Consider the following 58,274-nt stretch of genomic DNA (forward strand, 5'->3'; position numbering starts at 1 on the left):
TAGAATTTGGCCTCACTCCTGGGATTTTGCATTCACATCGTATCTCAATTACTTTTTTGCTTAATGTTCAAGTTGTATGTTTTTATTGAAAACATCCTTATTTGGGAAATGCACTGGTTTGCATAGATATCAATTTAGAATTGTTTTGTTGCTTTTTATATTTTTTAATCAAGTGTATATTTGTAATATAAGAGGGTTTTATTGTGATATTTCCATAATGCCCATAGTATACATTGAACCAATTTCCCTTCACCATTTTTCCCTTCCTCCCTCCATTACTTTATTAATGTCAGATCTCCAGATTCTGAGTGCTCCAGCTTGACTTACATACTTTTTAAAAAAAATGCTTGAATTGACTCTTGGCAGTGTATGGCCCAGTCGTTCATATGCAAACATATACAATGTAAACTAAATAACATCCATATTAACATTTACTTGTGTCAGAGCTTCTCTGTGGCCCATGTTCTTTTGATTTATTGGTTTATTTTTTGCCAGTCCTGGAGCTTGAACTCAGGGCCTGGGCACTAAGCTTCTTTTGCTCAAGGCTAGCAAGCACTCTATCACTTGAGCCACAGCACCACTTCATTAATTGAACACAAATTTTTTGACAAGGTGTTGTGCAAAAAGGGTACAGTTACATAGTAGGGCAGTGTGTACATTTCTTGTGATATCTTACGTCCTGTTTTTCTATCCCTTCTCTAGGTCAGGTAGACATATATACAATATACAATGTTGATGAACATATACAGTATTCACAGACTTGGTCTCTACTGTCTCTCCGTCTCCCTTTGTTAACAGTCATATATCAGGGAGATCATGTCCCTTTGTTTTCTGTGTTCTAGGGTTGTCTCGCTCAACATTATTTGTTCGAGTTCTGACCATTTCCCTGCGAATAACAATATTTCACCATTCCTAATCGCTATGTAGTATTCCATTGTGTATAAGTACCATATTTTTTGGATCCATTCGTCTGTGGAGGGGCATCTGGGTTGTTTCCATATTTTGGCTATTGTGAATTGTGCCGCCATAAACATGGAAGTACAAATGTCTTTTTGATATCTTGGGGTTTGCTGTTTAGGATAGATGCCTAGGAGTGGTATGGCTGGCTCATAGGGTAGGTCTATATTGAGCTTTTTGAGAAACCTCCATACTGTTCTCCAAAGTGGTTGTACTAATTTGCACTCCCACCAACAATGGAGAAGGGTTCCTCTTTCCCCGCACCCCCTCCAGCATTTGTTGTTGTCAGGCTTTTCTTTTTGAGTAGTTTATTGGTGATAAGAGTCTCATGGGGGCTGAGAATGTGGCTTAGTGGCAGAGTGCTTGCCTAGCATGCATGAAGCCCTAGGTTTGATTCCTCCATGCCACATAAACAGAAAAAGCCGAAAGTGGCGCTGTGGCTCAAGAGGTAGAGTCCTAGCCTTGAGCAAAAAGAAGCCAGGGACAGTTCTCAGGCCCTGAGTTCAAGCTCCAGGACTGGACCCCCCTCCCCCCCCCAAAAAAAAAAAAAAAAGAAAGAAAACAAAAAATAACAAAAAATACCTGTGTCTTTTTTTCCCCTCAGCACTGGGGCCTTGAATTCTGGGCATGGGTGCTGGCCTTAAGCTCCTTTTGCTCAGGGCTAGCACTGTACTGTTAGAGCTACACACCATTTCTGGCTTTTTCCATGACTAATTGGAGATAATGGTTTCATGGAGTTTCCTTCCAGGATTGTGCCACCCACAGAGCTCAGCCTCCTGAGTAGCTAGGCTTATAGGCCTGAGCCACCAGCTCCAGGTTACAATGTGTCTTTTTTTTTTTTTGTTTTTTTGGCCAGTCCTGGGCCTTGGACTCAGGGCCTGAGCACTGTCCCTGGCTTCCTTTTGCTCAAGGCTAGCACTCTGCCACTTGAGCCACAGCACCACTTCTGGCCGGTTTTCTGTATATGTGGTGCTGAGGAATCGAACCCAGGGCCTCATGTATACAAGTCAGGGCACTCTTGCCACTAGGCCATATCCCCAGCCCCTACAATGTATCTTTTTGAGTAACTTCATGGTGATACAACTTAGCAGCCCCTGGCCTCCTCCATGCCATGCACTGTTGCCTCTTACCCAGAAGTTTCATTGTTGAACTTAGGACAAAGAACTTCAGATCGCCAATACCTGGTCATGCAACTGAGAAGTACAAAGAAGGGGACTGACAACCTGGGAGAGAAGGAACCGACCAGTGGAAGGCAGGTGGCTGGCAGTCAGTTCTCCCTTCCTTCCTCATTTCCCTTGGCAGATGGGGAACCATCTTTATTGTTGTGCTGTCTCACCACCTTTCATTTGAGCAGAGAAGCTTTCACTGCCATGATGATGACCATCATCACCATCTCTCTCTTCTGGCAGTACTGGGATTTGAATCCAAGGCTTCATACTTACTAGGCAGGCCCTCCACTGCTTGAGCCATGCTCCAGTCTGCTATTCAGTTCCTAAAGCCTCAGCTTTCTTCTATGAAGCTCTGACTCCATCTCTTTACTCTGGCATCCAGAAAGCTGTCTGTCTGTCTGTCTCTCTCTCTCTCTCTCTTCTCTCTTCCCCCCCTTTTTCCCTTCCAGTCCAGGGGCTTGAACTCAGGCCTGGGCACTGTCTCTGAGCATCTTTTGCTCAAGGTTAGCAATCTACCCTTGATCCATAGTGCCACTTCTGGCTTTTTCTGTTTATGTGCTACTGAGGAACCAAACCCAGGGCTTCATGCATGCAAACTATGTAAACACTCTACCACTAAGCCACATTCCCAGCTCCTACTTTCTCTTCTTACCCACATCTCAAAACCTTCACAAGGCTTAGGAGCCCTGATCTATACAGGAGTTCATTTTACTCTTTTCTCAGGGAATTTTTTTTTTTTGCCAGTCCTGGGGCTTGAACTCAGGGCCTGAGCACTGTCCCTGGCTTCCTTTTGCTCAAGGCTAGTACTCTACCACTTGAGCCACAGAGCCACTTCCGGCTTTTTCTATATATGTGGTGCTGAGGAATCAAACCCAGGGCTTCATGTATATGAGGCAAGCACTTTACAACTAGGTCATATTACCAGCCCCTCTCTCAGGGAAATTTTAAAATTCATCTGCATAACTGGGAGAGAGTAAGGGATGGGGTGACATTGTCCAAAGTGAATTGTACTCTTCACCTGACCTAGGTAACTGTAAGCCTTCTGTGTGTCACCTTTATAATCACAATAAAATACTGACAAAAATATTTTTCCCTTTCACATATAAAAGTGTTTTCATTTGATGGGTTACCAAATAAGGAATAGAGAGTAGTTCAGAAGGAAAGGAAGTTTAGTAATCAAGTTCGCTTGATCTATAGATGAAGAAATTTAGATTCAGGAGAGATGATATGCTTTATGTGGTATTCCAGTTTATGCAGTATTCCAGTTATTGTTGCAGAATCAGTTATATGAAATCAGAGAGGCTTAAAAGAATATTTTCATTGTACCTGAAGATTTCCTGTGTTAGGAAGTGGGGCAGGGCTCAGCTGCATGATGCATTTCCACGAGGCCTTGAGGAGGCCCTTCTTGGTATTTAGCAAGTACTTGGCTTGAAAGTTCACTTGTGTTTCACACCGCCTGGAGGGCTGAAAGACTGGGCTCCATGGATATTAATCAGGCCCATACATGTGACTTCAGCCTCAGGGTGATCTTAGCGAAATGGACTTCTTAAGTGATGGTTCAGGACTCAATCAAAAAGACCAACTGCCAATTTCTTTTATTTTCTTCTTCTGGGGACAGGCTCTTTGTGGTGTAGCCCAGGCTGGCCTCATACTCATAATTCTCCTGCCTCACCATCCTAAATGCTGGGATGATAGATGTCAGTTACAACACTGGCTAAACATCATTTCAAGGTTAATTTCCTAGTTTCTTATAAGGATATGATATAAAACTTGTTGTCTTACTGAAATTTGACTATGTTATCTCTTGATCTCTTGATTACTTGAAAGTTCAATTATTTAAAGTAAACAACTCAGGTTTCTACCTGGAATGTGGAACTTTTGCTTGAGTGACTCCATTTTGAGTCTGCTATAGCTTCTTTGATATGTCCAATGAGTGACTATTGAGGGAATGAAGCACTTTTGTTCCAACCCTGTTCTTCCAAATGCATGTAACAAAATACTCGTCACATATTACTGAATTCATTTTTTTCCTGTTTGATTACTCCTTGAGGGTCACAATAATTTAATAAATGCCTTTTGTCTCAGAGTAGTTCAGTTGGACGCTAGTCTCTGTGGAATCTAGACAAGGTGTGTGTGTGTGTGTGTGTGTATGTATGTGTGTGTGCCAGTCTTAGGGTTTGAATTCAGAGCCTAGGCACTGTTCCTTAGCGTTTTTTTTTTTCCCCACCTAAAGCTGGTGTTCTACCACTTGAGCCACAGCTCCACTTCAAGCTTTTTGCTGGTTAGTGTGAAATAAAAATCTCCTGGACTTTACTGCCTGGGCTGGCTTCAAACAGTGATCCTCATATCTAAGCTTACTGAGTAGCTAGGAATATAGGTGTGGGCCATTGGTATCTGGCCTTTACTCTGTTCTTGTAGACCAACAATATATTTTTGCCAGGTGCTGTGGCTCACGCCTATGAGGGGTTCCTGTGCTACAGGCAAGTCACTATCCATCCAGACACATCTTCTAGATTACCCCAGAGGGCTGTTGATGGTGGGATGACTCAAGGGAGACTCTTTCACCAGGTGCCTGAGGGGAAACCGTTTCTGGTGCTACCACTCCCGGCCTCTGGGTCAGAAAGGTGCTGGAGGCTGGAGAAATTACCTAAGCAGAGGATCCTGAGCCCTAAAGATAAGATAATTGATACGGGGAGGATGAAGTAAGAAAAACTTAAAAGATTTAGGAGACAGAATAATATGAAAAGTATGACCAGAGTGCTTAAAATATTGAACGATAACTGAATAAAAATATTCATATTGGATAAAACGAGTATACTTATTTGCCAAATTTGGAGCGCCTAGGTTGAGGGAACTCCCGTCTGAACTGTGAACAAAGGAAGCTAAGGCCACAGAGGTACTTTTTTCAGAGAGGAAAACAAAAACCAACACCCATAACCCAGGGCATTGATTATCCCTGTGAAACAATAAGTGGGCAAAAACAAGAGATGATACGTATTTTCATAGAATTATAAAGGAACTACGTGTGGCTACCCAAAGGAGTCGGGTTCCACCTAAAATAAGGAGAGGAGCAAAGAGGTGGGCACTCGGGTCGTTTGTAACTTGGGACCCCTGCGGGCAGTAGATCCGAGGCTGCTTTAGAAAGTTTCCTATTTCTAAAATGAACCGCAGTTGCACGAAAAGCATCCTGAGTTCACTACGAAGGAGTAAAGCTTGCACAGCAGGCAAGCAAAGGTGGGGGAGTGGAACCCCAAACAACCTAAATTCCTCTCACTGTCAGAGGAAAAAGGAAAAGTCTGAACATCTTCCGTGGGAGTAGGTCCTGATAAGAGGTGCGGGGCCTTGGCCTCCCTCCCCCTCGCTGGGGCCCCGGAAGGTAAAAGCAACGTGCTTCCGTGCAGGTGTCCCTAGCGCCGGCCCCGCCCGACGGGCCGAGCCCGGCAGTCCTGCTCCGGGGAGATCGCAACTCAGGCCGGGCTCTGGGAGAGAAAAGAGCACCGGCAGCGGCCGGGCGCTGCGCTCACCATTGTGTAGGCGCAGACAGCGGAAGAACCCGACTAGCTGCGAGGCGTTAAAGAGTCCCTCTTTGTTCATCCCCGGCCGCGGACGCAGGCCGCCGTGTTCTTCCGCGCGGGCCGCATAGTCCCCGCCCCTCCGCGGCCCTGGAGCGTTGCCATTCGGCCCCGGAGTGGCTCCGCGCTCCCAGAATGCACTGGCAGTCCGCGGGAAACCAAAATGGCGAAGGGCTGTAGCGAAGTGGTCTGTGTTTAAGGCCGGTGTGAGAACGTTCGCTCGTCTCCCTCCCCACCGACCTCGGATTGTGCCTGCGTATGTGCGGGGCTCCCGGTGGGGCGGTGCCGGGTCAGGACTCGGACTCGCCAGAGAAGCGCCCTCGGGGCCGAGAGTGGTTGTGTTTTCCTGTATGAAGCGGTTGGCACCACTGAAGTGACCGAATGAGGTGAGGGACCGCGGCCCCGGGCCGAGTCTTCCGCAGGAGGCCGTGGAGGAGGAGAAAGGACGCCAGTGTACCGGGGAAAGATGGAGGACTGAGGTGGGGTGGGTGCTCTCGTGTGTGGGCGCCGTGGCGGTTGTACATTCGTTGAAAGAAGGGGTGGGTAGGAGTCGTCCGTCTGTAGACGGTTGGACAAAACGGGGACTACAGGGAGGTGCCGGGCTGCTCGGGGAGCTGGTCAATCGTTGAGACGGGGAAGCTCTTGTGTGGAGGGCAGGAAGGAACCTGGGGGCGGGAGTCGGCTGCTGGGGTAGGCTGAACCCGGTGACGAGGGGATGGGGAAGCGAAGGGAGGAGCCGCCAGGAAATGGGGGCTGAGGGAGATGCGGGGAAGCCTAGTGGAGGGGCTGCCGGAGACCATAGGGGGTCGCTAAGGGAAGTAGCTTTGGAAAACCGAAGGGTGCTGGGAGTGGAGGAAGGGAGTCTAGTGGACCGGCTGCAGAGGCCCCAAGGATAAGGGGGACACTGAAGAGCTTAGAAGGCTTAAAGGGAACTGCGTGTGTGTGTGTGGGGGGGGGACAGGTACCATATATTTGGAGCGCTTCCCCCTCACAAATCTGAGGAGTGCTCCCTAAGTCTGATTTGCGCCCCCAAATCTGAGACATTTCTTCTGTTCAACTTAATTCTAATTCATATCCTCTTCCAAATTTATCATTTGTATTGTATTCATTTTTATAACCTCATTGTGAGATTGGTTTTAGGGATTTTCACAATTTAGCCAAGATTTCTTAACATAATATTTAGTTAATGCCAGAACTCTTGCAATCTGGTGTCCTTGGTTACTAGATTTTTCTTTGGAAGCCATTAGCGGGAGCAGATGGATTTATGGGGGGGGGGGGGTTGGAAGGGGGAGTGTGATTTGAGCACTAGTGAGGATTCGTGAACAATGGGAAAAGAACTGCGGAATGTTTAACTTCGATTAAAGGTAGAAACTATGTAATACTAACTCAAATATGAAAACCTAGGTAGACTTGTGCATAATATATAGAAAAGCACCATATGAGGTCAGTACAGAGCTAGGAATATGTAAATAGTGTCTGATTTAATTTGACTTCAGTTGCTCCAGTAGTACTTTCTCCTTCAGATTGCTTCTGTGTGACTCTCCTGTATACTGCCTTGTCTACAAACTGGTGTCTATTTTTTCATTTTCTTTTGAAGAAAAAAATTTTTTAAAGCAGCGAGTTGCAAAAATAGTTACATTTAAAAGCATTTATTGTAGACAAAATAAAATATACTTAAATTTTTAAGTGACCTTTTAAGAGGTTGGACAGTGCTTTGAATGGAACCATTTTGTTTAAGGCTTTGAGGTGCCCAGTAGCTGGAGCAAGGAAAGAGCTGATTTTAAATTTCTTGGCGTAGAGCATTATATTGAGAATGTAATTTGCACTCCCAAGTATTTGCAGTGAAGCCTGAGAAAAATAGTGTTTTTTTTTTTTTTTGGAAAAAATGTCCCAAGTATTTGAATTAAGAATGCACCTAGGGCTGGGAAGGTGGCTTACTGGTAGAGTGCTTACCAAGCATATATGAAGCCCTGGGTTTGATTCCTCAGTATTACATAAACAGAAAAAGCTGAAGTGGCACTGTGGCTCAAGTGGTAGCATGTCTGCCTTGAGCAAAAGAAGTTCAGGACAGTGTCTAGGCCCTGAGTTCAAGCACCAGAACTGGAAGGAAAAAAAAAAGAATGCACTTATTTCCTGATACTGAATATTTATAATATTAATGGGCAATAATTATGAAATTATGGTTATTAGGATGAAATTCACCATTCTTGAACTTGAGATAAACAACCTGGTTAAACAATTTTTTTCTAGATGGCACAGATTTAATAGTTCTTTAAGTTATACATTTTGTTTCAATTCTCTGTTCAAAATTTTATTACATGTATTCGGTTTAAGATCATTGACTCTGATATGAATTGTAAACTTTTCATTAGGCTTTTGTATTCAGGTCTTGGTTCTTGAATGCCTGAGGGGTTTTCCCTGAGCTGCTTTTGCTGAAGGCTAGCACTCTACCACTTGAGCCACATCTGTACTTCCTGCTTTTTTGGTGATTAATTGGAGAAGAGTCATTCAGACTTTTCTGCCTGGGCTGGCTTTGAACCATGATCCTCAGATTTCAGCCTCCTGAGTAGCTAGGAGGATTACAGGTGTGAGCCACCAGTACTTGGCTTTCATTAGGTTTTTTCCTCTCCCTCCCTCCCTTCCTCCCTCCCTCCCTCCCTCCCTCCCTCCCTTCCTCCCTCCCTCCCTCCCTCCCTCCCTCCCTCCCTTCCTTTCTCATCCTGGGACTAAATTGAAAACTCAAGGCCTGGGATTTGACCCTGAGTCTCTTTGTGCTCAAGGCTACCATTCTACTAGACACTTGAGCTATAGATCAACTTTGGCTTTAGACACTTGAGCCACAGTGCCACTTGCGGCTTTTCCTGAGTAGTAAGAGGCTCATGGACTTTCTGCCCAGGCTGAGTTCAGACAATTCTCAGGTCTCAGCCTCAGTAGATAGGATACAGGTGTGAGACACCAGTGTCCACAGTGTCCAGCTTATTTTGCCTTTTTTTTTTTTTTTTGCCATTTTGGAGTGTGAATTCAGGGCCTGAGCACTGTCCCTGGTTTCTTTTTGCTATGAGGCTAGCACTCTGCCACTTGAGCCACAGCACCACTTCTGGCCGTTTTCTGTATATATGGTGCTGGGGAATTGAACCCAGGGCTTCATGCATGCTAGGCAAGCACCCTTGCCAGTAGGCCATATTCCCAGCCCTTATTTTGCTTTTTTTTTTTTGGCCAGTCCTGGGGCGTGGACTCAGGGCCTGAGCACTGTCCCTGGCTTCTTCTTGCTCAAGGCTAGCACTCTGCCACTTGAGCCACAGCACCACTTCTGGCCATTTTCTGTATATGTGGTGCTGGGGAATCGAACCCAGGGCCTCATGTATACGTGGCAAGCACTCTTTCCACTAGGCCATATCCCCAGCCCCCTTATTTTGCTTTTACAAAAACGTTTAAAAAATATTTTGGTCGATCATGGAGCTTGAAATCTGGGCCTGGGAACTGTCCTAGAGCTCTTCGTCTCAAGGCTAGCACTCTACCACCACTTGAGCCGCAGTGCCACTAACAGTTTTCTGGTGGTTAATTGGAGATGACAGTTTCAGGGAATTCTTACCTGGGCTGGCCTTGAACAGCTATCCTCAGATCTCAGCCTCCTGAGGAGCTAGGATTACAGGCGTGAGATGCCCTGCTTCTTATTTTGTTTTTCAAAAGATAATTTGACCTCTGGGTCTTGTGCTCTTTCTCTAATGGTATTTTGCTGATTAACTGGAGATAGTCTCAGATTTTTCTCTTGAATACCTAGGATTATTATTTTTTTTTTTGGCCAGTCCTGGGCCTTGGACTCAGGGCCGGAGCACTGTCCCTGGCTTCCTTTTTGCTCAAGTCTAGCACTCTGCCACTTGAGCCACAGCGCCACTTCTGGCCATTTTCTGTATATGTGGTGCTGGGGAATCGAACCCAGGGCCTCATGTATACGAGGCAAGCTCTCTTGCCACTAGGCCATATCCCCAGCCCCTACCTAGGATTATTGACATGAGCCTTAAGTGAGTGCTACAGCACCAAGCTTTTATTTTTTTTTTTTTTGGCTAGTCCTGGGCCTTGGACTCAGGGCTTGAGCACCATCCCTGGCTTCTTCCCGCTCAAGGCTAGCACTCTGCCACCTGAGCCACAGCGCCCCTTCTGGCCGCTTTCCATATATGTGGTGCTGGGGAATCGAACCGAGAGTTTCATGTGTAGGAGGCAAGCACTCTTGCCACTAGGCCATATTCCCAGCCCCTTTCTTTTCTTTTCTTTTCTTTTTTTTTTTTTTTGGCAGTCCTGGGGCTTGAACTCAGGGCCTGGGCACTGTCCCTTAGCTTCTTTTGTTCATGGCTAGCACTCTACCACTTGAGCCACAGTGCTACTTGCAGCCTTTTCTGTTTATGTGACACTGAGGAATTGAACTAGCCAGGCACTGGTCTCTTATACTTGTAATAGTACTAGCTACTTAGGAGGCGGAGATCTCAGGATTGCAGATTGAAAGAAGCCTGGGCAAGAAAGTCTTTGAGACAATCATGGTTTGAAGCAAGCCTGGGCAGGAAAGTCTTTGAGACTCTTACCTCCAATTAGCCACCAGAAAAATGAGAAGTGGCACTGTGGCTCAAAGTAGTAGAGTGCTAAGCCTTGAGCAAAAAGAACTCAGGGTTAGCTCCCAGGTCCTGTGTTCCAGTCTGGCACCCTCCCCCGCCCTGCAAAAAAAAAAAAAAGGTTAGAAACCTCAGTGGTACTTTATAACATTCTGCTTCCTAGTAACACAACACACCCAAAAAACGTATGTTAAGAATGTTAGTTTACTTTGGTATTAAAAAGTACTTTTTTTTTGGCCAGTCCTGGGGCTTGAACTCAGGTCCTGTGCACTGTCCCTGAGCTTCTTTTGCTCAAGGCAAGCCCACATGAGCCACAACATCACTTCCAGCTTTTTTCTGTTTATGTGGTGCTGAGGAATCGAACCCAGGGCTTCATGCATGCTAGGTAAGCACTCTACCATTAAGCCACATTCCCAGCCCCAACTACTAATTTTGAATTTGGCTTATTCTTGCTTTTCTAAAAGCCGGAGGCTAGCTACTTGGCTTTTTGTGATCTCTATTATTTTAATGTTGGCTTTAAATATTTTATATTTAATATCAAAATATGTAATATTTTAATGGTTTTTTTTTTTTTTGGCCAGTTCTGGGCAGTTCAGGGCCTGAGCACTGTCCCTGGCTTCTTTTTGCTCAAGGCTAGCATTCTTCCACTTGAGCCACAGCGCAAGATCTTTAGATCTCTTTCAATTTTAAAGGAAAAAGTACTGGATATAGTAGTTTTGATTGGCATTTACTTTGTTTCCGGGCTTGAAACATTAGTGCATGCTCTCCTGGCCTCTAGGGTTTCTAATGTTGAAGGATTTGCTTCTTTAAGTAACTTGGTTCCATCTTAAAGATTTCAGCATTCTTTGTACTTTTGGCAATTTAACTCTAATGTGAAATGGAGAGTTTTTGCTCTGGTTCCAAGTGCTCGTTGATTTCTTTTTTTTCTTTTTGGCCAGTCCTGGGCTTTGGACTCAGGGCCTGAGCACTGTCCCTGGCTTCTTCCCGCTCAAGGCTAGCACTCTGCCACTTGAGCCACAGCACCGCTTCTGGCCGTTTTCTGTATATGTGGTGCTGGGGAATCGAACCTAGGGCCTCGTGTATCCGAGGCAGGCACTCTTGCCACTAGGCTATATCCCCAGCCCCGCTTGTTGATTTCTTTGCTTAAATTTGGGGACTTTTCTGTTACAATTTCATTGAATAAATTTTCTGTGTTTTTTTTTGGGGGGGAGGGGTATATTTCTGCTTCTACACTAAAGGTATATAGGTTGCTTGTTCTCATTGTCTCTGCTGTACTAGGGCTTGAACTCAGGGTTTCAGGCTCTTATTTGGCTTCTTGTTCAAGGCTGGACCTCTATCACTTGAGTCACACTTCTGCTTCCACCTTTTTGCTGGTTAATTGGAGATAAGTCTTAGACTTGGCTGCCTGGATTGGGTCTGGGTAGCTATCCTTAGATCTCAGCCCCCTGAGTAGCTACAATATTAGGTGAACTATAAGCATCCAGTTCATTTGGTCTCTTAATTGTGTCCCAGAAGTCTTGGATGTTTGTTTGTTTGTTTGTTTGTTTGTTTTTTGGCCAGTCCTGGGCCTTGGACTCAGGGCCTGAGCACTGTCCCTGGCTTCTTCCCGCTCAAGGCTAGCACTCTGCCACTTGAGCCACAGCGCCGCTTCTGGCCGTTTTCTGTATATGTGGTGCTGGGGAATCGAACCTAGGGCCTCATGTATCCGAGGCAGGCACTCTTGCCACTAGGCTATATCCCCAGCCCCAGTCTTGGATGTTTGATTTCCTGGTTGTTTGTTGTTTTTTCCTTCTTTTTTGCTATTTGAATTTTTATAATGCCCCAACTTTATCTTCAACTCTTGATTGTCTTTCTTCTACTTGGTCTAGTCTATCGATGACACTTTGCATTAATTTTTTTTTCCCTAGTCTTGGGGCTTGGACTCAGAGCCTGGGTACTGTCTTTGAGCCTCTCTGTGCTCAAAGGCTAGCACTCTACCACTTGAGCCACAGTGTCACTTCCATCCAGCCTTTTCTGTTTTTATGGTACTGAGGAATCGAACCAAGGGCATGATTCATGCATGATAGGCAACCACTCCACCACTAAGCCACATTACCAGCCCTTCATAGAGTTTTAAATGTGATTTAATGAGCTTTTCCTTTCCAATATCCCCCTCTCCTCTAAGCTTTCTTTTTTGCTGAATTTCTCACCTGAGTTGGTGTCCTTATCCTCTAGTTTTTTTTTTTTGGGGTGGGGGGGGTGTGGGGGAGGTTGGTTGTAGCGCTTGAACTTCGGGCCTAGGAGATGTCCTAGAGCTTTTTCACTCTAGGCTAGCACTCTACCACTTTGAGCCACAGCACCACTTCATTTTTCTGGGGGTTAATTGTATATAAGAGTTTTATGGACATTCCTGCCCAACCTCCATCCTCAGATCTCAGCTTCCTATGTAGCTAGGATTATAGTACAAGAGCCACTGGAGCCCAAGCTCTTTTCTAGGTTTAAATTTGACCTCTCTCCTTCATCTGTTTATTTGAATCCTCCTTGAAGATATTGGTAAGTTAAAAAATATCTTTTAACTCTTAGGTATTTCTATCATATCAGTGTTTAGACCTAGTTATTGAGGCATGAACTTGGACGAGTCATATTGTTTTTCTTTTCATATTTATTATTTCTGTTGTGATTTGCATGCTTTTTGGGATGACTGTCTCCTGTTTTTTTTTTTTGCATTTCACTGTTACATTTCCTTACCTCAACTGTATTCTAGTCAGTTTCACTTCCTTCATCATACTCCCCACCCCCCACCCCAAATCCCCCTAAGGTTTCCTTTTTTAATTTTCTTTCTTTCTTTTTTTTAATTAGTCATGGGGCTTGAACTCAGGGTCTGGGCACTGTCCCTGAGCTCTTTAGCTCAAGGTTAGTACTTTACCACTTTGAGCCACAGAGCCATTTCCAGTTTTCTGGTGGTTAATTGGAGATGAGTCCCACGGACTTTCCTGCCTGGGCTGGCTTTGAACCGTGATCCTGAGATCTCAGCCTCCTGAATATAAGTTAGGATTACAGGCATGAGCCAGCAGTGCCCTGTCCTTATTTCATTTTCATAATTACAAATAATTATTTCAAAATATTCAACCTACTTGTCATTTCCAGCAAAACTCTCCCACAAAATCTGTACCCACCAACAGAATATCTATGCTGCCTCATGGATGACTTGGAATGTACTACAAAGTAACTCAACTTCTTTTTTTTTGGCCAGTCCTGGAGCTTGAACTCAGGGCCTGAGCACTGTCCCTGGCTTCTTTTTGCTCAAGGCAAGGACTCTCCCACTTGTGCCACAACGCTACTCTGGCTTTTTTTTAATATATGTGGTGCTGAGGAATCAAACCCAGGGTTTCATTTTATGTATGCAAGGCAAGCACTTTACCACGTCCCTTAGTATGTATGTCTTTTAGGTCTAGCTCCCATGTATTAATGAATACATATATCTTGGTTTTTTTATTTGCTTTGCTAAGTTGTCCTCTAGTTGCATTTGTTTCCTTGCAAATGACATTCCAATTTGTGTATTTTATTTATTTTTATTGTTTGTGGGGCTTTAACTCGGCCTAGGCACTGTCTCTGAGCTCTTTTGTTCATGGCTAGTGCTCTACCACTTTGAGCCATAGCTCTACTTCTGGTTTTCTGGTGGTTAATTCAAGATTAGTCTCACAGACTTTCCTGCCCAGTCTAGCTTTGAGCTGTAATCCTCAGATCTCACTCAGCCTCTTGAATAGCTAGGATTACAGGCCTGAGCCATCAATGCTTTGTTTTCCTTATGACCATTAATATTCCATCATATATTATATGTAGCATAGACACACAAACAAATGTACACACATCATTGTTGGGTTGTTGTTGGGTACCTTAGTTGATTCCATTGTTTGGCTAGTGTGCTGTTTTTTTTTTTGGGGGGGAGGTGTGTTTAGCAACACATCTCTTCAGGATTTAAACCTTAGTACCATTGAGAAAGGAGAAAAGAAACTACCCTAATGGCAGTGGCATAAAAGAAACCAGATAGAGTAATACAACTAAAAGCAGTTGAAACCTACTACTACACTACCAGTAAGGAGGAAAGAAAATGACAAGAATAATGTAGAATAACTGTACAGTTATAAATTAAAGTAAGGTTCGGCATGGTAATATATACCTATAATTCCAGTTATTCAGGAGGTAGAGACTGTGAATATTATGTTTGTGGCCAGCCTGAGCAAAAAGTTTATGAGATCCTCACCCAACTCAACCAGCAATCTAGGTGTGATGATGTGTTTCTGTCAGTGGGAGGCCTTAGGTAGTAGGAAGTGGGCTCCAAGCACAAAACAAGACACTATCTGAAAATTACCCTAAAGCAAGAAGGACGTGGGGGTATGGCACAAGTGATAGCAAATTACCAAATGTGAGACCCTGACTGCTAACTTTAGAAGTATTAGAGGAAGCAGAGGTGAGAGGGTGCCCAAATGAACCAAAAACTCTTGTAAATAAAATCAGGTGGAATTATGAAGAGGAATTAAAAACATAAATATAAAATATTATTAAAATATGGTAAATTAGTACTAACAATACTGAAACATGGTGGAAAAAAGTTGAAAAATGATAAAAGTATTGGAGAAGTTCCTTTCTGGATCCTTTACTATTGGAATCTGTAACGGATGTGTGTGTGTCGACAGTGAGTCCTGGCTAGAGTCTGTTATTTTTAGTTTTTAGTGTTCAGGCTGGTGCTGTTAAGAAGGATGCAGTGTCAGCTTCAGGGCTCTGTTCACTTTAGAAGTGCTCTTTGCGTGCTAGGAATTGCTGTTTGCTCCAGTGAGCTTTGTGGCCTGTGTGCTGCTCAGATTCCAGCTTATTCCAGAGGGCCCCTGTTTGTACACCAGGGCAGCAAATATCCAAGCCATGGAGAGTGGGAGATGCAAACTGCACTGAGACCTGCACTGGAGGTGGTGAGCCATGGGGACCTGGTGCTTTGCCTGCTTGTGTCAGGCCTGTCACATTGTTTCTTGCCGTAAATCACCCTGAGGAAGGTAGGAAGCAGGAATAATCAAGATCTTCATGATTTGGTCTCAGAGCTCACTATCCTAGCCTGCAGCAAACCACATGCTTCAATGAAGCACAGCTCTCCAGAAGCTGAGCACTGTGCTGCTGATCACTAGGCTTGGACCTCTTAATTTTTATAGGAACTGTCAAGCTATGAAGCTCACTCTTGTTACAGAGGACATGATCACCAACCATGACAACTTCCATAGTCCAAACCCTGCGGTTTAAACTTTAAAGCAGGTCAGTGTCTAATCCATGTCCTTTCCACAAATGCCTCTAGTGACCAAGCACTGTGGCAGGTTGTCCCTAGGCTCCCTGCCTTGGGAGTATTCTTCTTTTCAGGTTACCATAGTAGCTCGGTCTCAAATGATAGGCCCTCTCAAAGAACTGTGAGATAGCAACTTCTTCTCCAGGGTCAAACAGCCATACTGTAGTCTTTGTCAGACCTGCTGGATTTAAAGATTTCAAAAACTGTAGGCTTATTTTGCTTGTAGAATTGCCAGTCTCGGGGCTGGGGATATGGCCTAGTGGCAAGAGTGCTTGCCTCGTATACAAGAAGCCCTGGGTTCGATTCCCCAGCACCACATATACAGAAAATGGGCAGAAGTGGGGCTGTGGCTCAAGTGGCAGAGTGCTAGCCTTGAGCAAAAGGAAGCCAGGGACAGTGCTCAGGCCCTGAGTCCAAGGCCCAGGACTGGCAAAAACAAAACAAAAAAAAAACAAACAAGAATTGCCAGTCTCTTGTGAACAGGGCTGCCTAACTTACCTTGTTTGTAGTAATACCTTTGTGTCTCCACCTACTTTTAGTCCTGTCAAGGTCATTTTAGGTCAAGTTGGAGAAAATGAATATAGATTGTTCTTTCTTTTCCTTTTTTTGGCCAGTCCTGGGGCTTGAACTTGGCTCAGTGATTGTCCCTGAGCTTCTTTTTGCTCAAGGCTAGCACTCTGCCAGTTGAGCCACAGCACCACTTCTGGCCGTTTTCTATATATGTGGTGCTGAGGAATCGAACCCCAGGCTTCATGTATAGGAGGCAAGCACTCTTGCAACTAGGCCATATTCCCAGCCCTGGATATCTTTTTTTTTTTTTTTTTTTTGGCCAGTCCTGGGGCTTGGACTCAGGGCCTGAGCACCCGTCCCTGGCTTCTTTTTGCTCAAGGCTAGCACTCTGCCACTTGAGCCACAGCGCCACTTCTGGCCATTTTCTGTATATGTGGTGCTGGGGAATCGAACCCAGGGCCTCATGTATATGAGGCAGGCACTCTTGCCACTAGGCCATATCCCCAGCCCAGCCCTGGATATCTTTTTTTTTTTTTGGCCAGTCCTGGGCCTTGGACTCAGGGCCTGAGCACTGTCCCTGGCTTCTTCCCGCTCAAGGCTAGCACTCTGCCACTTGAGCCACAGCGCCGCTTCTGGCCGTTTTCTGTATATGTGGTGCTGGGGAATCGAACCTAGGGCCTCGTGTATCCGAGGCAGGCACTCTTGCCACTAGGCTATATCCCCAGCCCTGGATATCTTTAAAATATTAAAACCACTCATTAAACACTAGTAGCTCCTTAACAACAAGTACTATTTTATAAATTTGACTATTTAAGGTATGTCAATTTTGTAATTCTGTAAAAGTTGTCCTTTTTTTTTTTTTTTTGGCGAGTCCTGGGGCTTGAAGTCTGGTCTGGGCACTGTCCCTGAGCTTTTGCTCAAGGTTAGGATAGCACTTTACCAACCACTTATGCTATTTCTGACCTTTTCTGTGTATGTGGTACTAAGGAATGGAACCCAGGGCTTCATGCATGCTAAGCAAATGCTCTACCACTAAGCCACATTCCCAGCCCAGTGGTTGTCCATTTTTTGTCTGGCTGGTTTCACTTAGCATAGTTTCTTCAAGGCTTTGTATTGTAGCTTGCTACAGGGTTTCTTTCTTTCTTTTTCCTGATTTTTTTTTTTTTTTTTTTTTTTTTTTTTTTTTTGCTAGTCCTGGGGCTTGAACTCAGGGCGTGAGCACTGTCCCTGGCTTCTTTTTGCTCAAGGCTAGCACTCTACCACTTGAGCCATAGCGCCACTTTTGGCTTTTTCTAAATATGTAGTGCTGTGGAATTGAACCCAGGGCTTCATGTATACAAGGCACACAGTCTACCACTAGGCCATATTCCCAGCCTTGTTACAGGGTTTCTAATAATTTATTTTTAGGTTTCTTTAACTTTTTTGTATTAAAACTTTTTCTTTTTCTAACTAAGCTTTCATGTTATATTGGGATTATTGTGTATATAGTTTGTCGTATGTTTTTACTTTATTAATCTATATAAGTTATGGGTAAGAGGATATATTGTTAATTTCTACAGGTTTGCAACATATTCCAGTTAAGCTCACTCCCTGCCTTCTTCTTCCCTTCCCAAAATAGTCTTAGTAGTTTTAACATTGTTTTATTTTCTCAGTTGCAAACAATCCACTTCAAGCATATTGGTGCTCTTTCAGTTTCTGTTGTCATTGTATGTTTACTTAGTAAAACAACTTATATCAGAACAGTGAAACAGAATACTTTGTTATATTTCAAGGTAATTGGGTTGGAGTTGTGAGTAACATTTAGGCTCTTATTACTTCCCAAAACTGAAAAGAGAATTTATGTAGGTAGCATTATGCTATTTTGTGTAGAATAAACTTGTATGTAAGTTACACTTATTTTGTTATTTCAAGTGTTTTATTCATATACAATTACTTGTCTTTGGGTTTGTTGAAGTAGAAACACACCATTCTGATATCTTTGCTTAAAACTCAATATTCTTTTTGATTGAAATACTTCATTTGACTGAAATTTTGTGAAACTTGTCTTAAATTTTTTCCAATTTTTTTCTAAAGATTAAATTTAGTAGTGATTCCCTGTATAGCAGTATATTTACTATTGTAAATCTACCCATCTACTGCCTTCCAAAGTATTAACTATCTTAGCTGTGTTATAATCAAGAGATTAAGGTTTAAATAACTTTTTTGTTTCGTGCCAGTACTGGAGCTGGAACTCTGGGCCTGGCTTCTGTCCCTGAGGTCTTTTGCTCAAAACTAGTGCTCTACCACGTGAGTCACAACTACACTTCAGGCATTTTTGTGGATAATTGGCAATAAGAGTTCTCTTGAACTTTTCCTGCCCACGCTGGCCTTGAACCCTGATCATCAGATCTCAGTCTCTTGAGTAGCTAGGATTCTAGGAATGAGCTATCAGTACCTGGCCTAATTCTTTTTCTTTATGGAAATACAGTCATGAGATTCAAGACATCCTTTCCTCAAAATTGTGGTCTGCCCGCCTCAGTTCACAGCTGTTGACAGCTGGTGAAATATGTTATAGTGGACTTTTGCTGAATTGTAGTAATGAAGGAGTATTGAGAATTGTTATTATTTGTTTTAAACTTATTTGGAGAGTATCTATGTCTTGAGCTACTTGTTACATTTCCTTCAAGTTAATGTGTTTAATGGACTAAAATATTTGATTAACGTGTCCAATATGTCATTGGTATACGTTCTCTAAATCTTATATTTGGTCTTGTATTCTCCAGAGACTCTACAGGAGCAGGTAATTCACTGGTCCACAAGCGGTCTCCTTTTCGTCGAAACCAAAAGACCCCAGCATCCTTGACCAAGCTGTCTTTACAGGATGGACATAAAGCCAAAAAGCCAGCATGTAAATTTGAAGAGGGTCAGGATGTCCTAGCTAGATGGTCAGATGGCTTATTTTATCTTGGAACTATCAAAAAGGCAAGTTATATTTTGTTGTTATTGTAGTAAATGATTTTCAATTTAACCTTGTGTTTATATGTTTAAGAAATTATCAAATTCCTCTGTATTGCAGATAAACATATTGAAACAGAGCTGCTTCATCATATTTGAAGACAGTTCTAAATCCTGGGTTCTCTGGAAGGACATTCAAACAGGCAGGTGCTACTATTTCTCTTGAACATGTTTTATGCTAAATTTTGAGTTTGCAATTTATCATCTTTTGTTGTTGGCTGTTGAATACATTGCACTGAGGGGCCTGCCCAGTGAATGCTCCACCTCATATGTTATACTAGTGAACTGTAGTTGATCTTTTTTCACTCTACACTAATACTATCCTTAGAATTATGGGTTGATATTAGCTCTGTGGAATAGTATTTGCCTAGAAAGTATGAACATCTGGGTTCGATACTTGGTACCATACAAAAAGAAAAAAAAAACACCTATCCTTAGAATTATTAAGGATCACTTGTTGGTTATTTTACTTTTTGTAGTGTCAGGAAAGTAGCACACTTGTAGTTGATATAGAAGAGAACAAGTAAATTGGAGAACTGCATTATGGTAGATCAATGGTAATAGTTGGTGTTTTTCCTCCATAAGAAACTTGCAAATTCTTTCTCTATCTCTCTTAACTTATTAAATTTAGAGTAATTTTAACTTGTAATATACTCAAAGTTTACATAAATTTGGGAAAGATGAAGTAATCATGTTAGTAAAAAAAGTGGCACAAAATTTATATCATTTAGTCCATCACACAAGTTTGAAAGTTTTTTTTTTTTTTCCCTAGTCCTGGGGCTTGAACTGGGCACTGTCCTTAAGCTTCTTTTATTCAAAGTTAGCACTCTACCACTTGAGCCACAGCTCCACTTCCAGCCTTTACTGAGGAATTGAACCCTGGGCTTCATGAAAGGTTAACAGCCTAGTATTTTTTGTTGTATTGTTTTTTTCTGTGAAATGACATACTTGCATTACTGGTGGCAATATAACTTCCTATTAACTGTTATATTAAATGTTTACAACATACTGTTTATTCAATAAGCATACTTACAGCTTTTTTTTTTGCGCGGGGGTCGGGGGGGTTCTGGTCATGTGGCTTGAACTCAGGGCCTGTGCACTATCCCTCTTCAGCTCAGGGATATTGCTGTACTACTTTGAGCCCCAGCACCAGTTCGGTTCTGGAGTTTTATTGGAGATTAGTCTCATGGATTTTCTTGCCTGGGCTGGCTTTGAGCCACGATCCTCAGATCTCAGCCTCTTGAGTAGCTAGGATTACAGGTGTGAGCCACCAGCACCTGACTAGCATTTTTTTTTTATTTATAAGAAAAATTCGGGGGCTGGGGATATGGCCTAGTGGCTAGAGTGCTTGCCTCCTATACATGAAGCCCTGGGCTCGATTCCCCAGCACCACATACATAGAAAATGGCCAGAAGTGGCGCTGTGGCTCAAGTGGCAGAGTGCTAGCCTTGAGGAAAAAGAAGCCAGGGAAGGTGCTCAGGCCCTGAGTCCAAGGCCCAGGAATGGCAAAAAAAAAAAGAAAAAAAAAAAAAAAAAGAAAAAGAAAAAAGAAAAATTCAAGAAGATTAAAATAAATGAAAAAAGTGTTTACTATAACTTTATTTAATTTTTTATTTTATCTTATTCTTTTTTGGGGGGTGTTGGTGGCTCATGCCTTTAATCTTACTACTCAGGAAATCTGATTAGTGAGATTTGAGAATAAATGTTCAAAGCCTGATCAAGCAGTCAAATCTTTCTCCAAATTTGGAGACTCTTTATCTCCAACTGACCAGCAAAATGCTGGAAGGTGAGCCATGGCTCAAGTGATAAGAGTGCCAAACAAGTGTGAAAAAGTTGAGTTGAGAGCACAAGGCCTGAAGTTCAAGCCCCCAAGTATTGCTTAGGAAAAAAAAGCAAATAACTTAAAAAAAAAATGTTCCTGAGGACTTTTTTTGGGGGGCAGTTGACTCATGGCCTAGACTCTGTCCCTGAGCCTCTTTGTGCTAAATGCTAGTACTTGCCACTTGAGCCACTATGCCACTTCCAGCTTTTAAGTGGTTAATTGGAGACAAGAATCTCAGGAGACCTTTCTGCCCTGGCTGGCTTTGAACCACAGTCCTCAGAGCTCAGCCTCCTAAGTAGCTAGGATTATAGGCGTGAGCCACCAGTGCCTGGCCAAATGGTCATTTTTTTGGTAACGTGTGTGTGTGTGCGCGCGCGCGCGTGCCTATGACCCTGTATATGTTTATATGTGTGTTTATAATTTAGACCTAATTTCCATATATGGGAGAAAGCATGTTTCCTTTGTCTCTGAGCCTGATTCATTTCAATTAACATAATTTTTCTAGATCTTTCCATTTCCTTGCAAATGACATACTTTTTGATGCATGAGAAAAATTTCATTGTGTATATTTATACTTACTATGTTTTGGGAACTAATTTAAAGTATTCCCTTTCACTAAAGCAGATTAAGTTATAAATTTAGACAGTCAAGCATCTTAAGTTAGAGACAATAAGAACAGATAAAGAGAAAACACATTTTGTGTACTGTATTTTGTCTTGTGAAACATTTTAATCTAGTTGACAAACATCCTTCTACCCACTGACCCTAAAAGTTGTATGAATTCATCGTTTTGTTTTTCCTTTTGCTTTTGTTGTTCTGTGGGTCATGGGGCTTGAACTCAGGGCCTGGGTACTGTCCCTGAGCTCTTTTTGCTCAAGACTAGCATTCTACCACTTTGAGTCAAAGCTCCACTTCTGGTTTTTGAGTAGTTAATTCGAGATAAGACTTTCCTCTCCCTGACTGGCTTTGAACTGTGATCCTTAGATCTCAGCCTCCTGAGTAGCTAGGATTATAGGTGTTAGTCACTGGTGCCCAATTTTTTTGGGAAAATTTTTATTAAAAGTAGTTGTTCAAAAATGTTTCAGTTCTTCATTACTGTTTAAAATATTCCAGGAGCCACTGGAAGTGGGGAAATGGTCTGTACAATATGTCAAGAAGAGTATTCAGAAGCTCCCAATGAAATGGTTATATGTGATAAGTGTGGCCAAGGTAATCATTAATTTTTTTAAAATATTGTAGCAAAGTTTTATTGTATACTGAATGCCCCTTTTGAAGATTTATGACTTCAAAAAATATACTTCAGATTATTAATTTGTAGCCATTATCCTGTTTTGTTTTGTTTTTTTTTGTTGTTGTTGTTGTTTTTGTTTTTTTTTGCCCGTCCTGGGCCTTGGACTCAGGGCCTGAGCACTGTCCCTGACTCTGCCCCTTGAGCCACAGCGCCACTTCTGGCCGTTTTCTATATATGTGGTGCTGGGGAATCGAACCCAGGGCCTCATGTATACAAGGCAAGCACTCTTGCTAGTAGGCCATATTCCCAGCCCTCATTATCCTGTTTATTAGTTGGGATATAGGAAACGGTAAACTCACTTGTGTTCTGGAAATCCTATTATTTATTAATACAATAGAATTTGCTTAATGCTCTTTTTTGATATTAAGGGTATCATCAGTTGTGTCATACACCTCATATTGATTCGAGTGTGATTGATTCAGATGAAAAATGGCTGTGTCGGCAGTGTGTTTTTGCAACAACAACAAAGGTATCTTGGTGGATAAATGGGATTTATAAGACATTTCCGTTGTAATGATTGGAAATAGAAAGTTTATGTGAATCGGATTAAGCATTCAGTCAGTGCTAGTTAGAATTATTTGATTAATGATCCTGAAGTAACTTGTTTTTTTTTTTTTTTCTTTCTAAACTTGGTATGGGAATTGGAAGTTATTTGAAAGACAACAAAATAAGTAGATTATCAATTAGTTTGTGATCTGATAGAAAAGTAGAATTTTTTCAGAAAAGTATCAAGACTTTTAAATTATGAAATTATAAATCATAGTGTTGTGTATAAATGTTTCACTTTCCCTCTTCAAACTAATTTTTTTCCTCTAATATATAGAGGGGTGGTGCGCTTAAGAAAGGACCAAATGCCAAAGCATTGCAAGTCATGAAGCAGACATTACCCTATAGTGTGGCAGACCTTGAATGGGATGCAGGCCATAAAACCAATGTCCAGCAGTGTTACTGTTATTGTGGAGGACCTGGAGAGTAAGTAGTTTTAATGCCCTTCAAATAACTTATTTGCTTATTATTTTTCATTATCTTTTTTTTTTTTTTGAGACAGGATCTTGAACTGGAGATCTGTTACTTCAGTCTCCTGAGTAGTGAGATTATAGGTATATACCACCTGTGCCAGCTTGTCTTAATATTCTTGCTGATTGTGGCATAAGAGCGATAAAGAATTCCAAATGTATTAGTAAAGAATACTAAAGTGAGAATATTACCATCATTTCATTAACACACAAAGAAACCTCTCATCTTGTTATTGCTTATGTCTATGTATTTAAAAGTCTTAAGGCTAGTTATTTGGGTCAATTAAAGTAAATAAATGGTTAAGGGCCCGTAATGTGGCTTAATCGTAGAGTGCTTGCCTAGCATGCATGAATGAAGCCCTTGATTCCTCAGTAGCACATAAGCAGAAAAAGCTTAAGTGGCACTGTGGCTCAAGTGGTAGAGCGCAAGCCTTGAGCAAAAGAAGCTCAGGGACAGTGCCCAGGCCCCGAGTTCATGCCTAGGACCGGCAGAAAAACAACCACAACTAATGGTTAATATCCATATACCTTATAAAATAAGCATAGAAAGCACTGACAATAGAGAGAGACTCACTGATATTTACTTTGTTTCATTGGATGAATGTAATTGTTCATTTTCGCATATTAAATGGAATTATAACTTTATACAACTACTTAATAATAAAAAAAACTGGTAAAGAGGGGCTGGGGATATGGCCTAGTGGCAAGAGTGCTTGCCTCGTATACATGAGGCCCTGGGTTCAATTCCCAAGCACCACATATACAGAAAATGGCCAGAAGTGGCGCTGTGGCAAAAAGAAGCCAGGGACAGTGCTCAGGCCCTGAGTCCAAGCCCCAGGACTGGCCAAAAACAAACAAACAAAAAAAACTGATAAAGAGAAAAGAATGTTAAAACAGATGAACCTAGAACAAAGCATGCTAAGTGAAGTAAGCCAAGTTCAGAGAATCGACTCATGTTCTCATGTGGATGCTAGATCTGATATACACTGGAACTTGGTAAATTATACAGGATTCTAGGCATTCACATACAGTGAAACCAAAGGTGGATATTCTTAGGGGAGAAACACAAAGGTGCAATGCCTATGTGCATTTGATAATATAAAATAGTATTTATTGAAATTAAACTTAAGGAAATGGAAATGAGATTTTTTCTTTGTTCTTTTTGTCTCGTTTGTTCATTTATCTGTCTTTAGAAGGGTAAGGGTATGGATATAGACAATATTACTGAAAATGAACTATACAACTTGTGGATGGAGATGGGTGGGGAAAATCTGTGAGAGAAGGGAAGGAGTGACCTTGTCCAAAAAGAAATGTACTGGATGTAACTGTAACCCCTCTGTACATCACTTTTATAAAAAGGACAAATAGATAAGTAAAAAACAAAAAACACAAGCAATTGGGGCTGGCAATGTGCTTGCCTAGCATGCATGAAGCCCTGGGTTTTGATTTCTCAATAGCACATATATAGAAAAAGGCCAGAAGTAGCACTGTGGCTCAAGTGGCAGAGTGCTAACCTTGAGCAAACAGAAGCCAGTGACAGTGCTCAAGCCCTGAGTCCACGCCCCAGGACTGGCAACAAAAACAAAACAAATAAACAAAAAATAGTAATTCTAACCTTTGCTTTTTTTTTTTTTTGTAGCTGGTATTTAAAAATGCTACAGTGCTGTAAATGTAAGCAGTGGTTTCATGAAGCTTGTGTGCAATGCCTTCAAAAGCCAATGCTATTTGGAGATAGGTAAGAAGAACATTGGGACTAAATTGATTTTTTTTTTGTGATAAATTTATAATTTGGTCGTTTTGTGGTTTTATGTTTCTAAAAATAGGTGTTGTTTTTCAGCTTGTTTTTTTTAGTGGTGGTAGAGCTTGAACACTGGGTCTAGGCACTGTCCTTGATCTCTTTACCTCAAGGCTAGGGCTCTGCCACTTTAGCCTCAGTTCTACTTCTGGTTTTCTGGTTATTAATTGGAGATAAGAGTCTCATGGACTTTCCTGCCATGTCTGGCTTTGAACCGTGATCCTCTGAGCTTTCTTGATCAAGGGTAGCACCCTTATCACTTGAGCCATAGCTACACTTCAGCTATACTTCTTTAGCTCTCTCTCTGTCTCTCTGTCTCTGTCTGGCTGTGTCTCTGTCTCTGTCTCTCTTTCTCTGGTTAATTGGAGATAAGAGTTTGATGGACTTTCTTGCCTGGGCTTGCTTTGAACCAAAATCTTCAGCTCTCGGCCTCCTTAATAACTGGAATTACAGGCAGGAGCTACCAATCATTTGTGAGTCATTGGTGCTATTGTTATATTGTTATTGGTGCTTTCTTTCCTTTTTTTTTTTGCCAGTTCTGAACTCAGGACTGAGCTCAGGGCCTGAGCACTGTCCCTGGCTTCTTTTTGCTCAAGGATAGCACTCTACCACTTGAGCCATGGCACCACTTCTGGCCTTTTCTGTTTATGTGCTACTGACCAGTGGAACCCAGAGCTTCATATATGCTAGGCAAGCACTCTACCACTAAGCCACATTCCCAGTCCTGGTGCTTTCCTTTCAAGAAAATCAATGAAACTGTATGATGGACAGTTGCATAAAAAATTCAAGATCTTGTTATGTACACAATTTGTACCTTAGATACAGAGAAGTTCTAAATGGGGACCTAATGTTCTTTCTAATACTACGATAGCCATGTGAGCTTTAGAAAGAAAAAAAGAATAGAAAATTTGATATTTAAAAATATAATTTCCAATCTTGTTTAATAAAAACATTACCTTTCTTTTCTTTCTTTCTTTTCATTTATTTATTTATTTTTGGTCAGCCATGGAGCTTGAACTCCAGGGCCTGAGCCCTGTCCCTGAGCTTTTTTGCCCAAAGCTAGTGCTCTGCCATTTAAGCCACAGTGCCACTTCCAGTTTTCTGGTGGTGAATTGGAGGTAAGAGTCTTTTGGAATTTCCTGCCCAGGCAGGCTTCAAACTGTCATTCTCAGATCTCAGCCTCCTCTGGTGCCCATAGCGTATTACTGTATTTTTCACTTTAGGAGTGTGTAACCTTATCTTCTTTGGACTTTTATCTTACCAAATTATTTTGAGTGTCAAATAAAATAACATATGTAGAAGCAGTCATCTTAATTCTTGGCAGATATGAGCCATTACTAAGCCATGAGTATATAGCAATCAGTGAGCTTCAGAGGTTTTTAATGGTTAAATAAATTCTCATTTCTCCAGATACAAGTTGTTTCATTATTTGTTATTTCAAAATAAATGCATAAATCACAGATAATGTCATAATTGAAATTACACCAGTGGTAGTATCTTCATTTGCTGATGGTACAATATAATTGTTAAATAGCTTACATTTTCTCTTGGTTACTCAGTATAAAACTTTTTCCTTTTTTCCTTAGGTTTTATACATTTATTTGTTCTGTCTGCAGTTCTGGACCCGAATACCTCAAACGTCTACCACTACAGTGGTAAGCAGGACAGCATTTCTGCTTTTAAAAAAAATTCTTCAGCCTACATTTACTGGGCATACATTAAAAATACTATTTTTTATACTTGCTTTATTTCTCTTATTTATTCTTGTCTTATTCCATTTTCACTAATGATTATCTTCTTTTATTGGTAACTTAGTAGCACTATCCATAATTGAATGGAGTAAATATAGCTTTCAGACATATTTTAGATCCTTAGTTCTTAGTCATGTTTTTAGTTCTTTTGTACCTTCAGAGTAGGTACAGTACAAGAGACGTGGGGCTAGACAGTGTGATTTTCAGTTTTCGTGTGGGGTGTATGATGAATTTGGGAGGTTTATCAATAAATATTTCAGTGTTTACAAGTTTTATTGTGTTACATGTATTTTAGGAACATATAAGATTTAAGTCCTAATTCAGATCTTAAAAACCTAGTAAAGTATGCTGTTTTATGACTTATATAATAGTGAATACAATAAATCTTGATTTATAGAAATATTGTATTGTTAGACCTTTTTTGAGTGCATTTTACAAAGTAATTATGTCTTCTAGTTTGTAATCTTATTCAGGATAAATAACTGTTTAGCTAATGTTTTTCAGTTTTTCCATATATAATAATTTGGCATATTGTGAATATGACTTAGGACTTTGATCTTTATCACCTAAGTACTTCATTTAATTGTTCTAGATTTTAAAAGAAACTGTCTTATTTCTGAACAGTAACCCCAAACATTGTTTTCGTATATTTTGGTTATGTTTGGATTCCAGGGTAGATATAGCACACCTATGCCTTTACAACCTAAGTGTTATTCACAAGAAGAAATACTTTGATTCTGAACTTGAGCTTATGACATACATTAATGAAAACTGGGATAGATTGCACCCTGGCGAGGTAGGTGGTCATAGAGCTAATTTTATTAGCTACTTGATGTCTATTTTGTTTTGGTATTATAAAAAGCAAATAAGACATATCTATCAGACAAGATTGTCTGAATTTTATTTTTAGTTCTGATAAGCATTGGTAAGGTTATCAGATTCAACCTCATTCTTTGTTTGCTGCATTGACTCTGGAAAATTATAAATGGAGAAAGTAAATGGACTTATCTCCAAGTTTTAAAGTGAGAATTTTCATAGTTAAAGAGGGCAGGAAAAATCCTATCTGTTCAATAGCTTACTGATGGTTCCATTTCTTTTTATGTGTTCTGTAAACTTACAGGTGTAACTGGCATTCTTCTTCCCTCTAGTAGGTTTTTCCCTTAAATAATTGACTTCAGGAAATAAGTCCCATAATACTACAGTAATGAGTTGTAAAGATAGCTGAGTTGGAGATTATATTCTCTCACTGTAAAAAAATCTATGCTAGTTTTATAAAGCCTTGAAAAACAATATAAAAAACAATGTATGCTGGGCTGGGAATATGGCCTAGTGGCAAGAGTGCTTGCCTCATATACATGAAGCCCTGGGTTCAATTCCCCAGCACCACATATACAGAAAACGGCCACAGGTGGCGCTGTGGCTCAAGTGGCAGAGTGCTAGCCTTGAGCAAAAAGAAGCCAGGGACAGTGCTCAGGCCTTGAGTCCAAGCCCCTGGACTGGCAAAACAAAAACAAAACAAAACAAAAAAACAATGTATGCTCATTGAAAAATACTCTTTTCTTTTCTTTCTTTCTTTCTTTTTTTTTTTTTTTTGCCAGTCCTGGGCCTTGAACTCAGGGCCTGAGCACTGTCCCTGGCTTGTTCTTGCTCAAGGCTAGCACTCTGCCACTTGAGCCACAGCGCCACTTCTGGCCGTTTTCTATATATGTGGTGCTGGGGAATTGAACCCAGGGCTTGTGTATACAAGGCAAGCACTCTTGCCACTAGGCCATATTCCCAGCCCTGAAAAATGCTCTTGAAGTAGAATAATATAGAAAGGAAAGAAATTAGAATAAGTTCAAAAATTATTTTTAGTATTTAAAATTACTAAGATATGAAATATGAACTACTCTTCATAGAAAACTAAAAAAAAAAGTTTAACATATGTGTTATCAGTCCTGTACTACTTTTGAGGTTAAATATACAAATTTGACCTTTAGGGAGAAGTTGAGCATTTGTTGAAGCTTTTTGGAACAAGTTTATAAAGTTCATATTAAATAGAATATTAAGGAATTTTTTGTTGTTTTATGGGGGCACTAGCAACATAGCAACATGCACATTTGTTTTGTTAGTACCTCAGCTACTTAAAAAAAAGGTAATTCCAGGCTGGGGATATGGCCTAGTGGCAAGAGAGCTTGCCTCGTATACATGAAGCCCTGGGTTCCATTCCCCAGCACCACATATACAGAAAATGGCCAGAAGTGGCGCTGTGGCTCAAGTGGCAGAGTGCTAGCCTTGAGCAAAAAGAAGCCAGGGACAGTGCTCAGGCCCTGAGTCCAAGGCCCAGGACTGGCCAAAAAAGAAAAAAAAGGTATTTCCAAATTCAGTTGATGTAGATGTTTTGAGTACTAGGTATTGTACTCTGATACTATTTCTTGTTTTCTGATGAGATGGGTTTTGAAAGTCAAGTTTGAAAGTGATGGAGTAAAGGTTTGATAAGTTCAGTAAACCAGTTATAAGAAAGTAGGTGTAAGGCATTAGTAGATACCTTAGTGCTTTTCATCTTAACATTTAATGCCCTAATGCATTTGCTTTAAAATTCTTACCATTATCCTTTCAACACTTTACATAAATATACATTTGTATACTTGATAGTATATTTTATGATGATATGTAGGTTATAGGCAATATGTATAAAAACTTGAAAGTTGTGTCTTTTTCTACTGCTACCAATTTTCCTAAAATGTATACATTTAAATTTAGATTTTGAGTCTGAAAAAAAAAGATATAAAAATTACAGTTAGATTGTTGTGTTTATGGATTTCAGATATATACCCAACTGAACTTCTTATACATTCTGGAAAAAAAAATTGTAGTATACTAATACTTATTTTCGCTATCTGTAGCCTGTAAAGTTTTATCTTAGAAATAAGAAAGGTAGCCCAGTGACAAGCTCAGTCTCCCAGCACAGCAGAGAAAGAGCAAAAGAAAATACAAAAGCAAATGTGTTTAGTTACTTGTAATCATTTCACATCGTTCCTTCTCTTTATTAAGTAAAAAAACACACATTTATTAGAATAATGGACTAGATAACAACTTGAAGCTTAGGCTTTCAATTCTGTTACTAGTCTCATATACACACATATACATTTGTATTATGTATGCGTGCGTGTGCAGATACAGGATCTTAAATTCAAGACATTGAGCTCTCACTTGGCTTTTTTGCTCAAGGCTGGTACTGTTATTACTTGAGCCACGGGTCAATTATTGGCTTTTCTGCTAGTTAATTGAAGGTCAGACTATCATAGGCTTTCCTACCCAGGCTAATATCGAACCCTGAAACTCAGAGCTCAGCCTTCAGAGTAGCTAAGGGATTATAGGCTTGAGACACCAGTGCCTGGCTATGATTCCTTTTACTAGCAGTTGCAAAATATTAAACTTGGCTTGACTCAGTGGGTCACCTAGCTACCCTAGTGGTAGATAAGAGTAAAGGAGGTTAGCAGCCAAGGAGATCAGGCTAGCCTAGGCAAAATGTTATATAGTGAGATCCTCCTTCCTACCTCAGTTAATAAAACCTGTCATGTTCTTGTCATGCCATCTAACCAGGAGGCATAAATCATAAATAAGAGCACAGACTAGGCAGTCCTGAGCAAAAAGGGTGGGAGCATGGCTTAAGTGGTAGAGGCATTCCAAAACTTGTTTTGGAGATAATCATTTAATATGGAAAGGCAAGTTTTAACTTAATGTATCATATATCCTTGTTCTTAGTTGACTAAAAAAAACTATCAGGAAGTTATCATAGTCTTGTTACATTTCCTTATGTGGGTGTTCTTTTTTTTTTGTTTTATTTTGCCAGTCCTGGGCTTGGACTCAGGGCCTGAGCACTGTCCTGGGCTTCTTTTTGCTCAAGGCTAGCACTGTACCACTTGAGCCACAGCGCCACTTCTGGGCATTTTCTATATATGTGGTGATGGGGAATCGAACCCTGGGCTTCATGTATACAAGGCAGGCACTCTTGCCACTAGGCCATATTCCCAGCCACTCCTTATGTGGTTTTTTTTTTTTGGCGGGGGGGGGGGGGCAGTCCTGGGTCTTGGACTCAGGGCCTGAGCACTGTCCTGGCTTCTTTTTGTTGAAGGCTAGCACTCTGCACAACTTCCAGCTTTTTCTTTCTTTTTTTTTTTTGGCCAGTCCTGGGCCTTGGACTCAGAGCCTGAGCACTGTCCCTGGCTTCCTTTTTGCTCAAGGCTAGCATTCTGCCACTTGAGCCACAGCGCCACTTCTGGCCGTTTTCTGTATATGTGGTGCTGGGGAATCGAACCCAGGGCCTCCTGTATACGAGGCAAGCTCTCTTGCCACTAGGCCATATCCCCAGCCCCACTTCCAGCTTTTTCTATTTATGTGGTGCTGGGGAATTGAACCCAGGGCTTCACGTATATGAGGTTAGCACCCTTGCCACTAGGCCATATTCCCAGCCCCTCGTTAGGTGTTTTTAAAAATACATTTTTGTGACTTAATGATTATATAAACTGTATAGTTTTTTTTTTTAAAGAAGGTACTACATTTGAAATGTTTTCTTTGAGCTAGGCACTAAGTGGCTCATGTCTGTAATCTTAGCTTCTCAGGAATCTGAGATCTGAGCATTGAAGTCAGGAACGTGCATAGGACTCTTATCTCCAGGTGACCATCCAAAAGCCACAAATTGGAGGTGTGGCTTAAGTGGTAGGGGGCTAGCCTTGAATAAAAAAAAAGCTCTGGGATAGCAAGTTCCCAGGCCCTGAGATCATGCTCCCCCAAGTACTGACAAGCAATAAAAACACTTGAGATATTTATCTTAAGGTGTCTCAGTTGTACCAGGTTGCTTCTGAAGAGTTTAAAATGAGATATTAATACTTCTTAGAATTTGCCTGTTGTGACTTGTCTTTGATTCCTGATATGATTTTTAATCCTAATTATATAGTAACCTACCTTCTATTGTGGTCTTAAAAATTCTTTAAGTCTTAAGAGCTGACAGAGTGGTTTATGCAGTAGACCATCTGTTTAGCAAGTGTGAAGCCCTGAGTTCAAACCCAATTACTACCTTCTCTCCCCAAAAACTTCTCAAATCCTAAATTTGATAGAATATATGCAGTTGTGGGGCTTGAACTCAGTGCCTGAGCTCTGTCCCTGATCCTCTTTGTGCTTAAGGCTAGCATTCTACCACATGAGCCACAGCATTACATCTAGTTTTCTGGTGGTGAATTGGAGATAAGAATGTCATGGGACTTGGGCTGGGAATATGGCCTAGTGGTAGATTGCTTGTCTCACATACATGAAGTTCTGGGTTCGATTCCTCAGCACCACATATATAGAAAAGGCCAGAAGTGGCACTGTTGCTAGAGTGGTAGAGTGCTAGGCTTGAGCAAAAAGAAGCCAGGGATAGTGCTCGAGCCTTGAGTTCAAGCCCCAGAACTGGGGTGGAGTGGGGGTTGAGAAGAAGAATGTTATGGACTTTCCTGCCTGGCCAGGCTTGGAACTACAATCCTCAGATCTCAGCCCCCTGAGTAGACAGGATTACTGGCCTGAGCCACTAGGGCCAGGCTGTCGTGCTAGTTTTGAAGGAGGAAGAAACACAAAGGTGAAACTAGTTGAAGGTTGAAATATGACTACACAAAAGTGAATTAAAATAACCCATACATAAGTGAAAATAAATCTGGTTAGCAACAATACATGAAACCTTAAATCTTACATAAAATATTAGTTACCGAAACTTTTAGTATTATACTTACTGTCTGTATGTCATGAAACAGTATTGATAGTTGTGTGGTATTTTATTGAAAGGAAATTATACTTGAAATAATGATGTTCAGGTTTTCATAGAAATAAATTCATAAATTAAATACATAAATATACTTTATAAAAAATAAATGTAGGGCCTGGGATTGTGGCTTAGTGGTGGTTTAGCATGCATGAAGCCCTGGGTTTGATTCCTCAGCACTCCAGAAACAGAAAAGACTGGAATTGGCGCTGTGGCTCAATTGGTAGAGTGCTATCCTTGAGCAAAAGAAGCCTCAGGGAAAGAGCCTATATCCTGAGTTCAAGCCCCAGGACTAGCAAAAATAAATAAGAAATAAATGTGCTGTGAGAATAGTGTCTGGAGGGGGAGAAGAGCAGAAGGGAGCTGAGCTTGGTACCATGGACCTGTAACCAAATTACTTGGGAGACTGAGGCAGTATTATGCAGTATTTATAGCCAGCCTGGGCTAAGTAGTGAGATCCTGTATGAAAATATAAACCAAAACCCAACTCCCCCATAACCCTTAGTATGCCTAAAAACAATACAGAACAACAGAAAATTAAACCAAAAACAACAAAGATTATACTGATTTATTTATTTTTTGCCAGTCCTAGGGCTTGAACTCAGGGCCTGGGTCTTTTTGCTCAAGGTTAACACTCTGCCACTTGAGCCACAGTGCCAGTTCTAGCCTTTTCTGTTTATGTGGTGTGGAGGAATCAAACCCAGGACTTCATGCATGCTAGGCAAGCACCCCACCACTAAGCCATATTCCCAGGCCCTAGGCTTCATTCTTTTTTTTTTTTTTTTGGCCAGTCCTGGGGCTTGGACGCAGGGCCTAAGCACTGTCCCTGGCTTCTTTTTTTGGTCAAGGCTAGCACTCTGCCACTTGATACACAGCACCACTTCTGGCCATTTTCTGTATATGTGGTACTGGGGAATTGAACCCAGGGCTTCATGTATACGAGGTGAGCACTCTTGCCACTAGGCCATATTCCCAGCCCGGCTTCATTCTTTTATGTAAGAGATTGTAGCTGGGCATCTGTGGCTCACACCTGTAATCGTAGGTACTCAGGAGTTTGAGGTCTGAGGATTACAATTCGAATCTAGCCCAGGCAGACAGTCCACAAGACTTACCTACAAATGGACCACTAGAAAATCAGAATGGAAGTATGGCCCAAAGTAGTAGAGCACTCAGACTGTGTCCATGCCCTGAGTTCAAGTCTCACGACCAACCTTCTTCGTAGAAGGTTGAATTAGATGTAGGCCTTATTTCTGAACTCTGTAAGATCTTGATTATTTCATTCTTGCTTAAATAGAAAGTCTGGTGCTGGAGAGTAGCTCACGGTAGCACTTTTGCTTTGAAAGTGTAAGGCACTTAAAAAAAGACGATTTTTTATCATTGCACACCTGGGAAATTTCAGTATGAGGAAGTAGTATGGGCCTGAGCACTGATTTGTGATGTATATATGTATGGCACAGAGATTATTCAAAGGATGTACCCACTGTCATTTGAAGCTCATTTTCTGGCTTCTCCCTAAGTAGCAAAGGAAATTTGAGCAGTGAATTTAATCATATTTATCAACATGTAAAATGAAAGTTGAAGTAGATGACTTAACTATTTACTAGCTCTAGTGCCCTTTGGTGCAGATTTATTTGCTCTTTCACTTAAAGCTGTTTCAAAATTTGCCAGTTTTTACTTTGGGGAAAAGAACAGAATGCTATAGTGGTCTTTTTTTTTTTTTTTTTTTTTTTTTTTTTTTGTGCCAGTCCTGGGCCTTGGACTCAGGGCCTGAGCACTGTCCCTGGTTTGCTTTTTGCTCAAGGCTAGCACTCTGCCACTTGAGCCACAGCGCCACTTCTGGCCATTTTCTATATATGTGGTGCTGGGGATTCGAACCCAGGGCTTCATGTATATACGGTAGGCGCTCTAGCCACTAGGCCATATTCCCAGCCCAGAATGCTATAGTTTTAAGTCACCTGTGAAGCTGAGCACAATAGCTCACACCTGTAATCCTAGCTACTCAGGAGGCTGCGATCTGAGTATAATGATTCAAAGTTAACTAGGGCAGGAAATGTTAATGTATGAGACACTTATCTCCAATTAACCCCCCAAAAGCTGGAGGTGGAGCTGTGGCTCAAGTGGTAGAGCACTAACCCTGAGTAAAAGTCCCAGTACTGGCATCAAACAAAAGTCATCTGTGGTATTTTCAAAGTGTGTTATTATTTTTTTTAACTTTAATTTAGGGTGTTCCTTTGTCTTTTTTTTTATTTAACTGAGCCCAAACTTTTGAAGAAGAGGCTGAAAACTTAGCAGGGGTGGTGGGGGAGACCTGTTGGAACAAAATATTTTCTAGTACTGAATATGTAGATTTAAAAGTGGTTTGTGATGATGGAAAATTATGAGTGATTTAGGAAGAAGTGAGCTCTACAAAGTTAAGAAATAAAAGTAAAACTACACTCTAAAGTTAGGAAATAAATGCCTCCAGTCTCACAGCATTTTTACAAGTAGAGATTATTATAAAATTAGAAGTTTCAGGGAATAAAGTTCATTACTTTTTATATTTCTTCCTCTCAATATATATTAGTACCTTTATGATAAATACTAATATAATTCTAGCATATTATTTCTTCAGGTCATAGAACTAAAAAGTCAATAATCACTAATGTTAAAATTTCATTTTTATAGCATTTATTTTTTTAAGTTCCTCCATAAACATACTTAATTCAGATAATGAACTAGTAACATAGTACAAAATTTATTCTTTGTGTTTTTTGTAGGTAAGGAACTAAACCTTACAAGGTTAAATGGCTGTAGTTGGTCACATAATGTGCAAAGTCCTGGAATTAGAACTTAGTTTTCTGACAACCAGTCATTTCCAGTCCTCTGCATCACATTGCTTATGTCTAGTGCCTGTATATTACAAATGGATGACGTACCATGTTAAATTGTTTCTTAATACTTCACAGCTGGCAGACACACCAAAATCTGAAAGATATGAGCATGTTCTGGAAGCATTAAATGATTACAAGACCATGTAAGTTGATTTATTTTATGTATTCCTATGAAAGAGACAGTTATAAGGAATAAGTATAAGGAATAAGTTATAAGGAATGAGTATAAGGAATAATAACGATTTGTGGGATTGGTGTATGTAACAAGTACATACCCTTTTAATGTTGTATTTTTGAGGCACAGTAAAGCAGGGATTGAGGAATTGAAAAAGAAGCCTGGCGCTGATGGCTCACGCCTGTAATGCTAGCTATTCAGGAGGCTGAGGTCTTGAGGATCACGGTTCAAACCCAGTCTGGGCAAGAAAGTGTGTGAAACTCTTATCTCCAATAAACTGCTCAGAAAAAGCCAGAAGTGGTGCTGTGGCTCAAGTGGTAGAGTGCTAGACTTGAGCACAGAGGGGCTCAGGGACAGTGCCAAGGCCTTGAGTTCAGGCCCCAGGACCAGCCAAGAAGAAAGGAAAGAAAGGAAAAAGAAAGATTATTTGTGGGCATGGATAGGTAGGAGTCATGTCAGTATCTTCAAAGGGAAATGTGGTCTGTTCTGTTGAAGTATATTTAGTAATCATTTATTTTTATAATGCAGTTCACTAAAGGGGAAGTATAATCTTGCTGGCTGCCAGAATACAAAAGACAGGAAAATATGTGAATATGGTTTGTTGGAAAGGTGGTTTTGAGATTACTTACTGTATTACTACCAGTTAGTTGAAGAAAGGTAATATTACTGATCTGAGTGGTCTGAGATAGTTAAGTGATATTATTTGCCTATATTCTTTTTTTTTTTTTGCCAGTCCTGGAGCTTGAACTCAGGACCTGGGCACTGTTGCTGAGCTTCTTTTGTTCAAGGCTAGTACTCTACCACTTGAGCCACAGCACCACTTCTGACTTTTTCTATATATGTGGTGCTGGGGAATCGAATACCTGTTTAGATTATTAACATTTCTATATTTTCTTTATGCACGGTTCTATCTGAAATAAAGTTATTCTTTTCAAAAGTTTTTTGAGACACTTTTTTGTTTTTAATCAGATGACACTTAAAATACAGAGAATCTTCTTTGCTTTTAAGTACTTGGTTCTCTCCTGACCCCTCCCCCCTCTTTCTTTTTTTTTCTTTCTGGTGTGGGGCTTGAACCTCAGGGTCTTTAGCTCTAACTCAGGACACTGAGGCAGGAGGATCACTTAATTTGAGGCTAGCCTGGGCCACATAGCAAGACCCTGTTTCAAAACAAATCCTGTAAAACCTTCTGGGTTCAAATGGTCCTTCAACTTTAGTATTCCAAGTTCTGGGACCATGGGCTCATACCATGTTTAGATGCCACAATTTGAAAAAAATGAAAGTAGACAGGAGCTTTTTTCTCTTCTGATCCCCTTTGATGTCCTACTGTGGATGGGTTCTATCTAGGTTGTAGTATTGGGTGAGGTTTCATGTATAAGGGCCTTATATCTAAAAATTACAAGTTAGGGTCTACCATGTATATATGTCCAGTTTTTAAAATATTAATTTTTTTACAATCCAGGTTTATGTCTGGGAAGGAAATAAAGAAGAAGAAGCATTTGTTTGGGTTGCGAATTCGTGTTCCTCCTGTGCCACCAAATATGGCTTTCAAAGCAGAGAAAGAACCCGAAGGAACGTCCCACGAATTTAAAATTAAAGGCAGAAAGGCATCCAAACCTATATCTGATTCAAGGTAAAAGTCTATGTGTCATTTAGTTTTTCTTTTTAGCTTACTGTATCTAAAAATATATTTGAAAGTGCAAGTGGCAATTACCTTATTAATTACCTGTCAGTAACTTCTTTCTTAGATAAAAGCATAAAGAGTTGATGCTAGATATGTGTTTATTTTAGGATTTAGGCTTTCAAGGAATTGAACCTGTTGATTTAAATAAACAGCTTAAATATTGGCCTATTTGTCTGTTTCTTGATTTAGATTTTTCAATTTGCCCCGATAGGGTTACATTGTAGTGGGGAAGAAAGGTAATTAATAAGTGAAATAATTACTGCACATACTATTGCCATTTAGAATTGGTGTATTGTTTTAGAGTTGGGGATCAATAAGTTCTAGGTACTGTGTACATTAAAGAGTTTAACATTTAATACTTAACAGATAAAATTGAGAGTTAAAGAATTACCTGATAATAGGAAAGATAAAAATATTCCAGTTAGCAGAAATAACAAGAGCAAAATCAGGATCCAAATTCTAGGAAACCACAGAAAATTAGTAATGTAGCATGAGTGAGGACTATAGAGGATTAGATCTTGGGAAAGAGTGGGTTTGTCTTGGTCACATGGGGTTTTGTAGTTTCTTAAGGATTTTCTATTTTTCCCCTAAGAGTCACTTTAAAAGTGATATAAACATTTAAGTCTCTCCCCCACCCCTGCCCTACCCCAGTACATCTTCCATCCGTGGGCTTAAACTGAGGGCCTAGGTCAGGTCCCTGAGGCTTTTTTGCTGATGGCCTAGCCCTCTACCACTTGAGCCACAGTAGCTCTACTTCTGACTTCTTGGTGATTAATCGGGCTAAGAGTTTCATGGACTTGCCTGCCTGGCATTGCTGTTGGCTTTAAACCATGATCTTCATATCTCTGCCTCCTAAGTAGCTAGGGTTATAGGCATGAGCTTGAATATAGGCCTGACTTGAATATAGGCCTGACTTGAATGCTCTTCTTTTTTTTTTTTTGCCAGTCCTGGGACTTGAACTTAGGGCCTGAGTACTTACTTCCCTTGGCTTCTTATTGCTCCTGGTTTGTTATTGCTCAAGGCTAGTACTCTGGATCCACAGTGCCACTTCTGCCCTTTTCTCTTTATGTGGTGCTGAGGAATCCAACCCAGGGCTTCATGTATATGAAGCAATCACTCTTGCCACTAGACCATATTCCCAGCCCTGATGGTAGTGTTTCTTTTTCTTTTTCTTTTTTTTTTTAATTGAATTTTATTGACAAGGTGATGTGCAGAGGGGGGACAGTTACATAATAAGGTCATGAGTACATTTGTTGTCATATTTATTACACCCTCCTTCATTTTTCTTTCCCTTCCCTAGTTCAGGTAAGCATACATACAATATCCAGTGTACCAAAATCATATACAGTAACCATGTAGGGTACGCCAAAGGAAATTCACCTAGAACATTAAACATAACGACAACAGTGTCGTCCTGTGTCCTCCTCTTGGAGTTCTTTTTGCTTATCCTCCTCTGATATAATCATGTGTACGTAGCTGTTGAGCTATTTTGATCCTCTGATAGGTCTTTCCTAGACCTTTTTATGTTTGTTTAGTAGTTGTTTGGTTTTAGGTACATAATGTAAAGTCGCTGACCTAAACATGTGGAAATACCATTTGAAAAAAAGTTTGTTATTTTGCGGACCTGGTCTCTGCTGTTCTTCCCCCGCCCCCAACAGTCATATATCAAGGAGACCATGCGCCTTTGTTCTCTGTGTTCTACGCTTGTCTCAGGCAACATTATTTGTTCAAACTCTGACCATTTCCCTGCGATTACCATTATTTTATCATTTCTAATTGCTATGTAGTATTCCATCGTGTACAGGTTCCATGTTTTTTGGATCCATTCATCTGTAATGGGGATCTGTGTTATTTCCATATTTTGGCTATTGTGAATTGTGCAGCGATAAACATGGATGTGCAGATAGATGTCTTTATGGTATCATGAGACCTGTTGTTCAGGATAGATGCCTAGGATATGTTGTTCAGGATAGATGGCTGTCATCTCTAGATGCTTAGACCTGTTGTTGAGGATAGATGGCTGGGTCATAGGATATGTCTATGCTGAGCTTTTTGAAGAACCTCCATACTGTTCTCCAAAGTGGTTGTACTAATTTGCACTCCCACCAACAGTGGAGATGGGTTCCTCTTTCCCCGCATCCCCTCCAGTATTTGTTTTTGCCTGAGTTCAGAGTATGGGCCATTCTAACTGGGGTGAGGTGGTATCTCAGGGTCATTTTTATTTGCATTTCCTTTACTACCAGGGATGTTGAACATTTCCTCATATGTTTCTTTGCCATTTTTATTTCTTCTCTTGTGAAGTCTCTCTTTAGCTCCTTTGCCCATTTAATTGGCTTACTGGGCTTGGAGGGGCTTAGTTTTTTGAGTTCTCTGTAGATGACGGATATTAGGCCTTTGTCTGTTGCTGTGCTGGTGAAGATCCTTTCCCATATGATTGGCTGTCTTTCTAGTTTAGTGGCTATGTCTTTAGCTGTGCAGAAACATTTTATTTTGTAGTAGTCCCATTTATCTAATCTCTCCTATCTGTTGTGCCCCTTGGACTTCGTTCAGGAAGTTCCTGCTTATGCCTATAAGTTCTAGTGTCTCTCCTACTCTGAATTGTTTTGGCTATTCTAGGTCTTTTGTTGTTCCATATGAATTTATGGGTTTTCTCTATTTCAGTGAAGAATGTAGCTGGGATTTTGATGGGGATTACATTGAATTTGTATAACATTTTAGGCAATATGGCCACTTTCACTATATTGATTCTGCCTACCCATGAGCATGGGGTCTTTCCATCTCCTGGTGTCCTCTTTGATTTCTTCTTTTAGATTTTTATAGTTCTCATTAAATAGGTCATTCACATCTTTGGTAAGGTCAATCCCTAGATAATCTACTCTTATTTTAGCTATTGCAAATAGTATTATTTCCATAATTTCCTTTTCTGCTTGTTACATTGCTGGTGTACAGAGAAGCTGCCTATTTTTGTGGGTTGATTTTTGTAACCTGCTAGTTTGACAGAATGGTTTATTATTAGTTCTAGGAGTTTGGGGGCTGAGTTTTTTTGTTTTGTTTTTTTTTGGGTTCTTCAGATATAAGATCATGTCATCTGCGAATAGGGATAGTTTGATTTCTTTTTTTTTACCAATGATGATCCCTTTAATGCCCTCTTCTTGCCTTATTGCTGTGGCTAGAGATTCCAGCACTATGTTGACTAGAAGTGGGGAGAGTGGGCATCCTTGTCTTGTTCCTGATTTTAGGGGGGAAATGGTTTTAATTTTTCCCCATTTCATATGATAATAGCAGTTGGTCTGTTATATGGCTTTTATTGTTTTAAAGAATGTTCCCTCTATTCCTGTTCTCTCCAGGGCTTTTAACATGTATGGGTGCTGTATTTTGTCAAAGGCTTTTTGGGCCTCGACTGAGATGAGGATGTGACTTAGCTCTGTTAATGTCAATTACGTTTATTGATTTGCAGATGTTGAATGAGCCTTGCATCTGTGGGATGAAGCCGTGATGTATAATTTTCTTGATCAGTTTCTGGATCCTGTTAGCTAATTCTTTTGTTGAGGAGCTTTTGCATTTATGTTCACTAGTGATATTGGTCTGTAATTCTATTTTTTTTGTTGGGTCTTTGCCTGGCTTGGGGATGAGTATGATATTAGCTTCATAGAATGAGTTTGGGATTTCTCCCTCTGTTTCTATTTCACAGAAGAGTTTGAGGAGGATTGGTATTAGCTCCTCACTGAAGATTTTATAGAATTCATTGGTGAATCCATCCGGGCCCGGGCTTTTCTTTGTTGGAAGGCTCTTGATTACTTCCTGTATCTCACTGTAGGTTATTAGTTTATTTAGTTGATTTATTTCTTCTTGACTCAGTTTGGGCAGTTTATACTTCTCTAAGAATTGATCCATCTCTGTAAAATTCTTGTTCTTTAGTGAGTAAAGGTTCTGGAAATAGTTCCTTATAATTGTTTGAATATCTTGTGTATTTGTTGTAATTTTTCCAGTGGAGTCCCTGATCTTATGGATATGAGTCTCTTCTCATCTTTTTTTTTTTTTTTTGTAAGTCTTGCAAGGGGTCTGTCAATTTTATTTATTTTCTCAAAGAACCAGCTTTTAGTTTTATTTATTTGTTGGATGGTCTTTCAGTTCTCAATCTGATGTATCTCTTCTTTAATCTTTGTGAGCTCTCTGCTAGTAGTTTTAGATTCAATTTTTTCTTTTTTCTCCAATCGTTTTAACTGCATCATGAGGTTATTTACCTGTTCTGATTCCATTCTTTTAATGTGTGTGCTGAGGGCAATCAGTGATCTTGCCCCTCAGCACTGCCATTGCTGTATCCTATAGGTTTCTTTGTGATGTATTCTCATTGTCATTTTCGCTTATGAACTCGTTAATTTGTCCTTAATTTGCTCTGTGACCAAAGTGTTAAATAGTGAGGAGTTTAGCCTCCAAGTATTTGTGTAGTTTCTGCAGTATCCCTTCTTACTGAGGGCTAGCTTAATTCCATTGTGATCAGATAGAATACATGGGATAATGTCAATACTCTTGTATTTGCTGAGGTTCTTTGTGTGGACTATGATATGATCTGTTTTGGAGTATGTTCCATGGGCTGCTAAGCAGAGTGTGTATTGAGTCTCTGTAGGGTGAAATCACTGTACAGATCTGTTAGATCCATGTGGGATATGGTGTTACTTAGGTCTTGGGCTCCCTTGCTAATCCTCTGTGTGTTGGATCTGTCTCTTGGAGAGGGTGTAGTATTAAAATCTCCCACTATGATTGTATTTGGGTCTGTCTTGTTCTGTAGTTCTGAAAGAATTTGTGTGACATATTTAGGGCCTCTTTTTTTTTGGTGAGTTTAAGTTTGTCACCGTGATATCTTCTTTCTGGATTCTTCCCTGTATTAATATGTAGTATCCTTCTTTATCTTTTTGAACTGATTTTAGTGAACAGTCTAGCTTGTCTGAAATATCAGGATGGCTACCCCTGCCATTTTGGTAGGTGACTTTGCTTGGAAGATCTTACTCTATCCTTTCATTCGGAGCCTGTTTTTGTCCTTTGCTGTAAGATGGGTCTCTTGAAGACAACAGATAGATATGTCTTGTTTGTGGATCCACTCTGCCAATCTTTTTTTTATCAGAGAGTTCAGTCCATTAATGTGGATATGTGTGTTTTTTTCCCTTCCATTTTCCTGTTAAGCTGTGGTTTGCTTCTTTCCTTTCCTTTCTTGTGTTTATTGTGCTGTTTTTTTCTACTGGGTTCTGGCTATTGGAGTTTCTGTATAGAGGTCCTGTCTGTTTTCTGTTGGGGGATGTTCTCTTAGAATTCTCTGTAGGGCTGGCTCTTTGTTTATATATTCCTTCAATTTTTCTTTGCTGTGGAAGGTTTTAGTTTCTCCCTCAAAAGTAAATTCTAATTTTTCTGGGTATCGAAGTCTGGGTTGGCAGTTGTTGGCCTTCAGGTCATGCTCTTAGTGTATTGTATGTTTATGTGGCGATGTCTGTCATGACCCTGATCTTTTTTCCATTGTAATATAGTTCTTTCTTCGTTTTGGCTGTGTTCAAAATTTGCCTCTTATTCTTGAGATCTGAGGCCTCGATAATAATGTGTCTGGGGGAAGATCTTCTAGGATCTGGTCTGCTAGGTGACCTGTATGCTTCTGTTATTTGGGTAAGGTTTTCCCTTTTGAGATTGGGGAAGTTGTCTGTAATAATTCTATTGAATATGTGTTGTATGCCTCTGCTCTGAAACTGTTCTTCTTCATCTATTCCGATTATATGCAGATTTGATCTCTTCTCCCTGTCCACTGTCTCCAGATTAGTCTGCCTTCATTGAAGGTTGACAGTTTCTTGGAGTGTGATAATCTTCAGGTCCTTAGATTCCAAATGATCAATCCTTTGTGACATGGCTTCAAGTGTAATTTGCATTGAGGCACGTGAGCTGTTTATGGTTGCTAGATGCCAGCTCTCAGTGTGGTAATTTCTTTTAATGAGTTGCATTTTGATTCCCTTTTTTCATGCATTTCGGTTCTCAGGATGTTAAGGTCTTTAAATGAGGATTGGACTATATCTATTTTTACTTCCATTTTTTCATTTACTTCCTGAAGTTCCTTTGAGAATCCCTTCCTGAATTCCTGGAATTGTTTTTGGAATTCGTTCCTGATGCTTTGGGTCATTTCTGCTATTATAGTCTGAAGTGTTTTTTTTTTTTTTTTATTCTCCATTTGGTTGTACTGTTTTTTGGAGCTGGTGAGTTGACTTGACCTTTCGTAAAATTTGTAATATTTCTTTGTGATTTATGCATCTGGGATGAAGGAGTTATGAATTCTTGATTTGCCCCTGCACTTTTCGGTGGCCTGTAGGTGGCGGCCTTGGCTTGGCTTTGTGCTGGTTCCCAGAACTTGTTTGTATCCTGGCTCTGGGTTTGAGTTCTGCTGTTGTAGCTTACTGCCGTTGTACCTTACTGCCCTATGTGTTAGTGTGTCCACCTTGGTTGTTGCCAATGCAGTCACCCTCACCGCAGTTAAGGGTGGATAGATTCTGTGGCTTTCTCTGCAGGTCCGTACCCTGCCACTGTGCTGTGCTGACCCTTGTGAGCCCGTTGGGGTTCTCGGGTTGCCGATTCGGTGTGGCGTGGAGACTTTTCTCTTTTTTGTTTCTTTCCCTGCTAGTTGCTGTGGGTCAGGAGTGCTCGCCTCTCAGAGCAAGTGTTGCTGCTGAGGGGCAGCTCACCCACCTGTGCAGAGTGCGCATATTAGAGTGAGTGTTGCTACTGATGGAGGTATGCCCACTTGTGCAGAGTGTTGCCGCTGAGGGGGAGCTCACTTACCTGTGTGCTCCTGTGGGGGAGTGGGTGCAGGGCCCTCCTGCTGGAGGGCTAGGATACTGACCTGCCCACGCCTTCTGTGGGACACATGAGTTTGCACATTTTAGTGCTGGTGGGCATGTTTGTGTGAGGTCTCGTGCATCTTTTGGGGGCACGCTGTCCTGGACTGTTGGAGGGTGCTTGTGTCCTCTTGTGATTCTGCTGTGGGGCGGTATGCCTGACCCCAAGCGGGTTCAAGTGTGTGTGTGTGTGGGGGGGGGTTGGTGCCCACGGCCTCTCTGGGCCTCCACTGTGGGAGGTGCGTGTGCTTGGGCTCAGGTGACCCTGCTGGGCTGTTATTGCACAAGTATTGCACTGGTATTGCTGGTGAGCACAAGTGTGTCTGCCGTTCAGAAAGTCCGTGCAAACCCCAGCACCTCAGCCAGAGGTCAAATGCCCACCAGCCCCAGGGTCCCTGCTGGGGGGGCTGGTGCATGCAAATTCAGTAGCGCCAGCTGGGGTGCTAGGGGACTCAGGCCTAATGTGTCTCCCCAAGCGGCTTTGTTGGGAGTTGCTCCATTCACTGCTAGCTCCTGGTCCTAGGGGGAAGGAGTGGGGAGCTCTGGTTTCTTTGTCCCCTTGCGATGAGGTCCAAATCAAGTTTTGGGTCTCTGCCAGAGCTGTTCTCCCGTTTGGGGGGCCGGGGGGGAGGAGACAAAGGGGGAACTTACTGGTCCTGGAGTCTGTTTGTGTCCTGCGATGCTGTGGGATTTTTCCGTGGTGGGAGGTCTGGGTCTGTGGAGCTTCTGCGGTGTGGTCTCTGCACTGGCAGCGGGAATTTTCTGCTGTCCCTTCTGTGCTGCCCGCTTGCTCTGCCTGGCCCTGTTGGGGTGGGGGTGGTGCCCGAGATTTTCCGGCTTCGTGCAGAATATCGGCTTTCTTTTCTTTATTCTTTTTATCTGTTTGTTCTGGTTGTTGAGCTTGCTGGTCTCTTGATGGGGCATTGGGTGTTGAAGTTCCCAGCTCACTATTTGGTTGGAGCAAGTTGGGGTGCCTCCTTATTAGTCGGTGCATCTTCCACTCTCCAGTAGTGTTTCTTAACCAAGATACATATTTTGGCAAACATCTATTATCAAGGGTTTTTGGCCTGGGCACTGTCCCTGAGCTACCATTCTACCACTTGAGCCACAGTACCACTTCTGGCCTTTGCTATGTGTATGGTACTGAGGAATCGAACCCAGAGCTTCATGCATGCTAGGCAAGCACTCTACCGCTAAGCCACATTCCCAGCCTCAAGTGCTTTATGGCAAGATGATTGAAGGATTTTTCTGATTGTAATTGGGTGTTTTTTTTTCTTATTGTCAAAGTGATGTACAGAGAGGTTACAGTCTCATATGTTATGCCTTGGGTACATTTCTGGTACTGTTTGTTACCTTCTCCCTCATTCCCCCCCCCCCCCATTGTATTTGTTACACTTGAGGTTGAGTAATATGAAATATATAGGTGAATTGATTTGTAACTAAAGAGCTTCTAGAAATAAACTAGGCACTATAAATTTAGAAGCTGATTTGTAAAACTAAGAGAATAAATGAAATTATCTATGGAAAAAGTTGAGAGAAAAGAAACACTCCTTGAAATAGTGTCCTGATATAATTTGTAATTTGGAAGGCCAGGTTTGGTGGTGAATGCCTATAGTTTCCAGATACTGGAGGCCATTGGAGGCCAGCCCAGGGAAAGTTAGTAAGACCTCTATGCAACAAACAAGCTGTTCATGCCTGTAATCCCATCTAGGTAGGAGAGACATAGCAGGAGGATCTTGGTCTAAGATTGGCCCTCGCAAAAACACAGGACCTGGGCTGGGAATACAGCCTAGTGGAAGAGTGCTTGCCTCAGATACATGAAGCCCTGGGTTCAATTCCTCAGTACCGCATATGTAAAAAAAAAAAAAAAAGCCAGAATTGGCACTGTCGCTCAAGTGGTAGAGCGCTAGCTAGCCTTGAGCAAAAACAATCCAGAGACAGTGCTCAGGCCCTGAGTTCAAAACCCCAGGAATGGCAAAAATAAACAAAAAAAAAATAGGACCTTATCTGAGAAATGAACTTAAGTCCAAGGCTTTGACTCAAACCCCAATACTTGCTATTCCCCCAATTATTTTGGAAGTGGTAAAATAAAGGGGAAAAAAGATCAGTGAGAGTAGGAAACAATTTTTTTTTTCTTGGCCAGTACTGAACTCAGGGCCTTGAATCACTTGGCTTTTTCACTGAAGGTTTGTGCTCTATCCCTTGAGGCACACTTCCACTTGTGAAACCAGGAAAGTTTGATGCCATGAAAGTCAAAAGAAAGCCAATATTTGAGAAAAGTAGTATATTAGAAAGCAGAGTATATTAAACTATGTTGGATGTTTGTGAAAGGTAGATTAAAATGAGAGAAAAATACTTATTAACTACTGTTAATGTTTGTTATTTGTGGCCTTGACAAAAGTATTTTACTTGGTGGTAAAGAGATACAAGGCAGATTGAAATGGCTTGAAATACTGTTGAATGAGGCACTGTTGGCTTCTACATAGCAAGGACATAGGTATATTCAAAACAATAATAAGCATTGGGGTGAAGGGAGGAGATCTTTTAAGAAGAATTCTGATTGAGAAGGAAGAAAGTCGGAAGGGTTAAATTGTCAAAGCTCAGTTTTACTGTGAATGGAAACTGACAAATGGAATGGCAGTTGCTGTGTGCACTGGGATTAGTAAATGATTATCTTTTTTAATAAATGGGAGATGATTGGAACCTATTTTTGTTGTTGTTGTGGGCTTGGGCACTGTCTTTGAGCTCTGCTTTGCAAGGCTAGCTAGCTAATGCTTTGAGCCATAGTGCCACTTTTGGTTTTTGAATGGTTACTTGGAGATAAAGGGACTTTTCTGCCGGGACTTTTCTGTCTGGGCTGGCTTGGGACCCCGATCCTTTGATCTCAGCCTCCTGAGTAGCTAGGATTACAGGCATGAGCCACCAGCACTCAACTGGAACCTATTTTTGCCTGCTAATAAAAATGACCTAATGCAGAAAAAGAGATAGATGGAGGAGAAAGTGGAGCTAATTGAAGATACTGTAATTTTTTGAGAACCAAAAAAGTAAGGGAATTTAGAACCTAGAAATGTGAGAGTGGCTTTTGATAGAAGCACCTTTCTATTGAAAAGAGTAAGAAAGGAAAAGATGGGTATAGATGCTTATTTTAATAGATACATTCAGAAATTGGATGACTAATATTCTTTTCCAATAGTTTTTTTTTTTTTTTCCTCCCAGTCCTGGTTCTTGAATTCTGGGCCTGGGCATTGTCTCTGAGCCTCTCTCTGCGCAAGGCTAGCACTCTACCACGTTAGTCACAGCACCACTTCTGGCTTTTTTGAGTAGTTTATTGAAGATAAGCGTCTCAAGGAGTTTCTTGCCTTGGCTGAATTTGGATTCCAACCTTGATCCTCAGATCTCAGCCTCCTGAGTGGCAAAGGATTTACAGGCGTGAGCCACCAGTGGTGGCAGTTTCTATCTCAAGGGAATATTTTCTCAGTGGAACATGATGAAAAAGATAGTTTGAGTAGTACAGAGAAAAACTAGTAAACAAACGATAAGGAATAATTATTTGTAGAGTTAAGGGAATAGAATGACAAAATGTTGATAATGTATCATAATCATTTGAAATATGTAATAGAGTAGTATTTATCTACTCTATTTTAAGGTTTCTTCCTTAAAGGAAAGAAATGCTTGCTATTCCTGTCACTTTCTTTTTTGAGACGTGTTAAATATTCTTTCGTTTTGTTTTGTTTTTGCCAGTCCTGGGGCTTGGGACTCATGGCCTGAGCACTGTCCCTGACTTCTTTTTGCTCAAGGCTAGCACTCTTACTTCTTGAGCCAAACCACCGCTTCCAGCTCTTTCTGTTTATGTGATGCTGCTGAGGGATCAAACCCACAGCTTCATGTATGCTTCGCCAGCACTCTACCACTAAGCCACATTCCTTAGTCCAAATATTCTTTATTTCTCACTTTTACATAAGCCACAGTAAAAAAAAATGCCTTTCTATTAGTAAAGGACAGATTTCAGAGACAGGGAATTCTAATTGAATTGGCAAAGTCAAGACCAAAAATGTAGGCATTGCTTCCTCATCAGCAACCATTGCCTTTAACAGGTTAATGATTATGAATTGAAACACGTTAATCTTGCCTGGTTATGAGACAGTGAAGGGATATTCCTCATATTTAAAGATGTTCTCATAATTAGCTATATAAATCTGAATATGAAACCAATCTTTGACAGATATTGTTCCCTATCTTGCTGAATGAAAAATTGAACATTACTAAGTCCAATCATATCACAGAAAGGGAGACAGTGACAGTATTTTTTTTAAAGTTCAAATTCACTTAACTACAAGCCAGTTTTACTTAAATTGGGATTGTCCAAAAATATTCTATCAGCCATTTATGATCTGAATTTTGATGTTAGACATCAGTTAAATTATGGTACACATTAAAAGCCATGAGACATTTATTTCACAATAAATAAAGCAGTGGATATTACTTATTTGTAGCTTTTTTTTAGATAGTCTATCAAATAATCTCTCCTTTTTCCCTTCCTCTTCCTCCCCCCCTCTTTCCTCCTCCCCCCATCTCCTCCTTCTCCCCCTTCCCTCCCTCCCCCTCCCCCCTCCCTCCCCCCTCCTCCTCCTCCTCCTCCTCCTCCTCCTCCTCCTCCTCCTCCTCCTCCTCCTCCTCCTCCTCCTCCTCCTCCTCCTCCTCCTCCTCCTCCTCCTCCTCCTCCTCCTCCTCCTCCTCCTCCTCCTCCTCCTCCTCCTCCTCCTCCTCCTCCTCCTCCTCCTCCTCCTCCTCCTCCTCCTCCTCCTCCTCCTCCTCCTCCTCCTCCTCCTCCTCCTCCTCCTCCTCCTCCTCCTCCTCCTCCTCCTCCTCCTCCTCCTCCTCCTCCTCCTCCTCCTCCTCCTCCTCCTCCTCCTCCTCCTCCTCCTCCTCCTCCTCCTCCTCCTCCTCCTCCTCCTCCTCCTCCTCCTCCTCCTCCTCCTCCTCCTCCTCCTCCTCCTCCTCCTCCTCCTCCTCCTCCTCCTCCTCCTCCTCCTCCTCCTCCTCCTCCTCCTCCTCCTCCTCCTCCTCCTCCTCCTCCTCCTCCTCCTCCTCCTCCTCCTCCTCCTCCTCCTCCTCCTCCTCCTCCTCCTCCTCCTCCTCCTCCTCCTCCTCCTCCTCCTCCTCCTCCTCCTCCTCCTCCTCCTCCTCCTCCTCCTCCTCCTCTTCTTCTTCTTCTTCTTCTTCTTCTTCTTCTTCTTCTTCTTCTTTTTCTTCTTCTTTTCTTCTCCTGGCATTGACCCTGATCTGTTCAGCTTAAGGCTACTGCTCTACCACTTGAGGCATAGCACCTCTTCTGGTTTCCTGGTGGTTAATCAGTGAGAAGAGTCTCATAGACTTTCCTGGGCTGGCTTGGAACTATGATCCTCAGATCTCAGCCTCCCATGTAAGCTAGGATTACAGATGTGAGCCACCGGTGCACAGCCTAAATTACTAATTGTATAGTCACTTTTTCTAGAAGTAAATCCTTGAAAATTTCCCTAAATAGTATCAACCTAAACAAAACAAACTATTAGTAGGATGAAAATATTCCATCCAGTATAGTTGTTGCTGCATTTTAAATCTTTATCTCCATGGCATGTATATTCTAGGTTTATAATAAAGAGAACCTTTTCCCTGAAACTTTTTTTTCCTGCTAATCCTGGGCTCAGTCCCTGAGCTTTTATGCTCAAGACTAGCACTCTACCACTTTCATAGACTGGTGGTTAATTGGAGGAAAGATTTTCATGGATTTTCCTGCCTGGGCTGGTTTCAAACTAATCCTCATATCTCAGCTTCTGGGTACATAGGATTACAAGCATGAGCCTAGTTTCCCTTAAACTTTTCATAATGTAATATCCCAAGTTAATATGTTATTTGTTTCAAATTAGAATGTATTATCTAATATGCACTTGAATAAATTCATAAATCCAACTTGTTTAATATAATTTTTCTGTTACCATTAAGAAAATATAAAAACAAAATACATGTGTGTAATTATATTTAAAGTTACGCTTTTTTATGGAGAGATTAAAGACATAATGTTCTCCCCCCCCCCCCCCCCCATTTTAGAGACATTAGTAATGGAATAGAAAAAAAAGGAAAGAAAAAATCGGTAGGTCGTCCTCCTGGTCCATATACAAGAAAAATGATTCAGAAGACTGCTGAGCCAACTTTGGTAAGATAATTATAAGTAAAGGTGTATGAAGTTACTAAGAAGTTTGTGTTTTTTCCTATTGTTGTAGATCCATGTCTTGAGTAATTTTTTTATTTCCAGGATAAAGAATCCATTTCTGAGAATCCTACGTTGGATTTACCTTGCTCTATAGGGTAAATAGAAAGCTATTATTTTCTTTCTTAGGAATTTTCTTTTTGAAAGAATTAGTCTTTCTATTGTTATATAATATAGTTGTCATACCATTTAAATTCTTTTGTCTCAGGAGGACTGAGGGAACTGCACACTCGTCCAATACCTCAGATGTGGATTTCACGGGTGCTTCCAGTACAAAAGAAACTACCTCGTCTAGCATTTCCAGGCATTATGGGTAGGTATTTTACATTTCTCTTCCTTAATTTTCTTTCAGGTTCTTTTAATGACTGAATAAGTTTTAGCAGTTAAAATGGAAAGTTTCAGTTTTTTCAAAAGCAATACATATGTAGACTTCTCACATTGTTAATAGTCATCGGAATATTTTTGCTTTTAGAATATGCAGTAAGATTTGCAAATTTATTAGAAATTTGTAGTATAGCCAATGTTCAGAGGCTATACTGCACATTTCTTTTAGTCCTTTTGATGTCTTTATTATGTAAGTTTGCTTTGTGGTAAAAAGATTGAGTTTGTTCTCTCCAGTAAGCCTGTATTGGACACATAAATCATTTTGTCAGTGAAAAAGCAATTTGAATTTAGGATTAAAAAAAATATCAGCGCAGTGGCAAAGCACTTGCCTAGCAAGTGCAATGTCCTGGGTTTGATGCCCAGTAGCAAAGAAGAAAACAAAAAAAAGTTATAGATAATTGTGTCCTTTTCTTTTTTGTAGATTGTCTGACTCAAGAAAAAGAACTCGCACAGGAAGATCTTGGCCTGCTGCAATACCACATTTGCGTAGAAGAAGAGGTCGTCTTCCAAGAAGAGCACTCCAGACGCAGAACTCAGAAATTGTAAAAGATGATGAAGGCAAAGAAGATTATCAGTTTGAGGAACTTAACACAGAGATCCTGAATAACTTAGCAGATCAGGAGTTACAACTCAATCATCTGAAAAACTCCATTACTAGTTATTTTGGTGCTGCAGGTAGAATAGCATGTGGCGAAAAATACCGAGTTTTGGCTCGTCGGGTGACGCTTGATGGAAAGGTGCAGTATCTTGTGGAGTGGGAAGGAGCAACTGCATCCTGACTGTAGGACTGAACATTATGTTCACTGCACTCTCAGTTTCTGTAGGTACTGTTCAGAGCCCTAAAGGAGTCTGGCTTTTACTATCTTTCTTAATAAAATAAAGCAAAACAACAACAAAAAAAATCACAGGAGATGATACTAGCCTTAACATGTACTTGTCACTGTTACGGATATTGTCATAAAAAGATATCTTTTAAAAATCAGAACAGAGACTTAATTTTTTAAATCTTCAGGTTTGTAGTATGTTTCTAGGATAGGATATTAAATATGATTCCACACATGCATGGTATTAGATAATTTCTCTAATTCATTGAGTCAGTTTTTGTGATTAGTGGTTATCACAGCAAACACATCATGTAGATAGCACAAGTATTTGGAGAAACATTGTCTGTTTTGTTACCAAAATGTTGGAAAAATTTACTTCAATACCTTTTAGATTTCATAAAGTGCAGTGTATATAATGCCTACTGAAAGACTGTAAAATAATTGAAATTTTCTTTCAAGCAAAGTGTAAAAAATATATTGAGCCTGTAAATTGCTCTGTGACTAGACTTCATTGTCGTCTTAATATATTCTTTGCATGTACATATATATACACAGCGGTGTATATATATGTGTGTGATTATGTGACCTATGCAATACAAATTATGGGAATTGGCAGCTTTGGAGTATATAATCCCATAATTCTTTTTTCAGGAATAGTTGCAGTATTTACACAGCAGCATTTCTTCTCAGGCTTTTATTGGGTGCTGTTGCTTGCTATGTATGAAGAGAAATGTGTCAAACAAGTCTTAGTGTATACTGAAGGTTTGAACACCAGTGTTCTGGGCTTCTAGAATGCTTTTACTCTGAGCCCTTGTGACTCAGCTGTTCAGTACCTGAAACCAATTCAAGTAACACCAACATTTCCTACTAGAAGTAACATTTTCAAGTTTTCATGGCACATTATGATTGTAAATGTCTCTCAGTTTGAACAGTAAGTCTATTGGAGTCCCGTGAAGATTCCTGAAACGTCTGTAGTAAATGTTAGTCATGTCTGAATAAGTGTAGTGTGAACAAAGTATTTTATTGCACAGGGTTATTAACGAACAGTATGTTGCCAGCTGAGGCTGCTGCTGTTTTATTACAACATTACCTCTTGTTTTTATAAAATGTACCAAGATTTAAATTGATAACTTTATTTTCCATGTAAAAAGATCAGTTTTCTTTTATCACCAGTGTTAGAGTTGTCTTGTTTCTTTTTGTTTGTTTTCTTTCTTAGCCAAAGAGTAAACAGAAGAATATTCTTATTTTGGTGGCTATTCATTTTACTTTTAAAAGTGATTGGTGGAACATAGGCTAAGACTTGGGGGGGAATTTGCTGCCAAAATTGAAAAAAAAATATGTAAAGAGTAGTGATGACAGAGTGGTAAAAATGTGGGTTAGTACTTATTTATTCCATTAATTGATTATTTGTCTATAAAGAAAGTTGCTTTATTTCTTTAAACATCTTCAAAAGATGACTTTTTCTTGTCATATTATAGCCAAAAGAAGCAGAGAACGTCGCTGTCCTGCATTTGGTTCCTGGTTGACCAGGTATAGATGAGCTTTACAAAAGTGCTAATTAAAAACTGTCACTTCTGTTTACCTCCACCAAAACTTGATTTTCCCCTAGCTATTAATTTAAAGTTGCCTTTCCTGCAGCTGCAATATTTTGAATAACACACGGAGTTTGTGTTGATTTTTGAATGTTTGTTTATATCTAGGGGTAATGGAAAATGTAAATCCCGTGTAACCTTATTCACTCCACCTGTATCATATTCTTTCATTTTTCCTAAGTCCTTTAATTCTAACTGAACACCAGCAGTATTTTTAGTAGCTCTCTCTTTAAACATACTTGGAAGATGATTTATCAAGCTGAATTGTCTTTAGACGTAATTATTGTGAATGTTTATTTTATCATGGTGGCTCACATGGCTCTGATGTTCAGTTTGTATTTTTGGAATTGCTTTACTTAGAATTAAAACAGACCAACATTAAATGTGTGTATTTTTTAAAGAGCTAATGAGTTTTGCTTCTGTATTCGATTGAAAATACACACTGGTGCAGCAGCTAATTGCTTTTATTTAGCTTCAGAGGTAAGGATTTTCTAATTATGTTTATTATTTGAGGTAATCTTTTCAAAAATGCTATTAGTTTGCTTTGTTCTCCATGTAATAAGCATTGCATGCTCATTTTTGGTGGTGTTAAAAAATAAGATAACATTTAGGCAGCTTGCACACTTTATACCTGTAAGACATTTTGCCTCAATACCTGTGGGCCTAAACATTAGAAAAATTCAGATTTAGCTTCTCAGCTTTTTTCCTTTCCTTTCCTTTCTTTTCCTTTCCTCTTTCCCCTCCCCTTTCCTCTCCTTCCCTTTCCCTTTCCTTTCCTTGTGTGTGCACATGTGAATGCTAGTGCAGGGTCTTGCTTCTGGGTCAGCTTTTTTGCTAATGGCTGGTTCTCTACCACTTGAGCCACATCTCCACTTTCAGCTTTTTTGCTGGTTATTTGGAGATGATTGTCTCTTGGATTTGTTTGCCCAGGATGGCCTGAAACCTCAATCCCCATATTGAACCTTGTCCCTCATATCAGTTGCTTAAGTAGCAAGGATTTATGAGCATGAGCCACAGTGCCTGACCCTAGCTGTTTTTTGTGTTTTTTTTTAAATTAAATAATTGGTCGGATTTCAAATAAGGGATTTCCTTTTTTTGTTTTTAAATAGCTTTGCCACTAAGCTGGGCACCAGTAGCTTATGCCTATAGTCCTAGGTGCAAAAGGAGGCTGAGATCTAAAGAGTAATCAAAGCCTGTGAGACTCTTTACCGAAAGTCTAGAATTGGAGCTGTGGCTCAAGTGGAAGAATCTTTGCCCCCAAACTACAGGAAAAAAAAGATGTAACTATAATAATCTTGCTTATTTTAACCCCATTTTAATTAAAAATGATTAATTTCTGTACAAACTTTGGTACTAAATAATAAATACAGATTTGTAGACTGTTAAGCAGACCAGTTTGGAGCAGATGATGAACGTTTAAAATTCCTTGTATAAATTCTTTTCCTTTTGAGATGAGTTGTCATTGTTGCCCATACTGTGCTCAGATAATTCGCCACTTAACTAGTGCTGGAATTGTAGGCATGTGCCACCTTGCCTTACTATTCTATAAATTCTAATGTAGGGGTGATGAAGTCAGATTTTGCTATGTTTATATTGTTTTTAGTGTTTAACAGAAATGAGAGAGTGTCAACTAAACAAGAAAAGCCAGTGAGAGCTTTAGGCCCTGACTTGTCACTGGTTTTAGTGTGCACATACTGAATACTCGTTCATGTGTGTGAATTTTCCATGTCACTTGAAATATTCTAAATGTTCGCATTTAGTTTCTGCCAATATACAGAAGATTTCTATTTTTCCATACTGGGGACAGAACTGGCTACTTCACTGAACTTTCCTAGTAGGTACTATTTAAAGTTTGGTTGGGGTATGATCTGGCAGTTCTAGCAGATGTTTGTGATGTAGGTCTAGAGTTTCGCACATAATAGCAAAGGAATAAAAGATGCTCCTGGGGCTGGGGATATAGCCTAGTGGCAAGAGTGCCTGCCTCGGATACACGAGGCCCTAGGTTCGATTCCCCAGCACCACATATACAGAAAACGGCCAGAAGCGGCGCTGTGGCTCAAGTGGCAGAGTGCTAGCCTTGAGTGGGAAGAAGCCAGGGACAGTGCTCAGGCCCTGAGTCCAAGGCCCAGGACTGGCCTGCCTAAATAAATAAATAAATAAATAAATAAAAATAAATAACAAAAAAAGATGCTCCTGGAACACTGGGAGGTAGTAAACTGCCCCTCTTCCCTCCCCAGAATAAAAGCTCTTTGTGGAGATTTTTTAAAAAATATATTTGAATACAGTACTCAAAAACTCCATTTTAGTGGTTTTTGTTGTTTTGTTTTTGTGGTGGTTAATCAGCCATATGCCTTTATCAGGAAGATAAAACAGTGTAGCCATTTATCTGATCCTTAAGGTTTTCTAGTTGGTAGCAACATTAGGAAGCCAAATGTCTGAGATTAAGTCTTCACATGGGAGAAATCTTGGATTGACTAGGTAAATGAAATTACAGTTTTGTACTGTCTTAATATCCAGATGCAATTGAGTAATGGTTAGAATATATGTTTTTGTTTTTGCCAGTCCTGGTGCTTGCATTCAGAGCCGGAGCTCTGTCCCTGACTTCTTTTTGCCCAAGGCTACCACTTGAGCCACGGTGCCATTTCTGTTTATCTGGTGCTGAGTAATCGAACCCAGGGCTTCCATGCATGCAAGGCAAGCACTCTACCACTAAACCATATTCCCAGATCCTTCCTTTATTTTCCCCCAGTGTAAAATTTTTTTTAAAAATCAACATTTTCTGAGTTTTTACTTTGCTGAAAAAATTTTGAGCAATTTTTTTACAGATGTTATTGTTACTATATATTTATGTAACACTAATTTACATATATAGTTTCAATACATTTTATTTCCTATAACAAATATTAGAATTACTCAAAATTCAATTTAGGTGAAATGAAATAAAAGCATCCAGGATTAGTAGTATGTACATTAGTGGTAGATTATAATATGGGTTATATTTTAGTCAAGTACCTAAATGATGTTTTTAGTCCTGTTAGTAGGAGGTAATTTTTTTTTTCTAAGTAGAATTTGAGACAACAAGAGCACAAAAGGAATTTTGTGGTAATTAGAGTCTCTGAAAATGTGTTAATTTTGCTTAAATAACCGAAGATAACCTTGTTTCTCTGAGTAGACGTGAAATTATTGTTTGTTTTTTTTGTGACAGTCCTGGTGCTTGGACTCAGGGCCTGAGCACTTTCCCTGGCTTAGCCACAGGGCCACTTCTGGCTTTTTCTACATATGTGGTGCTGAGGAATTGACCCAGGGTTTTATGTGTACAAGGCAAGCACTCTTGCCACTAGGCTATCCATATTCCTAGCCCTAGACATGGAAATTGTGAAGTAAAACTTGGAGAGAATTTTATCGAGGTCAAGCCTATTGGCTCATTTAGATTTTATGGAGGTTCAGGTCTGGTTTCTATATTCCTTCTGCTAATTCTTTTCCAGAATCCAAGAGTATGCAGTAAGACCATTGTGAAAGATATGTTAATTCTAATATTGTAAAACTTTGTAGTTTTAAATACAAGTATCTTTAGAGACCTGATTGTGTTGATACTTCCTTGTTAATCTTTTTTTTTTTTGTTTTGTTTTTGGCCAGTCCTGGGCTTGTACTCAGGGCCTGAGCACCGGCTCTGGCTTCTTTTTGCTCAAGGCTAGCACTCTGCCACTTGAACCACAGCGCCACTTCTGGCCATTTTCTATATATGTGGCACTGAGGAATCAAACCCCCAGGGCTTCTTCATGTAAACGAGGCGAGCACTCTTGCCACTAGGCCATATTCCCAGCCCCACTCAATTTATTTTTTTAAAATGCCAGCCCTGGGGCTTAAACCCAGGGCTTCTTGCATGCTAGGCAAGCACTCTACTGCTAAGCCACATTCCCAGCTCCAATCAATTTGTTCTTGAGGCAGTGTTTAAACCAGTTAAAAACAGACATGTGAAAAACTTTATTTAAAAAAAAAATAAAGGCTGTTCTAGAATGAAGCAACTTGAACCTCAAAGGAATGTTTAATTATTTTAAAGCTAATCTCAAAAATTGATACAGGGGGCTAGGATATGGCCAGAAGAAGGCTTGCCTCATATATGAGGCCCTGAGTTGGATTCCTCAGCACCACATATATGGAAAAAGCCAGAAGTGGTACTGTGGCTCAAGTGGTAGACTGCTAGCCCTAGCCTCGTGCAAAAAGAAGCCAGGGATAGTGCTCAGGCCCTAAGTTCAGGTCCCAGGACTGGCCAAAAAAAAAAAAAAAAGTTCATATACAATCTGGGAATGTAGATTTGTGGCAGTGTTTGCCTAGCATGCATGAAGCCCTGGGTTCCATTCCTCAGTACCGTATAAACAGACAATGCTGGAAGTGATGATGTGGCTCAAGTGGTCCAGTGTTCTAGCCTTGATTAAAACACTCACTCACTCTCTCTCTGTCTCTCTCCCTCCCTCCCTCCCTCCCTCCCTCCCTCTCTCTCTCTCTCTCTCTCTCTCTCTCTCCTTCTCCTTCCCTCTCCCCCCCCCCCCCCTCTCCCTGCCCAGGCCCTGAGTTCCAGCCCAAGGACTGGCAAAAAAAAAGTCCACCCACTGTTATTTCTATTTACGTAACACTCACTTTTTGAAGGACATTTGCTTTTAGTTTTGCTATCACAAATGAATGTTTGCTGTTTGTGTGGTTTTTTTGGGCCAGTCCTGGGGCTTGGACTCAGGGCCTGAGCACTGTCCCTGGCTTCTTTTTGCTCAAGGCTAGCACTCTGCCACTTGAGCCACAGCGCCGCTTCTGGCCGTTTTCTGTATATATGGTGCTGGGGAATTGAACCCAGGGCCTCATGTATACAAGGCAAGCACTCTTGCCACTAGGCCATATTCCCAGCCCCCTTGTGTGGTTTTTTAAAAACACTCATTTCTCAGGGATAAATGTACAAGTATACAAATGCTGTACTGTATGTTTTATGCAATACTGCCTGGATTATTTTGCCAAGTGGCTCTACTTTAAATCCCTATCAGTACTGTGAGAGATGTGACTTCTCTTGCATCCTAGCAAATT

The 58,274-nt window shown here is 40.7% G+C and overlaps 1 protein-coding gene and 1 long non-coding RNA gene across 4 annotated transcripts; both read left to right on the top strand.

Annotated features, from left to right (window-relative positions):
- The first annotated feature begins 5,801 nt into the window (after positions 1-5,801).
- On the top strand, positions 5,802-53,606 carry Mtf2 (metal response element binding transcription factor 2). Of its 3 annotated transcripts, XM_048351983.1 has the most exons (16): positions 5,847-6,084; positions 18,883-18,899; positions 18,980-19,081; positions 19,176-19,257; positions 22,050-22,145; positions 22,596-22,696; positions 23,051-23,199; positions 24,883-24,978; positions 26,625-26,693; positions 27,462-27,585; positions 35,511-35,578; positions 37,070-37,240; positions 50,245-50,350; positions 50,450-50,502; positions 50,613-50,717; positions 51,210-53,606. In XM_048351983.1, the coding sequence occupies exons 5-16, from the start codon at positions 22,070-22,072 to the stop codon at positions 51,565-51,567; spliced, it is 1,476 nt and encodes a 491-aa protein (XP_048207940.1). In that variant the 5' UTR covers positions 5,847-6,084; positions 18,883-18,899; positions 18,980-19,081; positions 19,176-19,257; positions 22,050-22,069; the 3' UTR covers positions 51,568-53,606. The 3 variants fall into 3 exon arrangements, with proteins under 3 accessions (XP_048207939.1, XP_048207940.1, XP_048207941.1); XM_048351982.1 differs by having other exon boundaries at positions 5,802-6,084; positions 18,883-19,081; XM_048351984.1 differs by lacking the exons at positions 5,847-6,084; positions 18,883-18,899; positions 18,980-19,081 and having other exon boundaries at positions 19,188-19,261.
- LOC125355554 lies at positions 42,497-44,830 on the top strand. The gene is made up of 3 exons (XR_007211680.1): positions 42,497-42,552; positions 43,702-43,708; positions 44,820-44,830. It is a non-coding gene; the product is annotated as an uncharacterized LOC125355554 (long non-coding RNA).
- Positions 53,607-58,274: the final 4,668 nt, after the last annotated feature.

The sequence above is a fragment of the Perognathus longimembris genome, chromosome 7, assembly GCF_023159225.1.
Source record: "Perognathus longimembris pacificus isolate PPM17 chromosome 7, ASM2315922v1, whole genome shotgun sequence".
Taxonomy (NCBI): Eukaryota; Metazoa; Chordata; class Mammalia; order Rodentia; family Heteromyidae; genus Perognathus; species Perognathus longimembris.

What these genes read in the sequence shown, in the direction of transcription:
- Mtf2 (XM_048351982.1), top strand. An exon ending in ATGTGATAAGTGTGGCCAAG is followed by an intron (nt 22,146 to 22,595) that starts GTAATCATTAAT and finishes TTTGATATTAAG; the next exon opens with GGTATCATCAGTTGTGTCAT. An exon ending in TTTTTGCAACAACAACAAAG is followed by an intron (nt 22,697 to 23,050) that starts GTATCTTGGTGG and finishes TCTAATATATAG; the next exon opens with AGGGGTGGTGCGCTTAAGAA.